Genomic DNA, 70,160 nt, shown 5'->3' with positions numbered 1-70,160 from the left:
CCCAGTACTCAGGAGGCAGAGGAAGGCAGATCTCTGTGAGTTCAAGGTCAGCCTGGGCTACAGAGTGAGTTCCAGGACAGCCAGGGCTACACAGAGAAACCCTGTCTCAAAAACCGAAAGAAAGAAAAGAAAGAAAGAAAGAAAGAAAGAGAGAGAGAGAGAGAGAGAGAGAGAGAGAGAGAGAGAGAGAGAGAGAGAGAGAAAGAAAGAAAGAAAGAAAGAAAGAAAGAAAGAAAGAAAGAAAGAAAGAAAGAAAGAAAGAAAGAAAGAAAGAAGGAAGGAAAGAAAAGACTGAGGATGCAGCTCTGTGGTAGAGTGCTTGCCTAGTAAATGTGGGGGCCTGAGGTTCGATCCCCAATCCCCAAAAGGCCACATGTACCGACTTCAAATCTCTTTGATGGCAAATCTCAATTGTGGTCCCCCTCCCACGATGATGTGGCCCCAATGATACGCAGGCCATCTGGGGCGGCTGCTCTGCACTTGAATAAGGCAGAGCTGGCATCAGAAGACAGGGACAGGACTCCAGTCCCTGCCCCACAACAGTGAGTAGGAGACCCCTATCTGCTCCACAGGCAAGCCATAGCCATTTCCAACCCTTTATTGAGGCTGTCATCCCCAAATAAATATAATACATTAAACCCAGAGATGAGGGTCTCGTGCACCCCAAAAGGTGCCCCCCACAACCCCAGCTGGGCAAAATAAGTTAGTTGGGGGGAAAGAGCCTGCCAAAGGCCAGGCCAGCTCCCTGGCTGAGCAGGCAGTGGCAGCTGGATTTGCACACACAGATCTAAAGTGCATCTTGGTTCTATGGTCCCCAGGTCTGTGTGGCTCTTGGCGGCGCCACTGGGAGGGGCAGGCGGGAACCTCCCGGCGGCGTTCACACCGTGCCAGCAGTGGCTGCCAGGGTTCCGTGTGTCCTTCTGTCCATTTGGGGGTACGGCTTTTCGGTACCCTTCCCCTTTTCAGTTCCCTCAGGGGAAGCTATCATCAGGCTGTGGCTGAGTGTCCAGAGGAGGATCCGGGACGGTAATTCCTTGATGTAACTTCTCCAAGGAGAACTTCATCTGCAGGAAGAGGAGGAGGTGGGATGAGCACACTAGCTATGCTCTCTTGCACGGTCACACTGTCCCACCACTTGATAACCTCTCAAAGTGCAATCCTGGGACCCAGGTGGTCTGGGTTCAAATCCTGACCTTGCTATTACTAACAGTGGATACATCCCTCCACTGCTATGGGCCTACTTTCTTGTCTGAAGTAGGCATGATTAAGATCCTAGCTTTATAGGATTGTGTCAGAGACTAAGGGATGCTAGAGCCTGGCCCACAGTAAGTTCACCAAGTGACCTTGACCAAGTATCTAGTCTTGAACCAAAGGATGCCACACACCTCCTACATCGCGTCCGTCCGCTTACAAAAGGGGGACAAGATGCTACTTCTTAACTCTCAAAGGGCTCCCACAGGCTAGTGGGTTGAAAGGTCCCCACCAGATGGCGCTGTTGTGGAAGGCTGTGGAGCCCTCAGAAGTAGGACCTAACTGGTTATGGTGGGAGGCATTTGAGAGTCACACCCGACCCCTAATTCCACTTCCTGGTCTGTTGGTCTCAAGCTCCCAGGGCACCCACCATGACAGACAGCACATCTTGAGCCTAATAAACATTTCCTCCTTTTATGGTTTGGCTGTGAAATGGCCCCCACGCTGGGCTCAAGTCCTTGAACACTTAATCCTCAGCTGATCCGGAAGCTAACTGGTGGACCTAGGCCACCAGGGACGGGCCTTGTGGATGACAGCCTGGCTTTTCTTCAGGTCTCTGTTTCATCTCCACTTCCTGATCCCAATCTAACCTGAGCAAGAACCAAGCCACTAATGACGTGGACACAGCCTCCCCAACCACCACGACGGACTGTATCTAGAAGCCATGAGGTAAAGCAAGGCTCCCCTGAGTTGCTAAGCGCTGCCACGGCCAGGAAGGGGGGTGGGGAGTCAACCAGTTCACCTTGCATCTGCCACGTAAGTCGGTCACAGTGAAAGCAACTTCCTGCTGCAAGGCTGGCTGGAGGGCGGTCACTTCCCGTTAGTTAGTGGCCGGACAGCCCAGCTGTGCCAAGGGCTCCTGCTCTCGTCACCGTGTGACAGTGACTTGGGATTCTCGGGAATTTAGGGAGAGGGAAATAACCAAGCTTGATCTCAGGATTGGGGAGTCCTGCTCTGCTCTCCGTGAGCCAGGTGACCCTGTCTCAATTTCCTCCCTACTCCGTCCAGTATGCCCCTTCCCGCCCCTTCCACTGAAGCATCTCTCTGGGAACTTGGTTTTGGGATGCAACAGTGGCCCTAAAAACTGGAGTTTCGTTTTTAACCTGTGCTGGGGTATAGAATATCTTTAGTTTTGTTTTGGATTTCTGCCCCCACACCACCCCATACACAACATATAACCCGTGTGTTGTGCATGCTAATCAAGACCCCTACCACTGAGCCACACCCCAGCCCCTCACTGGGGGATTCTAGGCAGGGGCTCTACCACTGAGCCACACCCCAGCCCCTCACTGGGGGATTCTAGGCAGGGGCTCCACCACTGAGCTACACCCCAGCCCCTCACTGGGGGATTCTAGGCAGGGGCTCCACCACTGAGCCATACCCCAGCTCCACTAAATAGTGTTTCTATCAATCCTCTCAGTTCAGCTCTGATGCCCTCAGGGACCAGATAAAGACAGTCTTCTCCCCATTTTCTCATCTTCCTCCCTATCATAGGCACCCATCCCAGTACCTCACATTTTCCTCAGTCTTCCACAGCTGCTGGCTGCAATCCTCTCAGGCCTAAGGGCAGCACTGTATGGTGGCAGTACAGTCATTGAGCACCTACTGTATGCCTGGGTGGGGCTCACCAATAGCAAGTCCATGATGTGTTTACAGTGATTGGCACTGCTCCAAATGGCAGTGCGTTCTCAGCTCTAAAGGATGGCATTCTCCCACATGTTCAGAAGATGCAGACAAGGCTCAGATGGCAGTCACTCACACAAGGTCACACAGCCTAGCCCGCGCATGTGACCCCAGCAGCTAATAACAGAGAGTGCTATCCTCTGCATGTCCCCCAAACCCAGTCTGCCACCAGCAGGAGAGAAAGACGAGATTCCTGCCATAGCACGTAGCTGGATGCAGCCATGCCTGAAGGACATTTTTCCAGGATATGATAGTTTTTTCCTTCCATTCCATGGACCTCCCTAGCAAGCTAAGAGGTCAGCACCAGGACTCGTTTTATCACGGGGGAAACAAAGGCCAGAGAGGAGGGCAGCTTGAGCCCACGCAGCTGCCGCATACCTCATCCAGGAGCTCCACGGAGGCTCGAAGGATCTGCTTCCATTTGTGAACCTCGACACTGTGGAAGTGCTTCTGCAGAGCCAAGATCTCGGCCCACTCCGTGGCTGTCTGGGGGAACTTGCTGTGGAGATGCAGAGTCCAGGTGAAGGGGCCTGGCTGCTTCAGTCCACTTGAGCTCCGCCCCACCCCTGCCCTCAGGCTCGCCACTTACCCCTTGGCCAGTGCCAGGCTGTGCCAGGACTCAAAGGTGTGGGCCGTTCTCTCCAGAGCCCAGAGACGGTAAAAGAGGAGGGCATTGAGCGCAATGAGGACGATGAGGCTGCAGACAGAGCCAGGTATCAGGGCCGGGATCAGGATGCTCTCTCTAGTCCGGCTTGGCTCTCTCCACTGCCCCAACACACTAGTGTAACCATACCTTAAAGGGTACCGTGACTACCCACCCTTTTCAGAGGAGAAAAGGGGCTCAGAGGGGTGACTGATATGCCTAGGGGTCACACAGCTCATAAGCAGAAAACACAGGGTTCACACTCTGACCTATGTCATGCCTACATGCTTGCCAGCCACACTAAACCATCTTCCCTGGAAGAGCCAGGGACATTGGACAGGGAGAGAATGCTGCAGAGGGATGAACTGCAATACAGGGGTGAGGGGGGTAGCAGGGGAGAATTTAGGGCCCTACCTCACACAGATCCTGCGGAGGCAGCAAGGGGAAGACAGAGATGTGAGAACTGCCCGGGGCGGTGATGGTGCCCAGCCCTCCTCCACCCAGGACAGCTAGCTCTGAGCCCGGGAGACAGCAGGGTTCCTCCTGGGTGACCTCAGGAAACTGAGGCCTCGAGAGGCTGAGCGCGTGGTCTGGGTCAGCTTGAGACTGGGGGATCTTGCTTGTTTTTCCTCAGAGTGTTGTGTCCCTCCATACATGCTGTCCTCCAAATGCCTGGTGTCCCTGCCCAAGCCCCACCCAGTCTCAGCTGGGCCATCCTCAGCTTCCCTGAATCTGATGGCTTCCCATCTTTTGCTGCCGTGGTCTCCCATATCAGCCCGGCTCCATCCCTCTGGTCTGATGGAATCTCTCCAACCTCCCCACCACTCCCATGGGACTCTTGGTCCCTGCTGCGTCTCTGGCCTCATCCAGCTCAGGACTGGGTGTAGAAAAACCAGAGTACAGTGTATCCATGACCTGACTCCTTTTGAGTGGCAAACTCCATATGTTTTGTCTCTTCTTCTAAAAATGTCTCCCCTCATCTCCCAAGGTCCCCAGGGAGGCTGCTGTCCGAGCAATAGACCTTCTCTAAGACAAATGGATCGGCGTGTGGGGACTCTGCTGGCCACACCCTAAACATGGTCTCATGTAATCCTTCTGCGTTGAGCCCACACCCCAACAAAAGCAGAGGCCCAGAGAAGCCCAGCCCTCAATCCACATCATACAGCCAGGCTGCAGATCCACATCAGTCCCTTACTCACACAATGCTGATGAGAACCAGGGCGCTGGGGATGCCTGCCCCGGCGCCCTGATCTATGGATGGTTCCGAAAAGCGAGAGCTGAGGGAACCTGTGAAACAGCAACTTGGGGTGAGCCAGGCACACCCCAGGGACCACCTCCTCCAGCTGCCCACCTCGACATAACACACCTGAGGTGTGCATGCTGGCCCGGGTGCAGGGGTCCGGGTCTGGGTGCTGAGGCCCGTCTCCGTGCCCTCTCCAGCTCAGGGGCCGCTTCCGCCTCCGGAGGCCTGACAGTAGTCCACGAGCATCCTTCCCACCTTCCTCCAGGGACAGCTTCTCTGCCTTGGCGAGTTCTCGCTCTGAGGGGCAAGAACTGGCTCAGGATGTCTGCACCCAGCTGGGCCACAGCCCCTGCCCCACCAGCCTTCAGCCCCCTACCCAGGTGGTGGAAATAGTCTTCAATGCCACTCCAGGAGTTTTTCTCGATGAGAGACTTCACGAGGCTCCACGGCTGCTTGCGATAGCGGATCTCTGAGGACACACTAGGACCGGGACAAGAGGGGAACCTGGGTCAGGTCTTGCCGAGGGGAATCTATGTACCCCAAACTTCTAATTCAGAGAAAGGGGTTTGTCACCGACAAACAGTCCTTCCTGTGGCTCAGGCTAAACCTCAAGCCTAGGCCTCGGCGTCTCCAGCTTTTTCCATCCACACTTACATTTAAATCACACAGTCTTTGCTTTTAGCCTGTCCTGGGAATTGAACTTCCTACCTGCTAAGCAGGAGCTCCGCGGTTGAGCCACGCCCCCAGCCCCTCCCTGGAGGCTTCCACCGCGGCCCTCTTTTTTTTTTTTTTTTTTTTTTTTTTTTTTTTTTTGGTTTTTTCGAGACAGGGTTTCTCTGTGTAGTTTTGCGCCTTTCCTGGAGCTCACTTGGTAGCCCAGGCTGGCCTTGAACTCACAGAGATCCGCCTGGCTCTGCCTCCCTAGTGCTGGGATTAAAGGCGTGCGCCACCAACGCCCGGCTCTTCTTTTTTTTTTTTAGTCTTGTGATGGTCTTGCCCAGGACAGCTTTGAACTCACTCTGCAGCCTTGATCTTGGGGTCCTCTGGTCCCAGCGTCCTCAGGGCTGAGATTACAGGCCCTGCTCTCTACCAAACCTATCCAGAATCCACCTACTGTCCTTTATGCTACTCCTAACTGGCTCTGGCCCTATCTCTACACCTAGACAATGGAGTGGGAGGCCTCTTCTTGGTCCCCCTGCTCCCATTTGTAGCCAGAAGGAGCCTGTGTGTGGAGTCCGTTCAGAGTCATCTGGGCTCAGAGCCCTGCCCTGGATGCACCTCGCTTCAGCTGATGGTCAAGTCTACCACGAAACCTTGCAAAGTTTCATGAACTATCATGGACCTTGGATCTCACCTCCTACTTCTCTACTCCAGCTACTCCCACGCTCCAGCTACTCCCACGTTCCTAGGGCCTTTGTACGGGCCATTCCTAAGGGAACGCCCCCTCCTCTGGTTATTGTGAAATACTCCTATCTCAGAAGACCCTTCCCGATCATCAGAGTCAGGGAACAACCTCTGCCCCTCACTCCAGCGTCCTGTGACATGGTGAACTGAGGAACGTTCTGTAATCTCTTAATTCACTGGAATTTCGCCGGTAGAGTTTGGGGGCCCTAACAGAAGGATTTTTGTCCCCCAGGCTTAGAATAGATGTTCAATAAACAATTGAGCACATGAACTATTCTATTCAGTTACATACGCTTCTCAGTTCTCCAATGACCTCTGCCAACGGTGGTCCCTGGGGTTACCCTCTGACCTCCGCCGAGGTAGGAGGTAGCCCTGAGATGGAGTAGAGATAGGGTACACTTGCTCTCACCGAAGCCGGGCCTTGTTCCGGGCCAGACCCAGGATGCAGTAGCGGTGGGCAGTGTAGAAGTAGTCCTGGTACGGGATGCCCTGGGTGAGCACCTCGGAGTCCACCACACACCCACCTGCCTGTGGGCCGCGCCGGAAGAGCGTCTGCGGGGAGCGGAGGGGCAGGGGGAGGTCAGGGCTGCCTCACACAGCCACCCCACCAGGGCCACCTCACCCTGCTCACCTGCGTCTCCACCACGGAGGCGCTCTTTGGGCCCAGCGGGTTGCTGATGGGGATGGTGTAGGTCAGGACTCTGCGCTGGTGGCACTTGTTGTCGCTGCTCCAGGGGCTCAAGGTCACATCTGGGGGAAGAAGGGGGAGAATAAGGACAGTGTTTTCCTCCCTTTGCTGCCAGGCTGTGGAGACTCAGGCTTCCAGAGGGTTCCCATTCTCTGGGGATTTGTCCCCTACTGGACCACCCTACCCCTTGTCACTTTCCGTTCAGAAGCTAAAACATTTGGACCACTGTGATAACGACAGCTGGGGCACCTCTGACGCGATATTTCTGACCCCTTCTGGAACCGCCTTATCTGCTGCTGAGGCCTTGGCTCTCCAAAGCATTAAATGAGGCAATCACAACCTTTGGGATACCTTTTCCTGGAGGTCTCCTGAACCCTCACACCTGCCAGGCCCCACACTGAACTCAGTACCTCTCCAATTCCACCATCCTTCATGCTCCCAGTGGGGTCCTTCCCTAATAGGTTCCCTCTGTTGTCTGGGGTGGGGGTAGGGGCGTGTGTTACATGTGTATATTTATGCCTGTGCGTGTTGATGAGTGCAGCTGCACACGTGTGTGGGTGCACATGGGAGCCAGAGAACAACTTCGAGCGTCTTCAGGCGCACCCACCTTGTTTTCCTGAGATGGCGTCTGCCAACGGCCTGAGGCTCACCAGCTGGGACAGGTTAGCTGGCCAGGAATCAACCTGCTAGTGATGGGACCAGAAGCATGTGCCACAGTGCCAAACTTCTAGAGCTAGTGCCCAAGTTTTAGAGCTATTTTATTTTTAGTGTTTTGTTGTTGTTGTTGTTGCTGTGTGTGTGTGTGTGTGTGTGTGTGTGTGTGTGTGTGTGTGTGTACGTCCATGTGAGTGCAGTACCTATGGAAGCCAAAGGTATTGGATCCTGCTAGAATTACAAGCAGTTGTGAGCAGACCCATATGGATGTTGGGAACTGAACTTGGGTCCTCTGCAAAGTAGTACATGCTCTGGATCTCTGGGCCATCTCGCTAGCCTCTTCAGAACATTTTTACCACATCTATCTATCTATCTATCTATCTATCTATCTATCTATCTATCTATCTATCTATCTGGGGAGCATCTATCTATTTATTTATTTATTGGGGAGCATCTATCTGTCTATCTATCTATCTATCTATCTATCTATCTATCTATCTATCTATCGTCTATCTATTTTGGGGGGAGCATCTATCTACCTATCATCTATTTATTTATTTATTGGGGGAGCATCTATCATCTGTCTACCTATCTGGGGAGCATCTATCTATTTATTTATTTATTTATTGGGGGAACATCTATCTATCATCTGTCTATCTAGCTATCTATTTATTTATTGGGGGAGCATCTATCTATCTGCCTGTCTGTCTATCTATCTATCATCTATTTTTGGGGGGAGCATCTATCTACCTATCATCTATTTATTTATTTATTAGGGGAACATCTATCTATCTATCATCTATCTATCTTTCTATCTATCTATTTATTAGGGGAGCATCTATCTATCTATCTATCTATCTATTGGGGGAGCATCTATCTATCTATCTATCTATCTATCTATCTATCTATCTATTGGGGGAGCATCTATCTATCTATCTATTGGGGGAGCATATACTAGGGTACAAGTGTGTCAGAAGAGCGCTTCAGCAGTTAGTTCTCTCCTCCCACCATGTGGGTTCTGGGTAGGCACTGAGCCATCTTGCTGGTCCACTACCTGACTTGAATGTGGTTCTGGTAAAAGCCTGGGCCTTCATGCCTGCAGAGAGAGCACTTTAGCTCTCTCTAGCCCAGAGATACTGTCTTCTAGTCTCCTGAGGATTGTGTCCAATTTTACTTATTTCTGCCTGCTCAGGATTCTACCCAGGAATAATAACTGGTTAAAATCAAGCCTAAACATACGCTATCTGCCTCACACATTCCACTGTTCCCCAGTCCCTTGGGAGTCTACGGAAGCAGACACCACACTTCTGACCACTAACTTGATTGGTTGGAATCTTCGTGCAGTGACTGCTGAGGCACTTGCCTCGTAGCAACTGCATGGTAAGGCGGGCACTGCAAGCCTGACCTGTGAACTTGCACTGCTGCAGGAAGCCCTGGAGGAATGGCGAGTCCGAGAAGAGCATCTGCTGGAGACGCTCAGCACCCACGTGGAAGACGGAGTTGATGAGGAGACGGCCAGAGAGGTCGGGAAGCAGGGCGGCCAGATCACCTGGGAGACAAAAGGGACCTCATTATGTGGGTACAACTCTCCCTTCCCCTGGGCCGACTGTCCCTCCTCAGGCCTCCAGGGTGAAAGGGCAAACTTCTCTTCCTGAACAAGAGACACTCAGGAACCTGGAACGTTACTCAACCCTTCCTACCCAATAGACTAGTGTCATGGTGGGCACACGCCCCAGCCCAGCCAACAAAAGCCACCACAACGGCACCCACTGGCACAGACTCCTACGATCAATTGGAGTCATTTGTGATGTCAAACCAACTGAAGCTAAGTCTGGGGTTTTTGCTATAGTTACTGTGCCGTACATCGTCAGGTAGCCAGACCTAGGGCTCTGTCTCTGTGCTCACAAGAGTAAAGTCTACCTGAAAATCAGTATAGAGACAATGAATGTAACCAACTTTACAGGCTGCCTTTTCAGGCCACATAACCTTTAATGCAGGGCTCAGGGCACACCGTTTGAATGACATCCCTGGCCACCTGCATGTCCTGCCCTGTGTACCAGTGCCTCCCCTCTTACTGGCCCCTACTTGGGTATAAGCAAAGCGGATGAACTGGGGCCGCCTGCCTCACCTTCCTCCCCAGTGGATGAAGATGAGTTACTCGTGTCTGTCAATAGTTCCTCTCTGGACAGCAGATCCAAGGGGCCCAGGGACGTGGGCCCATCTGGTGGGGCCGGCTCAGTACTTGGAGGTTCTGCTACTGGGGTCACTGTCTGGCTGGAGGAAGCATCCAGCTGACTGGCTGTCGGTTCCTCCTTGTCCTCCTCGGCCTGCAGAGAAGGGCTCCATCCAGCCTTCTCACACCTCGATTCCAGCCCAAGGCTTCCCATGGGTCAGCGAGTTTGACAGACTGTTTTAGTGACCAATTCTGGAGACGTGATGTCTGTACCTGGGGGCTCCTGGCTAGCTTGGCAGAGGCCTCAGGACCACCCAGTGGTGAGGGCTTATGCCGATGCCTGGCCTACAAGCTACACTACCCACCTGTCTCCTACCCATCTATCCCGCGCCCCTGTGTCCTGCCTTTCCTCCTGCTCTGCTACATTTCCCTCTATTTACCTTGTCTGTCTTCCCCTTCCACCCACCCCCATCTCATCCCTCTGCCAAATTCCTGCCCCTCTATGGATCTCCCATGCTCCTTCCTCCATTCCTAACCTCTCCATCCCTCTCCACAAGCATCCACTTGCTTACCCCATGGTCTGCATCACTGCTGGCTCGGGAGAGGTTCGGGGTGACCCGGCCACGCCTTGAACCCACAGGGCTTGGCTCCTGGCTGCGGTCAGCCGCCCCTGAGGGGGTGATGTCGCTGAGTGCAATCACGTCTCCTACCTCTTTGGGACTCCTGCAAGGGAACAGAGGAAGTGGGAGCCGGCTGGATCCTCAAGCCTGCGTAGGCTACATTCACTGTGTTCTCCTCCCACCCTCCCCCGACGCCCAGCTTTGCACAGTAACCTCTGACCACCCAGCACGCAGGAGATCTAGAAAAAGTTACGTTACTCATGTCTATCTGTTTGTCTCTGGATAACACATCCAAGGGACCCCAACGTCCTTCAGAGACTCCCGACAGCCCTTTGAACCACCTTCCACCTCCAACTCACCCAAGACCATTCAGTTGCAAGGGGCAAACATAGTCTTCATCTTCACTGGTAAGGCCCAGCTCCGAGCCATAGCACTGATGGACCAGGTGCCAAAGCTCTCGGGGACTCAGTGTCTAGGCATAAGGGATGCAAGGTTGGCATCTTATTCCCACAGCCGAGTCCCAGCAGCTCCCTTGGCTTCCACAAAGAAGCAGCATGGCCACCCACCCCAGAGCCCACTCATTTCCATCCTGCCGGCATCCATCACTAGCCAACCTGTTTTCACAAAGCCTGGGCCCTGGGTGCTACAAGCCACACCTTAGACCTCCTGAGTCCATGATGTGCGGGCCAGGGAAGCTTCCCATTTTTACTGAGAAGGATCTGGAGACTCAGGAAGGGGAAGTCATGTGCTCAAGGTCACACAAATGACCCACAAGGATTCTAACCCAGGCAGATTGCAGAAGAGCCCACGCTCTCACCCCCACCCCCCATGCTGTCCTGTCTCCATCCTCCTCAGCAGCCATGGCCTTCCCACTGCCCACGGATCAGCTGGGCCACAATGACAACGAAATAATAGCAACTAATGATAACAGCCAGGGCCGAGGCAGCTGCTGGCATTCTTACAACCTCTGAGCCAGTGCTAACTCAAAGCAGATATTAGTGCAACGCTATCAGGATTTCAGGACGAGATGTGCCCAGTAGCCCCTTCAAGGTCTCCCCGGTTAACTCCATCCTGAGCTCAATCACACTCACCTTTTCAAGCAGCGCATTCTGCCAGAGGCGGAAGATGAGGAGAAAGCAGCGATCACGGGCCCCAAAGGAGGTGAAGAAATGCTGCAAGGAGAGAGATGTGAGAGCAAATGTGTCAGGATGGAGCAGGGATGCCCCATGGTCACCGCAGGGGGAGGAGGTTTCTGGGAGGTCTCTCCGACATCCCTTTGGGCTCCCTTCCCCATGCCTGGAGCTGAGACCACCAAGCCCAGTGTACTTTCCTAGCACTCTTTGTTGTCAAGGATGTCTAACTCCTCCAGCCTCAGGCTGACAAAACACAGAGGGAGGCCTGCTGCCGAGGCCCTTCCTCTTTCCTGTCAGGACCCGGAGGGACACAGCTATCTTTCAACAACATGGACAAATGCCAGGTGTGCTGCTGTCCCAGCACTAGGGAGGTGCAGGCGAGAGCTGGAGTTTGAGGTCAGCCAGACCCCATCTCAAAAGCAGACAACAGAAAGGTCTAGGGGGCTGACGAGATGGTTCAGAGGTTAAGAGATGGCTTCCTGTTCTTGCAAAGGACCAGGGTTGGGTTCCCAGCACCCACTTCAGGGAGCTCACAACCATCTCTAACTCCAGTCTCAGGAGATCTAATGCCCTCTTCTGGCTTCCATGGGCACCGTAGGCATGTGGTATATGCATATAAGCAGGACAGACACCCATACACACAAAATACAAAGAAATAAATATTTTAAAACAAACAAACAAGCCTTTAGTCCCAGCATTCAGGAGGCAGAGGCAGGTGGATCTCTATGAGTTTGAGAACAGCCTGATCTACATAATGGGTTCCAGGATAGCCAGGGCTATGTAGAGAGAGAGCCTGCCCTCTCCCCCAAAAACAAAACAAACAAGATCTAGGGAATGGCTCAGGGGTGGAGCTATAAAGGCCTGGATTCCAATCCCAGCTTTGGCTGGGTGGGGGCACCTGAATTGCAGGATTCATGGAAACTGCAGGATCACTGTGTTGCAGGACATCTATGTGAGGGGACACTGCATAGGGAAGAGAACTGCCAGTCAAAAGGAGGGTTACAAGGGCTGGGAGTGGGCCGGGTGCAACACACACACAGTGTCTGGGTGAGTTGGGGGTCCCTGCGGTGATCCTGGCACATGGCTCCCCGCGTCAGGTCCATCACTCACCTTCTCACTCTCAGTACAGATCTGAATGGCATTGGGGATGAGCTTAGCCGTCTTTTCCTTCTTCAGACAGGTCACTTCCTTCAACTGGATGGAAATCTAAAGAGAGCACCGGACAGTGAGAAGAGCCGGAAGCCCCGCCCATCCGGAGGCCCCTCTGTAGCCACCTGTGGCCCAACTCACTGTGGTCTCCCAGCGGAAGATGTTGCTGTAGAAACAGATCCAGTTCTCGGAGAGGTAGAGGCGGCCCTGGAGGAGGATCTCCCGCTGCAGGGCGCAGGAGTAATCTGAGAGCGGCGGAGGGAGAGAGGGCAGACATCTGAGTCACACATGCTGTGGCCGGGCGGCGCACAGGCCAGCAGGGAGGCAGGAGTGAGGGCAGAGCCGTGGATCCAGGTCAGAAACGGGCTGGGGGCATGGAGACTCACCCACGATGAGGCGCTCTGCCTCGGGGAGTTTGCTGAACAGTTTCCGGAAGTCCTCGTTGCGTTGTTTGTATGTGGGACTCAGCATCTGCCCAGAGGTTTGGGGATGGGGACCTGAGTGCAGATCCCAAGCCCCTATTTGGCCCCCAAAGGCTTTCAACCCCTCTCCACCTCCTCGGCCCTTGGGGCCTCTTTGCTCATAATACACACGTCACCATAAGGTCATCTGCCACTTACTCACTTTTAAAAAAAATTATTTATTTTATGCGTATAAGTGTTTTTCCTCCATGTATGTGTGTGCCCCATGTGTGTGCCCAGTGAAGGTAGAGGCCAGAAGAGGGCATCTGATCCCCTGGAACTGGAATTACAGGCAGTTGTGAGCTGCCATATGGGTGCTGGGAATCAAACCTGGGTCCTCTGCAAGAGCAGCCTGTGCTCTTAACCACTGAGCCATCTCTCCAGTCCTTACTTACTGACATCATACATGAGCCAGGCTCTGTGCAAGGCACCACCACCTGCATCAGTAAATCCTACTCAATTCCCAAAATCCCTTTGGCCTTGCGAGACTGGGCTGCTGTGTCTCAGGAAGGGAGAGGAAGGCTCAGATAGGCTAAGTGACTTGCCCAAGGCCACTTAGCACAAAGCAGGCATCCCACATGGTGTGCTACAGAGGCATCTCGTGTGGGTCTGTAAGCATCACCCACTCCCTGACCCGCCGGTCTGGAGCTCCCTGTTGGCAGACAGTCCCTCCCATCCCTTTATCAAGCCCCATCTGCAGATACTCACACTGTACCAGCTCTGCATCTTCTGCAAGAAAAAGAGATAAGTCAGGAGGAGCCTGTAGTTCGTTTTTTGTTTTTTGTTTTTTTTAACTCTTTTACTCTTTGGGGGGCCTGCCACCCAGCTCCCAAATAAATACACAGATATTTGATATTTGTTTTTACTTATGAATGCCCAGCCTTTGCTTGGCTTATTTCTAGCCAGCTTTTCTTTTTTTGAGTGTTTTTTTGTTTTGTTTTGTTTTGTTTTGTTTTGTTTTGTTTTTGACAGTTTCTCTATGTAGCTTTGGAGCCTTTAATGGATCTCTCTCTGTAGCCCAGGCTGGCATCGAACTCACAGAGATCCACCTGCCTCTGCCTCTCAAGTGCTGGGATTAAAAGTGTGCGCTGCCGCCACCACCACCACCACCACCACCACCACCACCACCACCACCACCACCGCTGCCGCCTGGTGTCTAGCCAGTTTTCTTAACTTAAATTATCCCATCTACCTTTTGCTCTGGGCTTTTAACTTCCTCTAGTCTATATACCTTTCTTTACTTCATATTCCATGTCTGGCTGTGTGGTTGGGTGGCTGGCCCCTGGTGTCCTCTCTCCTCTTTTTCTCACGCCTCCTTCTTCTCTTTTCCTCCTATTTATCCTCTCTGCCTGCCGGCCCCGCCTATCCCTCTCCTGCCTCGCTATTGGCCATTCAGCTCTTTATTAGATCAATCAGGTGTTTTAGACAAAGTAATACAACTTCACAGAGTTAAACAAATGCAACATAAAAGAATGCAACACATCTCTGCATCATTAAACAAATGTTCCACAGCATAAACGAGTGTAACACATCTTCAGTAATGTTCCACAACAAGACCCCTTGTGTTTTCTGCCCTTGCCTCCCTCTCCCAACCCCCCCTGAGCTCACACCCACCTTACTGTTGCGGATGAAGTTCCGGCTGCCCAGGCTCTGGGTGCTGGGGGTCCCAGGCACGCCCCCCTTCTCTGAGGAGCTATCAGACCCCTTCTCCACCATGGTGCCTGGTTCTGGCTCAGGAGCAGGTGGAGGCCGGCTTGGGGGCAAAAGCTGCAGCCGTTTCCGAAGAGATGGGGAACTGCTTGGTGAGCTCCGGCCAGAGTGGGGTGTGGTGCTAGGAAGAGAGAGGAAGAGGAGTGTGTGGGGGGGAACAGACTAGGGGCAGGGGGGAACCTGATTTTGAAGGTGCATCCATCATCTAGTGGCTCTGCCTGCCCATCCGCCCACCCATCCATCCACCCACCCACCCACCCATCCATCCACCAACCTTGCCATCTACCTATCAGTCCTTCTACCCACGCATCCACCTGCCACCCACATACTACCCGTCCATCCATCAATCCATCTATCCTGCTACCCACCTCTTCACCCACCCACTCACCTACTTCCTGTCTCTGATCCTAGAGCCTGTCCCTGAATGTCCCTGTGCCTCTACTGCTTCACCGTGACCCAGGGAATGGTGACCATACATCTAGTTGTTTGGGGGATTAAATCACCATGGATTCAGGGGATTGAAGTCAGGATGTCAGGCTTGCATGGCAAATGTTTACCCAATAAACCATTCCACTAGCCCAAACCTGATAACTTTTAAACATTATCTTACTAATTCATTCATAAAGCAAACCTTCATGGACAGGTGACACTCAAAATGCAAATCTAAGTACCTTTCTTTTTAAAGTTATTTATTTTTATTTGTGTGTGTATGTTGTTTATGTGCACCATAGGTGTGCAGTGCCTGTGGCGACCAGAAGAGGGCATCAGATCTCCTGGAGCTTGAGTTACAGGTGGTTGTGAGTCACCATACAGGTGCAGAGAACGGAACTCAGGTTCTCTTAAAGAGCAAGACAGGTTCTTAGCCACTGGGAGCCATGTCTCTAGCCCACACGGCATCTTTTTTAATGTCTTTCCTTTCCGTGCCCATATCTCTAGTCTGTCCACAATCCCACCACCTCTAAACCCTACTTCCACTTTTCCTTTCATTACAACGTCTCTTTGTTCCAGCCTCCATTCCTTCCCACACATAAGCCATGGAAGTTTTCTTTTCGTTTTCGGCTCCTGTCCCCTCCCCCACAGTCTCTCCTCACCTCCAGCCTGGGAAGCTGGGGACCAGCTGAGTCAGTTCAGGGTTCTCTAAGTCCGGACTTGGATGTGACTAGGTCCCGTCACTTCCCTGCCCCATGTCCTCCTGGTTGTTCCAACCATTCCAGCCTCCTCTTGGTTTTTAAGCTCCCAGGATCATTCCCACATCAGGGTTTCTGCATCTGTGGTTCCCTCCATCCGAAAAGCCCACCCACAGCTCCAGCCTAATGGACTCATCTCTTCATTCTCCACACTCCTCTTCCAAGGTCCCTTAGCTTGAGAGCGGCCCCTCCTGCTTCACTCACCCACACTATCTACACTCACCCTGTTCATTTGTTTATTCAGTTTGCTTATTGCCTGCCCTAAAGCGTGAACTTGAGGAAGTCTTGGTTGCTATCTGTATCCCTGGCACCTGAACTAGAGACAGGGCACACAATTAATGCTTAATAAACACTGTGGGACTGAATGAACAGCCCTGAGCTGGCTGGAACCAACGCTGACAGAGACCTGAAATACGGCTTGGTTCTGGTGAGTTTAACTCCTGCCGGAGGCAAACGTTAAGCAAACAGAACATTCTGGTAACTGTGCAAACACTAACTGTAATAAGGGCAGTGGCGGTGAGTGGCAAGGACTTTAAAGGGACACCATTGTTGACTTCTTATCGGGATTATGTCAAGCACTCCAAGCGATTGATTTTTATCATTGCTCAAAAACACTGTGCTTGGTCCCATGACCATTCAGCTTTACAGTGGAAACTGAGGCTATCAGCGAGAGGCACTGGCAGAGGGAGGCACAGCTGGTTTCTGGGAAGGATTGATCTATTTTGGAGTACAAGAGGCATCTCCTCTTTCAAGAAGTTTTTCAGAATCTGGTTCTCTCCTTCCACCATGTGGATCCCAGGCATCAAGCACGGTGGCTGGGTTTAGCAGCAAGCACCTTTACCCACTAAGTCATCTCGCCACCCCCAGGATGTTTCTTCAAATGTGTGTCTCCTGTCTGTCACCTTCAGTACGTGCCGGTCCCTCTGGCTCACAATGTCCTTGCTCTTCCTTGCCTACCTTGTTTTTTTTTTTTTTTTTTTTTTTTTTTTTTTTTTTGCTGAGCTGGGAATTGAATTTAGAACCTGGTGTATGCTTAGTGGACATTTTACCACTAAGCCACCCCCCACCCCCATCCCTCACTGAGGGATTCTAGGCAGGAGCTCTACCACTGAGCCACACCCCAGCCCCTCACTGGGGGATTCTAGGCAGGGGCTCTACCACTGAGCCACACCCCCAGACCTCCTTTACTTTATATTTTGAGGCCAGGTCTCTTATTAAGTTGTACAGGTTGGTTTTGAACTCACGCAGTACTCAAGGCTGGGACTGAACTTTCGATTGTCCTGTCTCAGCCTCCTGAATAGTAGTTGGGATAACAGGCCTGCGCCACCATGCCTGGGTGGGGTTTTTGATGAATTTTCTTTTTTAAAGCCAGGGTCTGGTTGGCATTGCTTTTGTGATCACACCAAGAAATCACTGAGAAGCTGGTGCTTACAGGCTTACAGGCCACACTACTGTTCCTTGGCCTTGAAAATTCTTCCGTACACTTCAAGACTCTGGTGCACCCCTCCCTTCTGCAGGTCTCCATACCCTACGGGGCAGCAGTCACCCAGGGTGACTTTTCTGTAATGACAGTTCCATGGGCTTCTAGGGACAAGCCTTGGAGATGTCTTAGTTCCCACTCTGCCCTAGCCCTGCTCGAATGGGGTGCAAGACAGGGAGTCACATGATTCTTATAAAGTAAGTTCATTTAATAAATTATGTGACAAAATAAAAGACATAAACAGTGGCCTGGGCCATTACCTCTCCCCCTGGGCCAACCCAGTGCCTCTGGTCACTGTGCTGTGGTGTCTGAACTCAGTCTGTTCCAACATAGAGCCCAAGAAAGTCTATGGCCACATGGGGCATGTCAGAGCCTTTCTGGTACTGGGGTTTTCCCACCTTCCTTACCCCAGGAAAGCCCACAGCTCTTCCCTGGCCCTCACCTCTCCCCTGGTTCCTGCCTCCCCCCTCCTTCTGCCCATATGCTCTTTCCCCACTGGATATAAGAGGAACGCACTCTTGTGCTCAACAGACGTATCTCCATGCTGTATTTGAAGTCGTATAGCCCCTTGTCGACCCCTCATCTGCTCTGTTCTCAGAGCATCTGACAGTGACAGGCTGCCCCCTGGCTCCGCATCCTTCTCCACATTGCCTAGCAGGTGCCTATGAGTAGGCACCACCATGACCTGAGCAAAGCGTCCATGCTTGCTAGTTCCTACCAGAGCTGGATTCAAGCACACTTGAACTCAAAGACTCAAAGGCTTCCAGTCTCAGAGCCATGGATGCCCCCCTGGGGGGAGGAGTCTGCACCCTCCCCAGCCTCGCTTTCACCTGGGATGCTCACCTCCTAGTACTACTTGGAGGCGAGGTGACGTGGAAGGCAAAGGGACAAAGAAGCCGTGTGTAACGGCTTTCGCTTCCCACGATTGAAGAAATGGAGTGGTAACCTGCCACCAACCCTTCCTGGAGCTGTCCAGGAAACTATGCTGACCCTGGAAGGACCTCAGCTGGTGCCATAGGCCTTCCTTTCGCTGTCTCAACATACATAGAGCACTTACCCTGCAGCTGGAGCTGGAGACACAGTGCAGACAACAGATTCCAACTATCTGCCAGCTGGGACTGGCCGCACTAACCAGGGGGCCAGAGCGTCAGGAAAAAAGCCACAGAAACCAGGACAACAGCTTTCCACCGCCTGCCATTGCCATAAAGCAGCACAGTCCCCAGGACACTACCACCAACAGCACCAGGAACTTGTTTGAAATGCAGAATCCGGCCAGAGGTGGTAGGAATACACTCTTGGTAATTCAGCACTCCAGGGCTGAGGCAGGAGGATCACAAGCTCGAGACCAGCTTAGGCTGAATAGCAAGATTCAGTCTTAAGAACCCCAGAGTTGGGGTGTGTAGCTCAAGGGCCTTGAACCCACTGGTGAGGGCTTGGGGGCATGGCTCATCAGCAGACTGTCTGGGAGTCAACAGAAGCCACCCATCAGGAGCTGAGGGTAGGGCTCTGGGTTAAGAGTACTTGCCTAGCATGTGCAGAGCCCTGGACTCCATCACCAAGACAGCCACAGAACAAAACAGAAATGTTCTGCCCTCCCGACCAGAAACCTCAGCTTACAATGGAATCCACACTGAATCTTGACAGAATCATTAGTGCAGCGAGGGTTACTTAAGTGAGCCAGACTGCGGAGGCTTAGCTGGGCAAAGGCTCCCCGAGGCCAGCGGCTGAGGACAAAGAACAGAGCTGGCAAAGTGTGGGAGAAGACAGTGCTAGACGCACTCGGGACATCAAGTTCAGAGCCAGGACTGAGGCTGGCAGGTCTGAGACTAGCGGATGGCCAGCAGAGCTGAGGAGGACACACAGGCTCCCAACGCAGGCCTGAAGACCCTGGGCCACCGTCCTGGTTCTAGGGAGAAGGTGACCCTTCCCCGTGGCCTCTTCTCACCTCTGGCCTATTCTGAAGCCCCAGGTCTACCGGAGGGAAGGCAGGAGGCACAGACAAGCCAAGCTCATCCCCCAGTTCCTGCTCCTGGACGGGACAAAGAGGAAGTCCTCAAGGGCCGGCAGCAGAGCCCTAGGGCGGCCCAAGCCGTCAGCCAGTCCTGGCAGAGTGAAGAAGGGAGGGGTCAGAAGTGGCGAGAGGAGGACCGTTATGGGGCGGGGACTAAGGAAGAGAATGGGTTTCCCTTGTGCAAGATGCTCAGGCCTCCGGGGCCTCAGAAACTGCCTCCAGACAGAGGAGCAAGAACACACAGGTGTGTAGGGGAGGAAAGTTGGCTGGGGATACACAGTGTCATTGGCAAACTTGGCTGCAGGTAGGAGAAGCCTATCTCTCCCACCTGTCTGTCACACACATAAACAACCACAGCATTGTAAGTTTGTCATATTCATATACAAATGCCAGGAAAATTACACACACGTATGCACACACACACACACACACACACACACCAAAAAAAAAAAAAAAAAAAAAAAAAACATGCTATAGTCACACAGAGCCCCAGAATGAATTCCGAAACACAGTAAGTTCAAGATAAATTAGCTTCACATATACAGCCACAGGAAAGTTTTAGAGAAACACTGAAGACCAGAACAACAGCCAAAGCCACAAACCTACTCACACATCACCTAGCCACAGCACACAGGGACCCAGACATACATCCCTAAGGTAAGTTAAGTCATCTGGTCAACCTATACATCCTGCCTCTCCCTCTGACTTCAGGGTGTTCATCAGGCAGAGAAAACGCAAAGGCTAGTTCTCAAGGGATGAAGAATGGAATTGTCAGCTGTCACCGTGACAGAACCCTGACATCCCCAGAGCCATGGGGGACTCGGGAATAATGCAGATAGTGAAGTGAGGCCTGGGCAGACTTTACAAGGCAGTTAAGGTTGCACCCCAGGTCCCAGGAGGGAGGGTCCTCAGCCAAGGCCACAAGGGGTCTCTCTGTCTCTCTGCACAGACAAAGCCACAAAGGGCCTGAGAGGCACACAGAATCTCCCACACTCCAGAGACACGCAACAATGCCACAAATGGATACATAGGGACCTTCCCATGGAGGCCACAGACACACAACAATGTCACAGGTGGACACACACAATTTCTTCTTGTCCACCGAGTCAAAAGACTTTCAAAGGTGGATGACAGGCACACAGGCGCAGATTCTCAACCACATGCACACATACTAAAATCACACAGCAGCAACTCACAGAGACCCTTGGAAGCACAGGTGTAATTCATGGTAAACTACAGGCTGAGCCAGCCAAGGAATACTGTAACTTCTGTACACTTGATGCCCCAAACCCACCTCAAGACTCTCCCAAGTCACAATGAGGCACAACCTCAGAATGTGTAATTTGCACATGGCGCCACAAAGAAAATGAGACGGGCTTCTCACACAACCACGACGGGTCCAGGAGCCCCAGATGCACTCAACACGGTAGCCATCACACACAAGACGATAGGTAACATGCAGAGAGCCACACAAACACTGCCCCAAAGCATCCCAGCTGTTACACACACACACACACACACACACACACACACACACACCACACCACACCACACCACCACACTCAGAGCTCAGGCACTTCCAAGACACAATCACAAACGGAAAACCGCGGGCACAGGGAATGACGCTGGAGGGGAGGATCAGGTTGGAACACACACGACCCCCACCCCGTCTAAATCTCAGGCTCAAAGAAGCTCCTTCCCCCAGTCGCCACGAAAAAAAACGAGGACCACCAACCCGAGGGACTGCGGGGCCTGCCAGTACTGAGGGGGGTGGGGCTGCTCGCGGTGGTCCCTTCATCTGGAAGCCGGGTCGGCCCTCATCAAGAGGGACGATCCAGGCCTGGGAGAGCACCCCGCTGCCCGTGCGCGTCCCAGGCCGGCAGTGACGCCCCAAGCTCGGGCCTCGCCGCCGGGCTGCAAGACCCCACGCACTCCGACACACGTGTCTCCGCTCCCGGTCCCCATCGGGGTCTCTCCTACATGCACGAGCTTCGGGAACCCGCTCCGGTCCCCTGCCCCGGCCCGATCACGCCGCCATACCCGCTCCCCACCCGAGATCCGGTGCTTACTCGAACATGGATGCGGCGCCCTGGCTGCAGGGCAGGACCCGGCCGGCTGCGCTGAGCTGGGCCTCCCGGGCCTCGCCTGGCTCGGCCGCCGCCCCCACCGGACCCCACGGCCCGCACAAAAGGCCGGAGCCGCCGGAGGCCGCCGCGGCGTCAGCGACACCCCCTTCCTGCTCCCGCCCCGCGCGTCACGGCGCCGCCCCCGCCGGGAGGGGGACCTGGACGCAGAGCGCGGGCCTCGGCCTAGAAGGCTTGGGAAAGAGTCCGGCTGGGAGACCTGCACCGACCAGTGGACAGAAGAAAATTTCAGTAAAATTAAGCAGCCTGGGCCAGGCGTGGGAGCGCACGCCTGACATCTCAGCACCCGAGAGGCTGAGGCAGGAGGATTGCCGTGAGTTCGAGGCCAGCTTGGGCCATATAATGAAGTTCAGGCCAGACTGGAATACAGAGTGAGAACTTGTCTTCGAAACAAACAAGCAAACAAACAAAAGGAGTCTAACTGCCCTGGCTTCTCCCCCTAGGACTTAGAAGAGTCCCCGGGAGGAGCCGGAGAGGCAGGCGGGGTGGAGAGGTGGTATCAGGCTGATGCTGGGAAGAGCAGGTCTGGGGCGGAAGTTTGGGGGAAACCGCAGCTGGGGGGCGGAAGGCCTCTGCCTCCTCTCCCCACCCAGTCCTCGAGCCTCAGTTCCTGCCTTAGAAGCTTCCACTTGTGTAGGGACTTCCCCAGCCTAGTCCTGCAGCCCAAATCAGACTCCAGCCCACCCCTGAGAGCCTGGGCAAGTCCCTCAGGCCTGGGGAGCCCACTGCTCGGAAGCAAGGGGTTTCCCCCAGAACAGCGCAGGGGCAGGGCTCATCAGCGCTTTTGATACTGGGAAGCTTGCCTAGCCTCAAGACGGGAAATGACCATACATTGCAGTGTAGGACGAGTTCTTGTGCCAGCCAACCCTGCACCCACTCTGCAAGCCAAGGGTGGTTGTCCTTGCCGGAGAACATGGTGTGAACCCTAGCTTTGGGACCCAGATGGCCAGCCCAGGGATTTCTCCCTCCCCCTCCCCAGCCTCTTGTCCAGCTGCGGCAGACCTGGTCCTGCCTTGGTCAGCTTCCATTCCTGCCCCCGCTGTTGCCACTGCAGCCAGAGAGCCTGTGAACAGGCACGTCGGTCCCTTGGCTTCACGCCCTTCCCTGGCTCCACCTCGTTCCCTGTAATATCTAAGTGCTCACCTTGGTGTCCAGAGCCCTCCTGATCCGGCCCCTCTCACCTGTCTGACCTCTTGGCCTCCTCCTTTGCCTCCAGGTTGCTCATTCCAGGAGTCGGCCTGCCTCCCTGCCCCTCCCACTTGCCCTCGCCTCAGGACCTTTACACTGCTATCTGACCCTTCTGCACTAGGAAGCTCTTCTTGCACGACTGCCTTCCATCCTTCCGTGTCCGTTGCTCATTTTATACTTCCGTTGCTTGTTTCCTCTTTGAAAGACATTTGCTTTCAAAGGTGGTGAGGGCGTGGGGGTAGCGTGAAGAGAGTGTCAGGTTTTCATTGTGTAGCCCAGGCTGACCTCAGACTCACTGTGTAGCTGACGCTGGCTGGCCTCGAACTACCCCCTACCCTCAAACTCCCCCCTACCCTGCGCACAGACAGGGTTTCTCTGTGTAGCCTTGGCTGTCCTGGAACTCTGTAGCCCAGGCTGGCCTCAGCTCACAGAGATCCGACCACCTCTGCCTCCCGAGTGCTGAGATTAAAAGTGTGCACCACCATGCCCAGAAACCTTTCCATTTTTAAATAGAGAATATTTATTTATTAAATATTTATTTATGTTAAATGGCCATCTGTGTCCCTACCACCGTATGCATTAAGTATGCATTAAAAAGTCTCTTTAATGTGTTTAAATATTCTGAGTTATATCTAAGGACAACAGAAAGTCATAAAGGGTTTAAGTGGGAGATTTGCATATCAAAAGATCACTCAGGACTTCTCCTTTTGGTTTTGGTGGTTAGTAGTTGGCCATTTTAGTTGGTTTTGTTTTTTTTTTTTTTTTTTTTTTTTTTTTAGATGAATTAAAACTGTTAAGCTGATGTGGTGGAACAGGCCTTGGAGGCACTTGGGAGGCAGAGGCAGGAGGGTTGCTGTGAGTTTTAGTGCAGCTTGCTCTACACAGAGAGCTCAGGCCTGCCAAGGTTATACAGTAACTGTCTCAAGAAAAGAAAAGAAAGAAAAGAACAGCAAAGGCAGGATTTTGGAGGGAGGGAAGGACTGACTAGCTCTTAAGTCCCATGCTATGGTGCCGTCATCCTCGCACTCTGGAGGCTGAAGCAGGAGGATCATGAGTTTGAGGTCAGCCTGGGTTATCATGCAAGACCCTGTCTCAAAAACAAACAGTCTGAAGAGCTGACTCCATGGCTATGAGCATGTACGCTTTTGCTGAGGACCTGAGTTAGGTTCCAGTACACACAAATGCATGGAACTCCAGCTCCAGGGGATCCAGTGCCCTCTTCTGGCCTCCACAGGAACCCACATATGTGTGCACATATGCACATGCAGACACTTTTTTTTTTTTTTAAATACACACTTAAAAACAGATAAACTGAACTTTCAACAGCCCAAGTGCCTCTTTTCTCTGCCTGAGCACGCTGAGCATCTACTGCCTTGAAGTCAGTGTGGGTCCCTCCTGGGCAATTTTGCAACATCGTCCTCAACAAGCCTATCTTTGAAAGAGATACACAGCCAATCCCTATTGTATCCTTTTGCAGGCTGTTTTTCCCTCCTGCTTGGTCACCCTTGTTTCTGAGACTTCTGGGTGGGGCAGACTCGGCTTCCTCAACATGGGCTTTTCTTACCCATCATCTGTGGCTGGGCGAAACCCCGGCACATGCTCCTTCCTATTCAAGGCCAGTCAGTCGGGTTCTTTCCTTCTCCGCCCCTCTGCCCTTGAACCTCTTAGTTTCCGTCTCCAAGGGTAGAGGTAGTTTTCCTTTGCAGAAGTTTTGTGTTCTGGCTGGTTTTGTGTGTCAACTTGACCCAAGCTAGAGTCATCAGAGGAAGGAGCCTCCGCTGAGGAAATGCCTCCATGAGATCCAGCTGTAAGACATTTTCTCATTTAGTGATCCATGGAGGGCCCAGCCCATGGTGGGTGGTGCCATCCCTGGGCTGTTGTTGGTCCTGGGTTCTATAAGAAGGTGGGCTGAGTAAGCCAGTAAGCACTCCTCCATGACCTCTGCATCAGCTCCTGCCTCCAGGTTCCTGCCCTCTTTGAGTTCCTGTCCTGACTTCCTTCAGTGATGAACAGCGATGTGGAAGTGTAAGCCACATAAGCCCTTTCCTCCCCAACTTGCTTTTTGATCATGGTGTTTCCTCGCAGCAAAAGAAGCCCTAAAACATTTTTGTTTAAATATTTTCCCACCTGTCAGCCATAGCAGGAATAGCTCTTGTGATGGCTGGTGGCACATTAGAAATATATCTTGTCCCTGGAGATGCAGGAAGCCACACTTATTCTCACTTTGCCTTGTTCATGGTGTTATTTTCAATCTTTTAAAATTAATTTTAAAAATATTTTGTTGTTTTTGAATATAGGGGTGTGTGTGTGTGTGTGTGTGTGTGTGTGTGTGTGTGTGTGTGAATATGTTGCATTGATGGAGTCCAGAAGATCTCATGCCCTGGTATCTCGAGCTGCCTGATGCGGTGCTGGGAACCTAGCACAGGTCCCCTGCAAGAGCAGCACATGCTCTCAGCCTGGGAACCATCACCCCAGCCCATGTTCAATGTCAGCCTGTTTCCTTGTGGGCACAAAGTTCTGTTTACCACTTACCGCCTTCATTTCACAGCCCCAATCCGGGTCCCGACTCCCAGCCTGCGCTAGCCTCGCTGGCGGCATGCATTTGGACCCACTGCTCCCAGTGCACATGCCTGAGCTTTGCGGGGTAGTGCTGGGTAATTTTGCTGGTCTCGTCGGACTGAGGCACATCTAGAGCGCTAACAAGTGGTGTGTCTGGGAGTGCATTTCCAGAGTCAGGGGGAGAGTAACCTCGAGTGTGTGTAGCCCAGTCCTGAGCTGGGGAAAAGAGAAAGAGAGCATGGGGCTGGCATTCCCATCTCTCTGCTCCACGGTCCTGAAAGATGTGAGCAGGCAGGCAGCCTCCTTCCTGCTGCCACAGCCTCGAGATGCTCCTCCCACCATACCTTCCTTGCCGTGATGGATGGTGCCCTCAAATAATGAGCCCAAACAAACCCTTCTGTAATTTCTTCTTGCAGGTATGTGGTTACATGTAAAAGAAACATAACTAGTATACATGTCTGTTTCATAGCTTCAAATCTGGATGCTGTGGCTCAGGCTAGACTCTAATTGCTCTTCAGCACACCAACCAAAAGGAGCCTACACTTGAGCTTAGGTCACAGGAACAGACAAGACAAAGAAGCCTCCCATCCCATTCCCGAGTCTGACCTGTCCTGAGACGGACACTCCAGGTCCTGGGTCTTCAGTCTCTGAAGGCGTGGTGGATTTGGGGTGCCTGGAGGTGACTCCACATCACTAGATGGAGTTATGTGAATAGCAGGCACCCCCAAGAGCCTCCAGGATTTAGGGGATAGGTCCTGGACACACTCAGCCTGTGTTTGCTGCTCCGCTGGAGAACCAGGTGAGCCCTGGTCACCACCCTGGGCTCCCTGGGGAGCCCAAGGCAACAGGGGCAGGAGTTCAGCCATGAGGAGGAATTTGGATAGCAGTGTGGCCCCTAGGGGAGAGCAAGGAGAGGTAAAACAGAGAGCCCTTGTCCAAGTACAATTGGGGGGGGGCATTATGGCAGAGATCTGGGCGAGACTCCCACCGCTGCTGACATCCTACCCTCACGACTCCGAGCTCCGTTTCTTTCTTGGCATACTAAAGGCTCTCTAGAGATGAAATATCCCAGAATGGACAGCCAGTGCTGAGAGCCATGCAGAGCCCAGCTCAGAGCTCACAGAGTACTCGGCAAACAGCCGTTCACGTGCCCAGGCTGGGTGTCCTTCCGAAGCGTCCACTACGGCTGTACTCTGAGGCCCAGACACCACGTCCCCTTCACATACAAGGCCACGAGAGAGCCAGGCCTCACTGGCCTTCCTGGCTAGCCAAGCTGGGACAGAGAAAGGCAGACTCTAGGACTGCCCTTCCCTGCTTTTCTCAATGCCTCAACCAAGACGAACAAAGGGCAGGTGGCCCCGAGGCTGGCCCAGCTGTGGGGGAAGCGGAGCTTGTGGTTAGAGCTGCTTGGGTCTGGCAATGCCAGCCCAGAGCCTGTCTGCTCACAGGAGAACACAGCAATGGCTTCTTGCAATCCAGCTGACCAGGGACAAGGGAAGGGTGACCGCGGGGGCTGGAGGTGGGGTGGGGTGGAGGACGGGACCAAAGGTGGTTTTTCTTAGTTTGAGGAGGACCCTGACTCCCAGGCCCAGCTTGGACCTTACCAGCACACTAGAACCCCGAGACCCTACCTTTGAGTTCTTCTTCTGTCTCACAGGCTTCAGACTTCTAGGATAAGAGAACACCGGGCCCTTCCTTCTCTCCCTGAGGTGGGCCAGGCCTGAGACTCCTGACCTTCAGGCCGGAACAGCATGTCTGACTGGAGTCCTGTTACCTCTGGCCAGCTGTTCCTGGAAGAAGTATAGAGCGGGGGTGGGGTAGGGGTGGGGAGTGGGGGTGGGGAGGGTGTTCCTACTACTGAGGGCACCTGGGAAGGCCTCCTCTTCTCTCCTTCACTGTGCCATTCAGGCCTCTGATGATTTCTCACGAATTAATGAGGTGCTTTTCTCTCCCCTACCCATATGTGTGAGTGCCCTCGTGAATGCCTCTATGGTGTGGTGGTTTGAATGAGAACCTGTCCTCTATAGGCTGGGGTACTTGAACACCTGGTCCCCAGCTGGTGGCACTTTTGGGCGAGGTTATGGAGGAAGCATGTCACTGGGGCGGGCTTTGGGGGTTTATAGCCTCTTGTTACTTCCTGTTTCTCCACCTTCCTGTGTATGGCCTTTGGGGATGCTTTTGTTTTAAACTATAGTGCCTCCTCTGCGTTGTGTCTTCCTGCTCCACAGTCAGGGGAGTGACAGGGTCGTGAGCCTGCCCACAGGAGTCCCAAATGAGCTGTGTCCTTTCTAGAAGTCCCCACATGAAGATGAATGGACAGACAGTGTGCCCTGACGGACCCTCTTCACTCCCAGGTGGGGGGCTCAGCTCAGCAGCCTTGTCTACTCCTGATAAACAATAAGCTGTACCAGGGTGTCTCCAGCCTCAGTTACAGCAAGATTTGTATCTGTTTCCAGCCAGCAATGGTCTCGGTTGTTTCTTTGTTTTTTGTTTTTTTTAATCTTTTCCTGAGTACTCCCACCCATGAAGTTTTGACATCTTGCCACACCTCACCCACATTCTTTGTATGTGAAAGACTTCTGTATCAAATGTGTGGTTTGAGCCAGACCCCATCACACCCTTACCACTTCAGAAAGTCTAGAGTTGTTTTTATTTTTAAGAAGGAGTCTCAGTATATCACCAGGATGGCCTTGAGCCGATGACTACCCTGCCTCAACCCTCTGAGGGTTCGGGACTACAGGCACACACCAGCCATTACACAGGCTCCGATTCCTTTGATGTTCCGCGCTCAGTTCCTATTCATGTCTCAGGAATTCTGAAGCGTGTCTGCATGCTCACCAGGTGTCTTAAGCAGTCAGGTCCTTCTCAACCTCCTTCTTGGTGATATTCCGAGAAAGCAAAGGAAGGTGTGAAACATGGACGTTCTGATGAGCGGACAGATCCTGTGGTCGTGGTGAAACTTTGTGGGTTGTTTTAAGCAATAATGTGTGACCACCAGCGACAGACTCAAGCCTGTGTGGGGACAGGTGACAGATTACAAAATGGAAGCATACTGAGCCACGAAAATCCCAAGCTCTGGCTGTGCTCAGTGTTACCACACCCACAGTGATGGCCAGACGTGCTTCGCCCCTGAGGCAGAAGGCTTTTGGTCATCGTAATAACGTCCCAGGCTTTCTCTTTTTCCACTGGACTGGTATGCTCATTGTCCGCTGATTTCTAGAATAGGAATTAAACTGGACCTGGGATTCAGGCTTGTAATCCCAGCCACTTAGGAGATTGCAGCAGGAGAATTGTGAGGACATGGCCTGTGAGAGTTACAGAGAGAATTTAAGTCCAGCCTGGTCAACTTAGAAAGACCCTGTTTCAAAATAAATAGTAAAAATAGGGATGGGGGCATAGTTTAGTATTTGAGCCCTTGCTTAGAATCCCCCAGTGAGGGGCTGGGGTGTGGCTCAGTGGTGGAGCCCCTGCCTAGAATCCCCCCCAGTGAGGGGCTGAGGGTGTGGCTCAGTGGTGGAGCCGCTGCCTAGAATCCCCCAGTGAGGGGCTGGGGTGTGGTTCAGTGGTAGAGCCCCTGCCTAGAATCCCCCAGTGAGGGGCTGGGGTGTGGTTCAGTGGTAGAGCCCCTGCCTAGAATCCTCCAGTGAGGGGCTGGAGTGTGGCTGAGTGGTAGAGCCCCTGCCTAGAATCCCCCAATGAGGGGCTGGAGTGTGGCTGAGTGGTAGAGCTCCTGCCTAGCACATGTGAGGCCCTAGGTTCAAACTCTAGCACTGAAAAAAGAGAGACAAGGAAATGGGAATTAAGCTGCAGACAAAGTCCTTGCAGTCAGTCAGTTTATAAGCCTCATTTGCTAAGCATGTGCAGTGTTAAGAGATTTTAGGAGAATCTGAGGTGATCCCATAAGTAACAGGCCTTCCCAGGCTGGAGCAGGTACCCGAGTGCCCAGTCACTGTTGTAGGAAGTTATTACTTTATGTTTCCAAGGGAGCATTTACGTGAACTTCGTGATCACGATCTATCGTGACACCCACACTGTACAGGATGCTGGGAGCCAGATGCTGGGGACCAGAGCCAGCACGAGCTAACCTTTCTAGAATGCCTGTCCTTTCCCTGTGTTGGGTTTGTTGAGCTCAGGGTGTTTTTCCACGTTGCTTACCAGAAAAGGTCTTAAAAAGGAGCCGGTGATGCTGGTATGTTTGCAGGGGAGCAAAGCTGGAGAGCTGCGTGAGGGGCCGTTTCCTCCACTAGACACCACCATCGCCATCATGAAGTACAGTTGCCTTGGTAACCTTCAGAAGACCTTGGCCCACAGTCAAGGCAAAGAATAAACAAGTAGGGACAGCCAGGTCTGTGGTAACAGTAGCAAGGCTCTAACATGCCCCGCTGGGAAGTGAAAGCAAAGATATTCGCACCCCCCTCCATTACTCCCCCCAGGAGATTCATCTACCATGTCCTCCTTCCCAAGCTGCGTGTGGTCTTGGGAGGGCTGAAGTGTACAGGAAGGTTGACTGGGGTTCGGGACTTCAGTACCTCTGCCCCAGACTTGTTTACACTCTGGTTTGTAACCCCAATAACCTCGCTGGCTTGGATGGACTCTCCCTCTTTTTTATTCCTTTTTCGTATGTATTCTCTCTCTCTGTGTGTGTGTGTGTGTGTGTGTGTGTGTGTGTGTGTGTGTGTGTGTGTACTTGTCTCTGTGTGTGTATAAGCACACATGTGGAGGGCAGAGGACAGCTTGCGCGAGCTGGTTCTCTTCTTCCACCGTGTGGGTCCTAAGGATCGAACTCAGGCTGGTAGCCTTGGCAGCAACCACGCTCACCCTCTGAGCCACCCTGCCAGCCCCAACGAACTTTTCTTTAGGCTGTCAGAGTCGATGCTTCTTCCTGTGCCCCAGTCACACTTTCCCAACAGACTTGAGTGATCACTGTGTGTCCACAGTCAGGTTGCTGAGAACTTTAATCCAGCTCTTATTTGGTTGGTCGGTTTCCCCCATTTTATGGATTGCAATTGTATGTATTTGGTTTTGCTTTTAGAAAACAAAGAAGCTTTAAGAATTCACACACTGAGCTGGAGAGGTGGCTCAGCTGTTCGGAGGACTCCATTGCCCTTGCAGAGGACCTCAGGGCACACAGTGTGGCTCACAGCCACCTGTAACTTCAGTTGCAGGGGATCCAATGTGCTCCTCTGACCTCTTTGGGCTCCTGAATGCATGTGATGCACATACATGTACTCAAGCACACACACATGAGATAAAATAAAGAGATAGTTTTAAAAAAGAAAGCCTTGGCCATATGGGACCCTGGCAAAATAATGGACAAAGGCCGTTTTTTAAAGGAAGGGTTTGTTTAGACTTGCATTTTGGGGACGAAGTCCATCATGGCGAGGAAGGCACAGTGGCAGGAGCAGGCGGCAGCTGCTCACAGCATCCCCAGTCAGGAAGCGGGAGGGATGGAGGCACTGTCCGGCCCGCCTTCTCCTCTTTATTCTCTCCAGGACTCCAGCCCACATTCAGGTTGGATCTTCCGTTGCCCACCTAAACCCCTGTGGAATTTCTGAATGTAGTCAAGTCAATTATCAAGATTAACCAGGCATGGTAGGACATGTTTTTAATCTCAGCACTAGGGAGGCAGAGGCATGCTGATCTTCCTGAGGCCAGCCTGGTCTATATAACAAGTTTCAGGATAGCCAGAGCCATAATATAGTGAGACCCTGTCTCAAAAACCAAACAAATTAAACAGATTAACCATTGCAGAATGGACTTCTCCCTCTAGAATCATGAGTCAAATACATTTCTGTTCAGTCTGAATTGTCCAGTCCATTAAACCCCCAAAGGGCAAAGATAGAGCACTCTCTCAACACCTCACCTTACACAAAACCCCACTTGTGTGGGTTACCCTTGTGTCTCTGTGACCAAAGCACCTGCCAGAGACAGTTGGAGGGAGACTAGGGGGATCTGGCTCACGGTTTCGGGGGATTTATGTCTAATGTGGGGAGGAAGTCTTGGGAAACAGTCTGGCAGGAGTCTGTGCTGGGGGATCCTCCCTCATGGTGAACTGGGACATGAGAGAACAGGACAGGAAGCTAAGAGAACACCATGGGAAGCAGGCATGGCTGTGACCTCCAATGGTCTGCCCCTAGCGACTTATCTCTGCCAGTCACGCCCCACCTCCTAAGAGCTCCATAGCTTGAATATTGTGTCTGGAGTCGGGGGACACAATGTTCAAAATATGAACCAGTGGGGCCCATTTGGGATTGACACATCACCTGCTCTCAGAATAAAGTGATAGCTTGGCATGGGGAAGTCTGTTCTCAAAATACTTTATTGGAATTTCCATTTGGAGGCTCCTGAGCTCTCCTTGACCATGTACTGCCCTTCACTGCCACATAGGACCCAACGGCAAAGCCCTCAGCTGATGCCAGACGAGGTTCCTGGACTTCCCAGGGCCCAGAACTGTATGGAAGGCCAAGTTCAGTTGAAAATGAAATAGATGCACAGGTGTCATAAATGTGGCACAGAATGGAGCTGGCAAAATACCTCCTTAATTGTATTTACTTATTTGTTTATTTAGTGTGTGTGTGTGAGTGTGTGTGAGTGTGTGTGTGTGTGTGTGAGTGTGTGTGTGTGTGAGTATGTGTGTGTGTGTGAGTGTGTGTGTGTGAGTATGTGTGAGTGTGTGTGTGTGTGTGTAAAGCGCTCTCCTTCCACCACTGCGAGCCTCAGGGTCTGAACTCAGGCCATCAGGCCTGGCATTGAACTCTTCTAACCACTGAGCCATCATGCCCACCCTCCAGTACTTTGGCCAGGGTGTTGAAGATAAAGCTCAGGTTCCTGAGCCCTGGGGCCAGGCTGCCTGAAAGATGTCTGGCTGCTCCTGAGATTGTGCATCCTCGTGCCTAAGTTTCCTGTAAAGAGATCATAAAAATGGTACCTCGTTCCAATTCTTTTTCAGGTTTGGTACATATTAAAAACGAATACAGATGGATATTACCAAAGTTATTATATTTTTAAGACAAGGACTCACTGTGTAGTCCAGGCTGGCCTCAAACTTATGGTAATCCCCTTGCCTCAGCATCCCAAGTGCTGAGACGACAGGGAGCCACCATGCCTTGTTAACAAAGTTAAAAGTGTCTGTTCGTTTCCCAGGGGTGCTGTGATAAAAAACCACAGACATAGGCTTGAAACAGCAGACGTGTGCCTCCTTGGCGCTCCAGAGCCAGCTGTCAGCAGGTCTCTGTAGGTGTCAGGCGTCATTCCTGACTGCCCTGCCATTTCCAGACTCTGTGGGCACCGGACATGCCTTAGCTTGTGGCGATCCCATTCTGACTTCTCCCTTGTCTTTGCACAGCACCCCACTCCACCCCCGTGTCTCTCATGAGGACATTGGCTTTTTTGTTTGTTTCTGGTTTTGTTTGTTTTTTTAAATTTAACTTTTTTTTTTATTCTTTGGGAGTTTCACATCATACACCCCAATTCCGCTCACCTCCCAGTCCCCCATATCCTCCCCTGCCTCACCCCTCCACAAGGAAACAAAACAAAGCAAGCAATCAAGCAAACAAAAGCAGAAACCAAAGCCAAACTAAACCAGAACAAATCAGCAACGACAGCAACGACAAACCACTTTGCTCCTCCTTCTTCCCTGCCTCTCCAACCCTTCTTCAGTTGTCCTGGTGGCACTGGAGGCCTTGGTGTGTCATAGTTATAGCCTTTTGTCTCATCAGCTTTACTAGCAAATGGTCATTGCAATGAGTCACTGGTCTGGTTCAAGGCCTCTGGTTTCTGGTACATCATCATCACTGGTCCTCACCAGAACCCCTCTGGGATATCTTGTGGTCACCCCAGTCTTGGCGATCTTACAGGTATCGTTCAACATGACCAGTCCCTTCATGAGCTCTGGCAGGTCCTGGATGGGGTAGATCCTAGGGTGGTCCAACCCAGGGCCTGCTGTGGGCCTGGATGGTAGTGGAGCTGGTCAGTCCATGCCCTCATGAGGACATTTATAATTAGATGTAGTTCCTTTTTATTTGCTGGGTTTTTGTCTTGTTGGGGATGGGGAGCAGGGTCTCATGCAGCCCAGACGGACTGTGAACTCACCATATAACTGAGGATGACCCCGAGCTGGTGCTCTTCTTGGTTCGTCCTTGAGTTTTGGGATTACAGCTGCATGCCACCACATCTAGCTTTTGTCATTGCGTTTAGTCCTGTAGGAAAATCCAAAACAGCTTCAATTTGGGACCCTGAACTTACTCTCCTCTACAGAGATCCCTTTTCCAAATAGGGTAAGGGCCACAGTTAGGACACAGACATTTTGGGGACAGAGCAATTCAACCTGCTACAACACTCAAGTATAGACTCTAAATGTCCACTAAAAGCTACATATCTTAAAAATTATATTAGCAGCTGTCTTTGTAGTGGCCCCAAGCTTGAAAGAACACATCTGTTGATGGTAGAATGATTAAGCAAATTGTGATACATTCATAATATAGAATACTGTGCAGTAAGGAAAGGGAGCGAATCTGTTACATGCCTCAGCATGGATGCTTTACCACTGACACAGCTCCGGGAAGGGCTGGGGGTGAGGGAAGATGGCTCAGCATGTAAGAGCATGTGCTGCTCAGAGGACTGGGAGTTCGATTCCCAGCACTCACTTGATGTGGCTTACTCCGTGACGAGGCTTACTCCGTGACGTGGCTTACTCACATTGAGAGACTGAGACAAACTTCATTTTAAAGAAAGACTGCATTTCTAGTAGTAATAGAATAGAAGCTGAAATAAGTTTCAGTAAAACTTAAAATAGCCTTCAAAATAGCTCTTAGGGAAATGCAAATTCCCAGTAGGACCCTGGTCAAGGCGACCCCACCAGGGTGGGAAGGCTGCTGGCCAAGAAGTAGTTATGATAAACAATATCTACTGGGCTCAAATGTCCTTGGACAATGTCTGGGAACTCTCCAAACATCCTTTGAGAGCCGTTGTTGATGAAAAAATTCTCCTGCACCCAGCCAGTCACCTAACCTTGTAATGCCAAAGCTCGTACTTCCCCAGCTTGGGTTTTTTCCTTTAAAAACCCCTCACCCTGAGAGCCCAGGGCCATCCTCCTTCACCTGGCTAGCCAGTGTGTTGGACGAGGACCAAGCCTGGGCTTGTAATAAACCCCTTTGTGCTTGCATCGGATATCGGCTCTGTGGTGGTCTTGTTTGGGAGCCTCGAGAGACATGGGCATTACATGATGTGGCTTACTCCATGACGTGGCTTACTCCGTGACGTGGCTTACTCCATGATGTGGCTTACTCTGTGACGTGGCTTACTCCATGATGTGGCTTTTTCTGTGACGTGGCTTACTCCGTGACGTGGCTTACTCCATGACGTGGCTTACTCCGTGATGTGGCTTACTCCATGATGTGGCTTACTCCATGACGTGGCTTACTCCATGACATGGCTTACTCCGTGACGTGGCTTACTCCGTGATGTGGCTTCTGTGACGTGGCTTACTTGAAGTGCCTGTAACTCCAGTTCCAGGGGAACTGAAGTGCCTCACCCTTACAGGCAACCACACTCATATGCACAAATCCACACACAGACTGACATAAATATGCATAACTTAAACTACAATTTTTAAAAAATCTTTACATTTTTCTTTCCAAATGGAATTACTGCTATGTTCTTTCTTGTAGAATTGCACCTGGCCAGTAAGGGGAATTCAGAAATGCTATGCCCGCTGCCAGAGCAGAGTCACCAGTCTCTGAAAACAGCTATGGTGAATCTGCCTGTGTTCTTAGTGGAGGAGGTTGAGGCAGCAAGATAAGGAGTTCGCCGGGAGGTGGTGGGGCACGCCTTTAATCCCAGCACTCAGGAGGCAGAGGCAGGTGGATCTCTGTGAGTTCAAGGCCAGCCTGGTCTACAGAGCTAGTTCCAGGAAAGGCACAAAGCTATACAGAGAAACCCTGTCTCAAAAAACCAAAAAAAAAAAAAAAAAAAAAAAAAAAAAAAAAGATAAGGAGTTCAAGACCAGCTTGAACATGAGACCCTGTCTCCAAAAATAAAGAAAGAAACAAGAGTCTACAAAGCCAGGAAAGAAAATGTGCCTGCAGAGATGGTCTCAGACTCAGCCGGCAGACCACAAGAGGGAGTTCGGCCGTGCTGAACAGACCAACAGCCACTTGTTTGGAGTGTGAAGAGTGAGACAAACCGGCAGCTGGAACCAGCTGACAATGAGGTCTGGCACTGGCGGAGTCAACACCACTTGTCTGGGCAGGAAGCAGCTTGTCTGCCAGGGACGAGGCAGGGCCGAGGGCAGAGGAAGGTGCGGACACTCTCAGCACACGGTCCTGTAGCTCAGGAACGATGCTAGAAGTCACATGGTTCCTGTCACCAGGCAAGTTTCCTGTCAGGAAAGCTCCTGATTAGATGGCATGAAGGAAGACAGTTTCCCTCAGTCATGTGTGAGCCACAGTAACTTAAAGGCAGGCCTAAGAGGTGGCCTTAGAGGTAGGGGTCTGTAACCCCAGCACTCAGGAGGCGGAGGCAGGAGGAATTATAAATTCAGGGCCAACCTGGGCTACATAGTGTTTTGTCTCAAAACAAACAAAGTAAGGGCTAGAGAGTTGACTTGGCAGGTAAGAACACTTGGTGTTCTTGCAGAGGAGCCAGGTTCAGTCACCCACACGATGCCTTGCAACCATCTGTAACTCCAGTCCCAGGGCATCCAAAGCCCTCTTCTGATCTTTGCAGGCACCCGGCATGTTCTTTGTGCACATAAATACATGCAGGCAAAACACTCAGACATATAAAAACATAGAATAAACAAATCTAAAAAAAAAAAAAACCATCCGACAGAGCCCGTGGGCATGGTAATGATGACCGACAGGATGGACATTGGAGAGAACTTGCTTCACAGTCTTTGTGTTGCTCAAGGGGAGCGAGGGCTACAGACAAGAATGGGTGAGAAGATGGAACTTGTATGAAACAATGGGGTGTGGAATCCAACTGAGAGCAGAAATTGTCAGTCTGCAGACACCAGAGGAAAAAGAAGAAACACACAGAGAAAATAAACAAGACACCGGTGATGGGATGTTTTTAAAAATGAACAACTGTAGGTCTGGAAAGATGGCTCAGTGCTCAACAATACTGGCTGCTCTTCCAGAGGACCAGAGTGTGGATTCCACCACCCACACCGAATGACTCACACCTGTCTGTAACTCCAGCTCCAGGAGGATCCAGTGCCCTCTTCTGGAGTCCAGGGACACTGCACTCGCATGCACATATACACATAAATAAAAGTAAAATAAATCTTTGGAGAAAATGAACAATGATAATACAGGAAAACCGACCATTTATTGAAAATTAAAAGGAAAAAACTTTCAATCAAGAAGCAAAGATCTATCTGTGTGGTATTTCCGAGACAAATCACAGACACATGGAGGGAAGAACAAGGAGGAAATAATAACATGAAAGGTGGCGTGGCTTTAACAGTGGACAAAAGCAAAGGCATTCTTAAAAGGACCAACTTTCAGGGGTGTGGCGGCACATGTCTGTGATCCCAGCACTTGGGAGGCTGGGGCAGAGGATCATGAGTGGGAAGCCAGCCTGGGCTACATGAGTCCTTACTTCAAAATAAAACAGGAAACAGATAACATTGATAGACAACACAGGAGTTCACTTAATCGGGGAAACCATAGACTTGGGTGCACTGATGAGCAAATCTTATACAGTCAGGAGGAGGACATATGTATTCTTTTTATTACATACAGAAGACTGGTAAAACTTCAGGTACATTGGTGGGGAAGAGAGGGAGGAAGAGAATGCCAGTCAGGGGGGAAGGTACTTATCCAACAAATATGAAAATATTGAGTATATTTTAGTCAACTTCTTGTCAATGTATTTCAAACTTAGACACAGTGGTCCAGTTCCTAGGAATTACTGAAATGTACTCAAGAAAAACAATTGTGAGTTACATTAAAATTCAATAATTGAGCTAATAGTCAAACACACACACACACACACACACACACACACACACACACACCCTTACAACTCGGCATCTCACCATCTCACGTCACCATTTCCACACAAACACAGACTGAGCGAAAGGTTCTGAATCAGGTTTCCAAGGGAACAGTAATCCCATCTAAATGAAATGCTCTCTAGGAAGGAAAGGGAGAGGGCTCTCTGCTCTCCGACCCTCTTCTTGTCTCGCTCTCCCCAGGAGTGAAGTGGGCAGAGATTAAGGGCAAGCGACCAAGGGGAACTTTATTAATGGGAAATGAACAATTCAAGCAGGGGAGACCACAATTAAATGGAACCCTAGGACTTGAACTCTTGGTAGCAGCAGGAGGGTGGCGGAGAGTTTGCTGATACACATTAGAAATGTCACTGTCTCGTAGATCTCCACGAGAGTCCCAGGCTCAGAGCAGCAGGCCTCAGAAATGGCAGATCTTGGAGGGCAGGGGAGAGCAGCCAGAATGGATTCTCATCTGCAGTGGGAGCATAGAGGCTCAGAGGCTGAGGCAGGAACGGGTTTCCTTGACTCTTAGCCACAGGACCTGTCTTGGAGGGAAGAGCAGCTGGAGCCTCAGTGAGTTCCCTACCTGAGGCAAAACCCTCACTCAGGGCCTGAGTCTATATGAAGGCTGTCTCCTGCTAGGTTTTCTGTTTTGTTTGAGACAAAGTCTCTCTAGGTAGCCCTGCTGTCCTGGAACTTACTATGTAGACCAGGCTGTCCTTGAAGCCCCCAGATTTGTCCACCTCTGCCTCACAAGTGCTGGGGTGAAAGGGGTGCACCGCCACTCCCAGCTTCTTGCTAGTCTTGAAGGCAGTTTCCCATCTCCTCTGCCTCCTCCTTCATCTTCTCCTGATCCAGTGAGGATGGCTGAGGATAAGCAATTGGAGGACTGCTAACAAGGAGCCTATGTGGCTCGTTATAGACAGCCAGGGGTGCCCGGATTGGATCTGCTGGTCTATGCAAGCAAATGGGGCGGAGAAGGCAACCAGTCAGGACAGAGCTGTCAAACCTGGAGGGAGACGAGGGCACGCACGCCTGCCAAGAGCCTTCCAAACCTAGTCTGTGGCTTGGTTTCTCTTCTCACCAAAGCAGAGGCAGGCTAGCAGGTACTCCACCATGGGAAGGGCACCCCAAAACAGCTCACATAGTTTGAGTTTGCACCAGCCATGTTCCAGTCACCTTTGCACTGGTAACTACTACCGTGTCCCACTCCGTGGGGCGGCTGCTTGCCGTGGTCGTGCTGGGGCAGTCTGATCTTAGATCACCGTGGGCTTCAAACACAGCTTGTTCCGGGCCCCATCGTACTCAGGGCTTCAGGACCTGGTTTTCCCTCTGTTCCCAGCTGTCACTTAGGATAGCAGTCAGGGCCCTTCTAACCCCTCTCAATACCCCATGATTTCAAAATCTGACCATTTTCATTGTGGGAAATATTAAACTCATAAACATAGATGCAAACACAATAGATAAAATATTAGTGAACTATAGTTCACAGACCAACTTATGCCAGGAATGTAAGGATGGTTTGACATAGCACATCAATAAATGGAACCCAACTAATTAATAGATAAAAAGATGAAAAAAAAAATCTAGGCAACTCACATTGATGCCTGAATAAAATCACCCAGGAAACTAGAAACAGGAGAAGAAGTGTTACACTGGTAGGCGAGTGGTGAGAAGCAGCCTGGTGGTCAGGGCTCTCTCTCTCTCTCTCTCTCTCTCTCTCTCTCTCACCCACCGCTCTTGCAGAGTTTCCCGCACGCACTTCAGGTGGCTCGACGCCACTACGCATGACTCCAGATCCAGGAGATCTCTTCTGGCCTCTGCATGCACCTGCACTCATGTGCACACACACACACACACACACACACACACACACACACACACACACATTTTAATCTTTAAAAAATTAAGCTGGTAAATGAAACATCACCTACAAATGTTACACGAAGAGGCAGAGTTTTAGTAGACTAAAAATTGAACATGGATAACAACAGAAAAGATAAGAAAATTGGGGTATAAATGCAGGATTTCAAGAAATAGGAAATAGAGTACAGCAGTAAGTAAAATATTAAAGAAACACTGAAAGGAAACCTCCCACAGCTGAACATGACTGGGGAGGCCTGGAGAACTCTCGGTGCAGTTGATAAGCGGCAGGAATGGTAGCTGAAAGGACACTGGCAGTTCGGGGGTGGGGGTGGGGAGGAAACCAGCTGTTTAACCTAGACTTCCATACAGCGACCAACCAAGTGCCAGTAAGAGTAGCCATTTTGTTCCAACCTGGGCTACCAAGTGAGTTCCAGGAAAGGCGCAAAGCTACACAGAGAAAACCTGTCTCAAAAAAACCAAAGAAAAAAAGAAAAAAAGAAAGAGTAGCCATTTTGTCAGGTGGAAGCGGTGGTGGTGGTGGCGGAGGCGGTGGTGGTGGCGGCGGCAGCGGCGGCGGCGGCGCACGCCTTCAATCCCAGCACTTGGGAGGCAGAGGCAGGAGGATCTCTGTGAGTTCGAGGACAGCCTGGTCTACAGAGCGAGTTCCAGGAAAGGCACCAAAACTAAACAGAGAAACCCTCTCGAAAAAGAAAAGAAAAAAGAAAAGAAGGAGGAGGAGGAGGAGGAGGAGGAGGAGGAGGAGGAGAAGAAGAAGAAGAAGAAGAAGAAGAAGAAGAAGAAGAAGAAGAAGAAGAAGAAGAAGAAGAAGAAGAAGCAGCCATTTGGGGGCAAACAGTGTCTTGGCTCAAAAGGTCAGTGCCTCGAGAGATTACCCGTGAGCAATCTTTGAGGAGGCTTCTGGAAGATATTCCCACCAAAGAAGAGCGAGAGAACCAGTGCGGGCAGAGGCTGCCCGAAAAAGGCACGTCTGGCTTGGAGGCCGTGCAGGCGGACTGGAACCTTGTAATTGTAGAGGCGGAGAGCTGCAGACGGACAGTCAACATTATCCCAGCCTGTCTTCGTCTTCTTAACAGCCATGCAGTAGCGACTTCCACCTCTGACCTAATGTCTTTGAGCTCTAGGTAATGTAGTTAGGAATGCTGTTGCCTAGGAGACCACTGGCTTCCAGACCACAACACTAAGAATGTTAAGGAGTCCTTAACATTCTTAGTGTTGTGGTCTGGACACCTGTAGGAGAGCTTTGCCCCTCCCTGCTGTCACCTGCTAACTTCAAGGCCCCACCATCGTGTTTGGTACAGGCATTGAAGTTCATGTGACTCCTTTGACAGTGGAGCTCGTCATTTGGGGTAGTCTGAGTCTGTGTTCCTGGGCCATGACCACTCATATTTGGCTCAGATTAAATGATCTCTTTTTATGTTTTAAATTTTTTTAAGAGATTTTTGTTTGTACTTATGTCTATGTTATGCATGTCTTTGCCAAGTGTGTGAAGGTGTCTTCCCAGGACAGAAGAGGACGTTGGATCCCCCAGAGGGGGATTTACAGGCATCTGTGAGCCACCTAACACGGGTGCTGGCAATTGAATGCAGGCCGCATCCTTAACCACCGAGGCATCTGTCCAGCCCCTCTTTTTATGGTAAAAATAAAGTTACTATTGTGCCACAGTGGGCATGCGGGGGTCAGAGGGCAACTTCGTGAAGCTGGTTCTCCCTGTCCACCCTTAGGTGGGTCCTGGGGATTGAACGCAGGCCGCCAGGCTTGCTCAGCAAGCGCTTTTACCTGGTGAGCCATCTTACCGGCTCTGAGAAAAACTAGCCCCATTCCCTCTGGAGCAAGAGCTGTGTTTTGAGTTGATCCCGTGAAACAGAAGCGGAGGCTCGACACAACGTGATGGTGAAGGAACATCCCGGCGCTCCAGAGGGGAGTGGAAGCGCAAAGATACCGAGACGAAATTCTCCAAACGGAACAAAGTGGCCCAGCTCCGGGCGGAAGGGAAAGCAGGGAGGGCTGCACCAGAGGGAACTCTAACAGCGGTGCACACACGTCTCAGCTTGACGTCTGTGTTCCTAGTGACATGATACAGTCACTGAAAATTAATTCAATAAGACTCACAGGTATCAGTTTGGGGAGGGTAGTCGGAGAGGAATGGCGCCGTGGTCCCCTCTAAAGTCATTGAAAATTGAATTGCCATTGCAACAGCATTAAGAGAAGGCGCCTGTGGGAGGGAGGTGGTCAGTTCACAGTCTCTGTCTTCAAGAATGGATTGATGCCATCACCTTAGCGACCTGTGAGCTACCTCCAGAGTGGGTTCCTGATTTTTAAAAAGTGTGACACACACACACACGGCTGAGAAACAATCAGTGGGTAACGTGCACAAGCATGGGGACCTGCGTTTGTGTCCTCAGGACCCATGTAAAAAGGTGGCCATGGTGATGCCTGTCTGTAGCCAGAGCCCTGGGGATAGAGAAAGGCAGATCCCAGGGCCTCACTGCTCAGCCGGTCTAGTCAAAATAGCAAACTTCAGTCAGGCCTGGTGGTGCACGTCTTTAATTTCATCATTGGGGAGGCAGAAGCAAGTGGATTTCTGTGAGTTCAAGGCCAGCCTAGTGCTCGATTTACACGTCTACACTTTCATGCTGAGCTTTTCACTTGGATCCCCGGGGATCCAGGCTCAGGCTCCTGTGCTTATTGACTGAGCCGTATCCCAATTCTAAAAATCTGTTCGGTTTTTTCCTTTTTGTTGTCGTTGACACAGAGTTTCTCTGTGTAGCCCTGGCTGTCCTGGAACTTGCGCTGTAGACCAGGCTAGCCTCAAACTCATGGAGACCGCCTGCCTCTGCCTCCCGAGCTCTGGAATCAAAGGTGTGCGCCACCACCAGGGCTAAGTCGAAATACTCTGTCTCAAATAACAATAACAATAAATAATCATCTCATCATACCCCAGGTCAGGAAGAATCGTCTTTGGAGGTGGATGCCCACGAATCAGGACTTTCTCTTTTTTCTTTTCTTTCTATTTATTGGCCTTTGGAGACAGAGTTTCTCTGTGTAGTTTTGGCGCCTGCCCTGGATCTCGCTCTGTAAACCAGGCTGGCCTCGAACTCACAGAGATCCATCTGGCTCTGCCTCCCGAGTGCTGGGATTAAAGGCATTGCGCCCCCACCACCCGGCTGAATCAGGAGTTTTTCAATTAGTTATTTTTATTTTTATTTTCTTGAGATAGGGCCTCACCACACAGGCCTGGCTGTCCTGAAACATGCTTCGTAGATCAGGCTGGCCTGGAGCTCACAGGAATCTGTCTGCTTGCCTCTGCCTCCCAAGTGCTGGGATTAAAGGTGTGCGCCACCATCGCAGGCGCACGCCTTTAATCCCAACACTTGGGAGGCAGAGGCAGGCAGATCTTTGTGAGTTCGAGGCCAGCCTGGTCTACAGAGCGAGATCCAGGAAAGGCCCAAAGCTACACAGAGAAACCCTGTCTCGAAAAAAAACAAAAAAACAAAAACAAAAACAAAAACAAACAAACAAAAACAACAACAACAACAAAAACAAAACAAAAACAAAACAAAACAAAACAGATGTGTGCCACCACATCTGGCTCAGCTGAATTTTAAGGTTGATGGGTTTTATTATTGTATTTTCATACATATGTCTCATTCATTACAATTTGTTCTTAACTACATACACTCTCCTCTGTTGCACACCTCCGTCTCCCCATCCCCTTTCTCCGGTTCTATTTCTCTCCCCCATATCATTTTCTTTTCTGTTTTAGAATGACTTGCCGTTAAACAGGACAGGGCTGAGGGGGTGGGGGAGTTGGAGGGGCAGGGACTGAGACAGAGTTAGCTGTGTTCTGAATTCACTCTGATCCTTTTGCTTCATAGATGGATCATTACGATCCCAGGATGTGTAACCCTGGCTTTGAATCAGGAAAAATAGCTAAAGATTTTAAAAAATACATGTATTATATATACATATATTTATGAATATGTATATACATACACATAAAATACATATATTCGTGTGCATAAGTTTATGTACACCATGTGCATACAGGTACTGGCAGAGGCCAGAAGAGGGAGTTGGACCCCCTGGAGCTGGAGTTATAGGCAGTTATGAGCTGCTATGTAGGTATTGGGAAGCAAACCAGGTCTTCTCCAAGATCAGGAAGCAAGCATTCTTAACTACTGAGACATCTCTCCTGTCAGAAACAGGCATTTTTAAAAGCTCCAGCAGCTCTTTCGCATAGTCAAGGATGAGAAGCACTGAATTCGGGTGCTCTTTCTCGTGTGCTCAGGAAATGCCTGAGAGTCAACAACGATGAAGGGACACACACACACACACACACACACACACACACACACACACACACACACACACACACACGGGACACACACACACACGGGACACACACACACACACACACACACACACACACACGGGACACACACACACACGGGACACACACACACACACACACACGGGACACACACACACACGGGACACACACACACACACACACACACACACACACACACACACACACACACACACACACACACACGAGGCATCTGACTGACTTAGGGCGCTCTGGCATCTGAGCCACAGCAGCAAAAGCACCGGTGGAAGGCACGGGAATCGTGGTTCTTGTGCCCTCTAGTGGTCAGAATAGACCTAGCAGCCCCGGGACGAGAAGCTAATGTAGGCACCCCCAAGCCACCCCACCCCACCCCAGTGCTCTTGGAGCCTTTGCAGAGTCCTCCTTTGAGCGTCCCCCCCCCCAGCCCAGCATGCTCACACCTTGACTTTGGCCTTATAACCTGAGCAGGCCTCATCCAAGCTGTCCCACTTAAAAAAAATGTATTTACGTGTGTGCACACATCTATGTGAGCTCTTGCTCTCGCTCTCCCCCCCCCCCGTGTGTGTGTGTGTGTGTGTGTGTGTGTGTGTGTGCGCCTGCCCATGGAGGCTACAAGCGGGTTTTGATTCCCCTGGAGCTGGCGTCACAGGTGGTTGTGAGCCACCATATGGGTGCGGGGAAACAAACCCAGGTCTTACAGGAAGAACTGCGAGTGCTCTTAGCCACTGAGCCATCTCTCCAGCTCCCCTGGTCCATCCCAATGCCGCACCCCGATTTGCCAGCTTGGTCTGTGCTGGCACAATCTGTCCCTCCCTATCCGTTACCCCACCACTTTACAACCTTCTTCTGTGTGTACCTCATTTCGCTTTTATGGCTTTTGGAGCAATATTAACTCCCAGTTTATTTTCACAAAAGAAAACAAAATTACAGTTGCAAGACAACAAACAAACAAACAAGCAACAACAAAGTGTTAGTTTTATTCTTCTGAGATTGTCTTCTGAACTTTAGAGGGACACATAAATGGCCGCCCAACCTGGGACACGTACATGCACATACAGCCTGAGAAAGCTTAAAGAGGGGGTTCTAGACACACCAAAACAGAGCCAAGAGCAGCTTCATACTTCATGTCTCTCAGGCAGGCTGTAGTACAGAAAACACGTGGCGGCCTGCATGCTTGAGCCGCAGCATGGTGGAGTCCCACAGTCTCACATAAGCCACGGCACAGAGAAGCGTCCCCCAGCCGTGCACTGCGTGGAAGATTCAGGGCTTGTGCTCTTACAGACGAAAAGGGTTAAAGACACACAGTAAGGACAGATTCAGACAAAAGGACTCTAAACGGGTCACAGTGGGTTTGAAAAATGTGCGTAGGCTTGTGAGAGAGAAGAGAAAGAGTAGAAACAGTCATAGGTTAAAAAAAGATTGCCAGGCATGGGCAGTGGTGGCACACGCCTTTAATCCCAGCACTTGGGAGGCAGAAGTTCCAGGAAAGGAGTAAAGCTACGCAGAGAAACACTGTCTCGGAAAATAAATAAATAAATAAATAAATAAATAAATAAATAAATAAATAAGTAAAGATGGAAAATACACAGAGAGTCTGAATTCTATATTTTATTGTGTTGTCTTTAGCTTTTTTTGACTGTCAAAATGGTAACTGCCGAGAGATATTTGATTGTGAAAGCTACTAAATTAGACCAATTTATATACTTTAAAATTATCTTGACTCCAAAATGTAAGTCAAAAGGTATGTCCCTTTCAGGAAGAGGTTGTATTTTTGTTTCCACAGAAAATAAGAGTCTGTGGATTCATTCTGTGTTGAGGAAAATCAGGTTTGATTGAGGAAGAACCCCTGAAATCCTGACTACAGACATGGGAAAATAAACCTGAAGTAAAATACAAGACACTTCATGTATATTTTTCCCGATCAAACACAGAAAAAAAATATCTTTGGCTGGCTTATGTACAACACACAGTTTATATTTGTATTAATACAGATATGTATGTTACTTTTAAACATTTATATATTTTTCAGAACAAGGGGACCAGACACCAATAAAAACAGCCCAGATAATCCAACATCTAAAACAGCTTCAAGGCTGCTGACTGAGATGATCCAGCCTCACAAAATACTCCAGCCAAGACTTAACAATTACATCAGGGTCCCTCTAAGATTACCAGCACCCACCAATCAGCAGGAAGTAGTTTAGAAAACTGTGCCCACATTCCCAAAATATTGCTTGTAAATGTTTTCATTTAAGGGGGGTTGGTTACAAATTATTATTAGTCATAGTCAATCTCTTTCTAAAAGAAGAAAGGGGGATATGATATAAAAATGATGGGAAAAGGGTAGATTATTATGATTGGAGAAAAAAGGTAGATTATTGAATCTATTTTTATTTAAAAAACAATTGTTAATCTCAAAATAATTTACACTGGTATGCATTTTAGTTTATTGATACAAATTTAAATTTAATTTTGTTATACTGTATGTATATTTCTACTCTTGTTTAAGGTATTGTGTTTATGTAGTTCAATTAAAAATATAGTGTATAATTAAGAAATACAGATTAATAGTCATCTATAATTGTTAAACTTATACTCATGTTAGATATGTTTTTATATATGGAGATATATTTAAATAGATAGATGTCCTCAAACAATTCAAAGACCTACAGAATATGGCATTTAAATTTTTTGTTTGTTTGTTTTGTTTTTTTGAGATAGGGTTTCTCTGTGTAGTTTTGGTGCCTGTCCTGGAACTCACTCTGTAGACCAGGCTGGCCTTGAACTCACAGAGATCCACCTGGCTCTGCCTCCTGAGTGCTGGGATTAAAGGCATGCACCACCATTGCCCGGCCTTAAAATGTTTTAATAACTTAAAAGTTTAATAACTTAAACTTTTCATGACAGTGAGACACATCTACTCAGAGAAGCTGATGGGGATCGGAGAAACTCCAGATGCAATTTATTTTCATTATGGCAAAGCTGGCCATGTGGGCAAAGAAACTGCCCTTACCTCAATTGCTGACAGTTACTGTCCAAACTGGACCAGCTGGATACAAAAATAGCGACTGCCAAACTTTGCCAAGACAAGGTAAGACAGTCCCTCAAAATTCCCTGCTTCACAGGAAAGTCTGTCAGATATGTTAGGCCCATAGGCCACAGCTGGATGCCCCAACATTACAGAGCAACTTTGGGTGACTGTCCAGGCAGTCTGATGTCCCTGTCTTTAGGTAACACTGCATCCTTCTGGGGTCTTTATGGAGCTGAAGACTAGATAGTTATAGTTATACTTTTTCTTAGTTACGATGGAAGGGTAAATTAGACATAAAACTCTGGACTCACCAAGATAGGATAGATAATTAAAAGATAGGATGAATAATTAAATTCTCTAATTTTGTCAAATAGAAATAAACTTGATATTGCAACTGTAATTCTTACTTGATATCTGTTTTGTTGTATGTAATTTTACTATGTTAAAGTTAAAACCTTCCTTTTTGATTAGACAGAAAGGGGGAAATCCAAATCAAGTCAGCTGCTGCTCCATTTTCTGCTAGGTGCATGCTCCTCATTTCAAAAGGGCCTGTGCATCCCTTGGCCCTGTCTTTATTTGGATCACATCCCTTCCCAAAGAAAACTCTGCCTCTTGGGCCCAAACACTCCTTTCAGTTGGCTACCAGACCCATGACAGGATTCCTATAACACACATAGCATGCATTCCCAACCCCCCACCCGAGACAAAGAAAAATAAATGCTTAAGTAAATGCATAAATAAATGGGTGCTGTCTTAATCTGCTATATGTGTGGCAATCTATTACATAGCCATAAAAAAGGAATGGTTTTATAGGCATCACTGTAATAGGCCCCCTGAGAATGGTAAGCACCCCACAGACATGACCAATGACTGTTGTCCACCCAGCAAATGTGCCTGCTTCCAGAATCCGGCTTCCATAGTTTCCACAGGGATGTATCGAAGTCTCATAAAGACTATTCCGGCTCCTCCTTTCTTCATGGGTACACCTCTCTTCATTGTGTGGTGTTTGCTATCATGGACTCCCACAAAAGCTGAGCTGGGAAGGAAGTCAGAGGGGTTCAGTCTGTCTCAGGTTGTATTCTCCCAGAGATGAATATCTTACAGGATATAGGAATATAGGAATAGGATCTCCCTCTAGATGGACACACTCCCTTGTCACCTCCCTTGAGAGTTGAGCCATCCCTAGAAAGGTGGGTTCACCATAAGATCATGTACTTTTTCTCCCCCAAAGAAATACAAAATGTACAGTTCAGAGAGAAAGAAGACACCGCTAAATGCAATACTGCATCCAAGGCATGTGCTGGAAGGGATACGAAGATGAGGACAATTAAGGACAGGTCTTGGACATCGTGTTCGGCAGCTGCACAGTGACCACAAACTAACACATGGATCATACAGAGACATGGCTCACACTTGTCCCGAAGTCTAAGTGATGTAGTGTCCAGGAGATGAAGGGCCAGCATTTGCTCCTGCCTCACCCAGACCTCCCATTCTGTTGTCAGGTCTGTATGCAGCCTCAGCTCCAGCTACACCCTTGTTCCTGGGTTGTGGGATTGTGATTGGTGTCATAAAAAGCTGAATGGCCAATAGCTGGACAGGTGGTAGAGGCGGGATTTCCAGGGAGAGAAAGGAAGAGGAGGAGGAATCTAGGCATGGAGGAGAAGCCAGGAGACTTGGAAAGGAACAAGGTGGAGTGGCCAGTCAGATGGGGAGGAAGCAGGATGGGCAGTACAAAGCAAAGGTAACTGAGCCACATAAAAGACATAGATTTAAAAAATATGAGTTAATTTAAGTTTTAAGGACTAGTTAGGAACAAGCCTAAGCAAAGGCTGAGCTTTCATAATTAATAATAAGTCTCCATGTCATTATTTGTGAGCTGGGGATCTAAACGAGAAAGTTCATCTACATTCCTGTGATGGGCATGATTGCTCTTGCAGAGGACCTGAGTTTGGGTCCCAGCACCCACACTGGAAGGCTCTCAAAGGCCTGTAACTCCAGTTCCAAGGGATCTAACACCGCCTTCTGGCCTCTGTGGGTGCACACACACATACGCATACACAAACAATTCTCTTAAAACATAACAAAATAAACTGATGAGGTGGTTCATAGGGTAAGAACAATAGCCATCAAGCCTGATGGCCTGAGTTGTGTCCCCAGGACCCACATAGTGGAAGGAGAGAACCAACTCCTGCAAGTTGTCCTCTGACCGCCACAGGTGTATTCTGTTTTACACACACACACACACACACACACACACACACACACACACAGGGGGAGAGAAAGAGAGAGGGGGAGATAGAGAGAGAATAAATAATGGTAATAAATTTTTAAATAAAAGGAAATAAGATAAAAATGGTGTTCTGTCATGTAAACATTTATTTATTACCGATGGGTCTGCCTGCTCAGTTATTGTATTTCCTTTTTGGCTGATTTTTTTTTTTTTTAAAGACAGGCTCTGTCTTAGTCAGTGTTCTCTTTCTGTAAAGAGACACCATGACCAATGACGACTCTGAGAAAAGAAGGCATTTAACTGGGGCTTGCCTATCCTTTCAGAGGTTTAGTCCATTATCATCAACATGGCAGGAAGCCTGGCGGCATGCAGCCAGACATAGTGCTGGAGAAGGAGCTGAGAGTTCTGTATCTGGATCCACAGGCAGCAGGAAGAGAGTGACAGTGGGCCTGGCTTGCCCACCCCCAGTGACACACTTCCTCCAACAAGGCCACACCTACTCCAACAGGACCACACCTCCTAGTCCCTCTCAAGTAGTGCCACTACCTGATGACCAAGCATTCAAATACATGAGCCTATGGGGGCCATTCTTATTCAAACCACCACAGGGTCTCACTTTGTAGTCCAAGCTGGCCTCAAGCCCACACCAGTGCCCCAACTTCAGCCTCCTGAGTGCTGGCATTGTAGGAGTGTACCAACACATCCAGCTTAGGGACTATTGTTTCTCATTTTTATAAATATGCATTTCAGAGAAATGCCCATTACTGCCCTCCCACAGAGCTGCTGATGAAGATGTGGCTTTGTATGCATTGTACCCAGGGCTCTCTAGGTCCAGTATTCCTATGCTTCATGGGCCCCTCCTGTGGTCTGAATGCTCTGAATTCTTTGTGTTTTCTTTAGGAGAGGGTAGTCATGATAATCTTCAGTACTGGTAAGTATTTGCTGTCTCATTGGTACTGTCCAGGGAGCCATCTTCTCCAGTTCAGCACGTGTGGTGCAGTGTTTGTGGGTGCACCATCTCCTGAGGCCAGGTGCGTCCACACCTGATATAGAAGCATGGTGTGGTGGTCTGAATGAGAATGACTCCCATAGGCTCATATGCTTGAATGGTTGGTCTCTTGTTGGTGGAACTGTTTGGGAAGGATGGGGAGGTGTGGCCTTGTTGGAAGAGGAGTGTCACTGGGGCCTTTGAGGTTTCAGAAGCCCACACCATTCCCAGTGTGCTTGCTCTCTGTCTTATACTTGTGGATCAGATGGAAGCTCTTAGCTGCTGCTCAGTGCTATGCCTGCCTGCCTGTCTGCCTGCCTGCCTGCCTGTCTGCCTGTCTGCCTGTCTGTCTACCTGCCTGCCTGTCTGTCTACCTGCCTGCCCTCCTGCCTGCCTGCCTTCCTTCCCTCCTGCCTGCCTGTCTGCCTGATATCATGCTTCCTGGCATGATGGGCATAGGCTCCAATCCTCTGGAACCGTGAACCCCAGATTAAATGCTTCCTTCTGTAAGTTGCTTTGGTTATGGTGTTTTTCATGACAGTAGAATAGCAACCAAGACACAAGGCCAGTGATGCTAGTGAATGGGGAAGAGTATTGCAGACCAGTGGGAGAGACCTTGCCTAACAGTGCTGTGTTCTCTTGGAGGTGGCTAAGCAGGAGTCAGAGTTTGCCGGAATACTCAGGACCTTCCATCTTTTGTTCCATAACTAGGGGTCCCTGGCCTTTGTGTATGGAGTGCTGAAGGCTACCGCTCCTCTCTCTGTGGTGCTCCATGATGGAGCACTGAGTTGGAGCCAGCCATTCCCCAGCATGGTGTAAAGGAGGTCTGGTGGTGCACACCTGTAACCCTAGCGCTAGAAAGGTGGGGACAGGAGGAGGATTAGAACATCCTCAGTTACACGGCAAGTGTGAGGCCAGCCTGGGCTACATCAAACCTTGTCCCAAAGAAAGAATAGTAATGCACGCCCCCTCCCCACCCCCCACAACAACCCTATCCACCCCCTTCTTTCTGCCATGTGCTCAGAAATGCCCTAAAGGGCAGAATCCCTTGAAAAGGCACACTTCCAGCCAGCCACCTCTCATGCAAGAAGGCAGAAACAAATGTCACCAGTCAGGTTCATTTTGTAAGTGGTATGGGCTCCTGCCCCACCGTGGGCCTCTATCTTAGACTCTGTCAGTTTTACCATGGGAAAGGGGCTATGTCAGATTTGTCTTCAATGAGGCACACACTCAGAAGCGCTTAGAGGAGATGTGCTTGTAGCGAACATAAGCCAATAAACATTCCCCTCCCCATCTAGTGCTGTCTTAGTGAGAGTTTCTAGTGCTGCAGCCAAACACCATGACCAAAGCAGCCTGGGGAGGAAAGGGTTGATTCGGCTTCACTTCCACAGCACCGTTCATCACTGAAGGAAGTCAGGACAGGAACTCAAACAGGGCAGAAAACTGGAGGAGGAGCTGAAGCAGAGGCCATGGAAGGGTGCTGCTTACTGGCCTGCTTCCCATGGCGTGTTCAGGCTGCTTTCTTTCTTTCTTTTTTTTAAGGTCATCTATCTATCTATCTATCTATCTATCTATCTATCTATCTATCTATCTATCTATCTAATATTATACATACAGTGCTCTGCCTGCATCCCTGCAGGCCAGAAGAGGGCATCAGATTTCATTACAGATGATTATAAACCACCATGAGGTTGCTGGGAATTAAACTCAGGACCTTTGGAAGAACAGCCAGTGCTCTTAACCTCTGAGCCATCTCTCCAGCCCCCTCAGGCTGCTTTCTTACAGAACCCAGAACCAACAGCCAGGGATGGAACCATCCACCATGGGCTGGACCCTCGCCCATCAATCACTAATTAAGAAAATGCTTGCCTGCAGCCAAATCTTATGGAGACAATTTCTCAATTGAGGCTCCCTCCACGCAGATGACTTTAGCCTGTGTCGAGCTGACATAAAACTATCCCACACAAGTGGGTGTTGTCTGAGAGTCAGCTGAAACAGAAGCCTAAGACACATTTAAAGGACAGCTTGTCAGGGGGCTGGAGCACAGTTCAGTCAGTAACATGCTTGCCTTGCAATCAATAGTACCCGAGTTCTAGGCCCAGTACCTATTTTAAAAAGCCTGGCTTGATGGCATGCACTTGAAATACCAGTACTGGGGAGGCAGAGGCAGGAGAATTCTCAGAGCTTACTGACCTGCCAGTCAAGCCAAATTGTTGAGCTCTGGGCCAAAGACAGACCTTGTTACAAAGGAGGTGGATGACGTTCCTGACACTAACACCTGAAATTTCCCTCTCACTCCCGCACATACACACATCTACAGGCGCAAGCATGCTACACATGCGCACATACAGACATGCATTAAGCAAAATAATTTGTCTGGAAAATGTCCTGTTTCGTTGATGTTGTTTTCTATCAACTTGACACAAGTAGAGTCATCTGGGAAGAGAGAACCTCAACTGAGAAAATGCCTCCATCCCACAGTGGCCTGCAGGCAAACCTGTGGGGCATTTTCTTGTTTGAGAATCGATGTGGGAGGGCCCAGCCCACCATGGGTGGTACCGTCCCTACGACAGGTGGTCCTGGGTGTATAAGAAAAGTAGCTCAACAGGCCACTGGGAACAAACCAGTTAGCAGCAGTTCTCAATGGTCTCCGCTTCAGTTCCTGAGTTCCTGCCCTGACTTCCCCGACGATGGGCTGCATGTCACCTATAACCCAGTTAAACCCTTTCTCCCCATGTTGTTTTTGGTCATGGTCATTATCTCAGCAATAGAAAGTCAACCAAGACATTAAATAACCTCCCCAAAGTTATGTATGTGAGGAGGTAGATCAGGGGTTCAAGAGCTCACAGATGAACTGGTTTCTGCTTTCCAGCTGGGCCTGTCAACAAAGTCTAGTCAGCCTTCTCCCTGGGGCTTTCTTTCATCTGTGCTGGGAGGGTCCCACAGCACTCACACCTAGGCTTCTATGTGGCATCAAAATAATATAAAAGAATTTGGCAGTCTAACCTTAAACACAGTGTATGGCTTCCTGCCTCCTGAGTAGACCCTTGGGAGTGTCGAATATCTCCTTGGGGACTAAGGAAAGTAGCCTTTGACCTGGAGATTTCCTGCTTCTTTGACTGGGGTTTCTAGGTCAGGATTCTCAAATGATGGCTGGTGTCAGGGAAGGCTTCAAGCTGGGGAGGTGAAGGGCAGGCAGGTGGGGCACAGGCTTCCTGACCCCCAGGTGGTCCTGACTGACTTGCTTTCATCACAATACGCCCCCTTCATCTGCTCAGCGTCCACATCACCCTGCTTCAGGAGCCCTGGCTTCTGCATTCTGGCTCTGAAGATCCACTTGCCTGTTGACTGGGTTCCCCTGAGCAATTTTTTTTTAGCATAACCTCAAACCATAGCTGAATTTAACAACTTGTGTAACGTCTCTGGCACTGTCCTCCACCGGGAGGCCCCGGACACCCTGCTTTCAGGTACCTCTTGCACTGTGATGGGGACTCAGGAGGAGTGGGAGGAGGCATGGGTGTTCCAGGATCTGTGCATTTCACCCCGTCTCTTGGCAGGGCAGGTAGCTGAGCGCCTTGACAGATCCAGCCTACATCTATCAGACGTGGACCATGGCCTGGCCATTGTGGACATTGTCCAGGCAATACTTCTCATTTCACCAAGCGACTTTTCTTCTAATTGCTCTTCTCTTGGCCATCTTTGGTTATGGCTACTGGCACCAGAAGAGCCAGATTCACAAGGGTGAACTAATCAAGGCAGACATGGCTGATAGAAAACAGTATAGACTGCAAGATAAATCATTATCAAAATTGATGTATCCCCAGCCAAGTCTGCTTACACCCACTAGGAGAGATGTCCTTGTGTTGACCAGTTGGCTCGCCCCGGTTGTGTGGGAATGGACTTTCAACATCGACATCCTAAATGAGCAGTTCCAGCTCCGGAATGCTACCATTGGATTGACCGTGTTTGCTTTAAAAAACTACAAGGAGTACTTGGAGCAGTTCCTGAGGTCTGCGGAGACATTCTTCATGGTAGGACACAAGGTGAACTACTACATCTTCACTGACCAACCTCATGCTGTCCCTCAGATCCCCCTCCAAGATGGAAGAAAAGTGGTTACCCTCCAGATCCCGAGTTTTGAGCGCCCTCAGGACATTTCCATGCAGCGCATGGAGTTCATCAGCATCTATTCCAAGCAGCGTTTTCACAAGGAGGTGGCTTATCTGGTGTGTTCTGATGTGGATGTCACCTTCCAGCACAAGGTGGGTGTGGAGATTCTCTCTCCCTTGTTCGCCACCCTCCATCTGCGATTCTTCATGGCTGGTCGGGAGACATTCCACTATGAACGCCGGCCTAAGTCACAAGCTTATATTCCAAAGGACGAGGGGGACTTTTATTACACAGGGTCCTTATTTGGGGGATCGGTGGCAGAGATATATAGGCTCACTGCAGCCTGTCACCAGATGATCACAACAGATAAAACCAATAACATTGAGGCCCTGCGGCTGGGTGAGAGTCACCTGAACAAGTACCTGCTTTACCACAAACCCACCAAGATCCTTTCTTCAGAGTACATGTTCAATAAGAAGATCGCTACCGAGAGGTGGGTGAATGAACACTTCGATTTGTTCCACTTCTTCAAGCGTGTTAAAATTTTGGACTTGTCCCCAAATTACACGCAGACACATAATAAAGACACTGTCAGAAACTATTCAGAGAGAGAGGATGATGGCTGCTGTGCCCTAATCACCCCATAAGTATGCTCCCTCTCTCTTTTTAAAAGATTTATTTTATGTGTATGAAAGCCTGAATGTAGGTACATGCACCACATGTGTGTAGTGCCCACAGAGACCAGAAGAGGGCGCCTGACCCCATGGAACCAGAGTTAAGGATGTCTGCAGGCAACCAAGTGAGTGCTGGGAACCAAACTTGGCTTTTCTGCTGACTTTGAGGTCTCATATATACTACAACCACGCCCACTGAGATAAGATCACTTCCTGTTGCCTGTGAGTCAAGATGTAGAACTCTCAGCTCCTTCTCCAGCACCATGTCTGCCTGCATGTGCCATGCTTCCACCATGACAATAATGGACTAAATCTCTTAACTGTGAGCCAGCCCCAGTTAAATGCTTTCCTTTATAAGAGTTGCCGTGGTTATGGTGTCTCTTCACAGCAATAGAAACCCTAATTAAGACAGGTAGGTGGTCCACCTGTTGACAAGAACAGAGGTCTCTTCAGCGCAGTGTGGAGCTGGTGCCTCCCACAGGTGTGCCCCAGCTGGATGGACTGGACATAATCTGACAGCCAAGAGAAATGGGTTATCTCTGTTTCACTCGTCTTCTCTCAGTGATGCCGAGTCCTGTAGTAACAGATGTACCTTCAGCCAGGCAGTCTGCTTAGGAGGACGGTGACTGCATGTCTCCCAGTCCTCGTTACTGGCCTCCACTTGGAGCCAGTGAGTGACTGGCTGGCAGGAACTCAGGTCTAAGTTTCCCTTGGCATGGAGCTGTGTGTAGCTTGAGTTTTTCTGCCTTGCCCACAGTCAGGACAAATCTCTGTCACCCGCCAGTCCCACAGCCGCTCAGACCCAACCAAGTAAACACAGAGACTTATATTGCTTACAAACTGTATGGCCGTGGCAGGCTTCTTGCTAACTATTCTTATATCTTAAAGTAACGCATTTCTACAAATCTATACCTCGCCACGTGGCTGGTGGCTTATCGGTGTCTTCACATTCTGCTGGTCATGGTGGTGGCTGCAGCCAGTCCTTCTGCCTTCCTGTCCTTTTATTTCTCCTCTCTGTTAGTCCCGCCTATCCTTCCTGCCTAGCCACAGCCGATCAGGTTTTATTTATTGACCAATCAGAACAACTTGACATACAGACCATCCCCCAGCACAGCCAAGTGCAGACCATCTCAAACACCTGCACTCAGGCCCATGGTCCTAATCATCCTCTATACGGACCTGCTGGGTAACGCCACAAAGAACCCAAGAAGGGCTCCCACAGGACATACAGAACATCCCACAGCACTTCCCCTTTTCTTTTTTTAAAAAAGGAAGGTTTTAACTTTTACACATCTTTAAAGCCAGCTTGGTATATTTGGGAATTTGGGCATAGCTTCTCTTACTACTTCCTGCTGGAGGGGGGCGCTGTATCTTATGGGGACATGAAGAAAATTTTAGGATCATGGAGTAGTCCGTGAGACTGTATCATCTGAGCCAGTTGCCTTGAAACGATTCTAGATGTTGGATCATCTGGGCCATGGTGTCATCGGAGACCTTTCAGGGGGTCTTGGCTGGTCAAACCTGATGTATCTTAATCTTGAACAAATCCATAGCCTCTGACTTTCTGTGAAAACAAAATTAGAGTCTCCTTTCCAAAGCAACTCATCCTTAGACATAAATTTCAAAATTGAAATACCTTTGAAATATACACATTGATTTAACTGAGCAGTCTTTACAATCACATGTCTTTCTGCAGTTAAAAATCCCAAAGACAATATAATCCAGACTCTCTGTGTGATATCCATCTTTACATGGCTTATTTTTTATATTACTTTTACTTTCTCTTTAAAGACTTTATTTTTTTAAACTTTCTATTTCTTTATATAACTGTCTATGTTCCTTTTCCTCTCTCTTCCAAGCCTATGTACATTTTTACACACATTGTAAAGCATTTAAAGTCTTGTTCCATCTGAATCTGTCTTATTGTGAATCTGTTGCTTTAAACTGCAGCATTTGTAAGACTGAAACAACGCTATGGCTGCTGGCTCCGCCCACCTCAGCTTCCCAACATGGCGGTGGTACGTTTATCGCCAGTTCTGGGAGCTATCATGAGTCTATGCTTTTATCCAAGCAGCGTGTAGCCCAGAAACCTTTTTTGTTTTGTAACTAGCAAAGGCTAAATCCACCATGCAGCTTAATGTACCACTTGCAGAGGCCTCATTCCCGCCATACTGCAGGTCAAGCACACACACCAGGAACCCGCCAGTAACTCAAACGGGCAGCTGCTGCTCATTTGAGAGAGACAATTAGGAAGCTGTTTTTAGCTCCGTTTTAGAATCTTTTCTCAGGTTTTAGGTGGAAACTCTTGCCCTCTCGTTGGGCGCCAGCTGTGTTTCTGGGTGTTCCCTTCACGTCCTTCTCCAAAGTTGGGTGCATCCGATCCGGACCTGGGACTTACTCCAAGTAGACACAATGGCCACCCCATGTCACTTACCCAAATGTATTTAGCCGCTCCCCCCCACCCCCTCCCCCGGACTGATAGTCTTGCCATTTATACCGTTCAAGCGCCCTCCTCTCCTCTGCACAGCCCCTTTTCTGTGCGCTCCTAGGGCCTTGGGCTCTCTCTCTTTTAAGCAAGAATAGCAAGGATGTGGAGATTTGTTGGACAGGCCGAGACACATGGAGGCGACTGCTCAGGTAGCACAGGAGGACAGTCACTTTGACCCTAGAATGGAACTCTTTACTTCTCCTGGGTGGCTGTACATCCCTCAGGTGCATGCACGCTGTGTCCTCTTTCATTTGTGACCACCAAAGGAAAGAGAAGGACGTCCCCATCCACACACACTGGCCAGATAAGCACAGAGCTCACTCACACAGGTGATGCACACTGTGAGACAGAGTGCACGGATCGGTATGGGACCCCCTGGGATCAGGATTGAGGGGCCATTCAGATGCAGCAGGGAGAGCTTCACCAGAAGCAGGGACCTAGGGACACTGGGAACACAGTGGACGAGGAAGAAAATGAATGGAGGAGACAGCGAGAGAGCTGTTCCAGAGGGGTGGTTTAGTGTTCTCTGCTTCCGAGGGTGTGGTAAGGTATTAGAGGAGCCTTCCTAGTCCCCGGTCCCAGGCCAGGTACATTCTTCTGAAGGACTCTTTCAACTTGTGTTTGGTTAGAAAAGGTGTGCCAGAGAAGGGAGAGATGGAGAGAAAGGGCATCCAAGAGCAAAGAGTGAGATCTCAGCAGCTCAGCCTCAGAACTGTCCAATGCGTATGATCCTGTGCTCTTCGTAGGAGGGTGGCACCTGGGGACAGTTCAAGATGGCAGATTCCAGGAGAGCCTGAATAACTATCATCCCCATCCCCCATCATCAGGCCCACACACTCCTCAACACCTAAACTCAGTGCCAATGACTCTCTGGGCCTTCTGTCCTGGGGTCATCAGAGGTCAGAGCCAGGGTTGAGGCAAGGCTCATAGGAGGTCAGGGTAGGAGAGATGAGGATTGGGGCAATGGGCCAATTCTGGGTACCACCATTACTGCTACCCAGGCAGCTGGTGCTCTGGGTAGGGGATGGACCAAACTGCATGAGTTGACGTTCACTTTCTGCCAGCACAGCGAATGCCATTTAACCACATACTGTTGGTGGTGGTTTTTATTTTACTCTTTTGGCTCTTTGCTATTTGGGGACATGCCATCCAGCTCCCAAATAAATACACACACGGAGGCTTATTCTTTCTTCCTTCCTTCCTTCCTTCCTCCCTTCCTTCTTTCTTTCCTTCCTTCTTTTTTTTTTTTTTTTTAAAAAAAGATTATGTATACAGCGTTCTGCCTGCACGCCAGAAGAGGGTGCCAGATCTCATTACAGATGGTTGGGAACCATCATGTGATTGTGGGAAATTGAACTCAGGACCTCTGGAAAAATTGCCAATGTTTTTAACCACTGAGCTGTCTCTCCAGCCCCACTTATTCTTTCTTATAAATTCCCAGCCTTAGCTTGGCTTACTTCTTGCCAGCTTTTAACTTAAATTATCCCGCCTACCTCTTTCCTCTGGGCTGTTACTTTTCTCTATTCTGTATGCCTTTCTTTATTGCTTACTCTGTGGCTTGCTGTGTAGCTGGGTGGCTGGCCTCTGGAGTCTTCCTTTCCTTCTTCTCTTGCTCCTTGATCTTTTCTTCCCAGATTTCTCCTTCTGTTTCTTCTCTCTGCCTGCCAGCCATGCATATCCTTTCCCCTGCCTAGCGATTGGCCATTCAGCTCTTTATAAGACCAATCAGGTGTTTTAGACAAAGTAACACAGCTTCACAGAGTTAAACAAAAGCAACATAAAAGACTGCAACATATCTTTGTATCATTAAACAAATGTTCCACAGCATAAATGAATGTAACACACCTTAAACTAATATTCCACAATAACATACACTCCCCTTCCTACTTGGTGGCTCAGCACTATCACACATAGGTCCCTCTAGACCTCCCTAAGTCTGAAGTATCTTCTCCATGGCTGCCTTAGAAAGGCATGAGTTCTGAGCCTGCCTGGCCAGGTTGTGAAGGATTCTGGGAAGGGGAACTTGGTACACTGATCTACCCGGATGCCATGCTTCCTAACACCACCACTGGGCAAGTGCTTTATCATCGCTTCCTTTAGCAAATTTAAATAAGTATAAAGAGCATTTAAGACTTAGAAACTCGCTTGGCTCATCTGTGTGGCAGTGGCAGAAGCTAGGATTCCATAGTTGATACATCACCACCTGACCGCCTGGGGTGGGGTGGAGGGGGTCCTTTCTCATCATGCGTGTCCCCTTTTAAGATTTGTTACCTGGACATGGTGGTTCACGCCTTTGATCCCAGCACTCTGAAAGAATTTAACACTGGTAAAATATTGTCCTAATGTGCTTGAAAGAATTGGCTGGATTTAGTTTCCACCATGGAAGGATGTTTGTCCTCACTTGCTATTCTTTAACTGTTGAGACTGTAGTGATGTCCTTGCTGATTCCTGATATTATTTGGTATTTCCCCTTTTAATTTTTTTCTTCCTTTTGTTTGAGACCAGATCTCACTATGTAGACTAGGCAAGCCTTGGATTTGAAGGGAGCTGTCTTCCTTCACCTCTTTGTAGCACTTAAGTCATGTGCCACCAAGATTCATCCATTTCAATTTCTTCTTCTACCTCTCCTCTTCCTCCTCCTTCCTTCTTCTTTTGAGATAGGGTTTCACTATATAGCCCTGGCTAGTCTGGAACTTGCTGCGTAGATCAGGCTGGCCTTGAACTCATACGGATCCACCTGCCTTTGCCTCCCAAGTACTGGGATTAAAGGTGTGCACTTCCTTGCTCAGCTTCCTTTTTACTTTCTTGATGAAACTTACTACAGTTTTATCTGTATCATTAGCCGAGGATACTCACGATGTCCCGGGACAAGGGGATAACAGTCCCAGCTACCTTCTTCCAGTCCTTTCCTTGATCTCATCCGTGGTGGACCCTTATGATGTGGTCACCTCCCAAATGCCCCAGCTCCTAATACTGAGGTATTAGAGGTGACTTTGAATGGAAAGTCTCAAGGAGACATGAAGCATTTACACCCTGGCAAGAGAAAGCCTAACCCAGTTCCTACCTTTCAACCACACCCTACTGGAAGGTAGTTATTTGCCTTGAATGTTTTGGAGCGTGCCTTAGAGGGATCAAGCCTTCCCCGCTGGACTGTGTACTCTGCCAGAGTAAGTCAGTTGCTGGAGTTCTACTCTTGTTGCTGAGTCAGCTTTAGCCCTACACCCCCTCCTCCACCTCTGCAGAAGCAGCCATGATACGGAGCTATGCAGACTGGGTCAGCCTCTTCAGGAAGTAGCAGAAAATGGCAAATGCCACCAGTAGATAGATGGGTTTTGAGATCAGCCCTCCTAGGCCATCTCCAGAACCCCCTGAATTGCTGGGATGGCCTTCGGAGAAATAACAGCCCTTTCCCTGCCTGTGGCCATCCACACTACCTTTATGTTTGGGGGTCGGTTAAAGCCTGGTTCTGTGTACACGCTTTGGGCTAGATGTGCTGCTAAGCGGATAAAGGGCTTGTTTAGCACACACGTGGCCCTGGGTCTGAGCCTCCGCTCAGCACAAAACTGCCCTTAATGGTTAAGAGTACTGGCTGCTGTTGCAGAGGACCCAGGTTTGATTCCTAGCACCCACATGGCAGCTCACAATCATCTGTAACTCCTGTTCCAGGGAATCTAATGCCCTATTCTGATCTCATAGGCACCCAGCATGCAAAAGGCACACAGACACACATGCAGGAAAAACACCCACACACATAAAACAAATAAATTAAAAAAATAAAGATTAAAATGCAGAAGCCTACTTTACAAATGAGTAAACAGCTCTGGACAGATAAAATATCTGGCCAGTTTCAGCATGATCTCTAGTTTTACCCATTTTCCTGCAAATGCGATAACTTTCTTCTTCACGGTTATGCAGAAGTCTATTGTGTGTGTATGCCACATCTTATCAATTTACAAACCAGACTCAGAAAGACAAATACTGAATGTTTTCACTCCTGTGTAGAACCTTGCTATTATAAGCACACACACACACACACCATGATTGTAGAAAGACTTGAGGAGATGACTAGGCTCTGGAGAGTGGTGCCAGAAGCAGGTAAGAACAGAAAAATGTTGTCAAAATATGTGATGTTATTGAATGTAAATGCCATGCGACTATTGCATATATCACTGCGTATATCGTATTATGTTACTTTATACATAGTGGCAGGGCTGAGAAGTATTCTGGCTCTCACTTGGGTCCTCACGCTCAGTGCAACCACACGTTACTTTTCACCATCTCCCATGATCCCCCAAAAGGCATCCATTCTCTACACAATATACAGACCCTGGATACCAAGGGCTGAGCTATGGCTGCTTTATTAGAGTCTGTGTAATAAAGACTGGGTTTTAGTTATAGTTTTAAAAACACAACATAACAGGAAGAAGCATCAGTTGCAAAGATTCATCTCCATCAACAGTTTAGTTTCAAACAGACTCAACATAGAAGTTTTTCGAGCTTGTTATCCTCGTGGTACCCTGAAAGACAGTAAGATGAGCATTAGTTCAAGATCTGAAATACGCCATCTTACCCTCACCTTACCCCATCCCAACAAAGCTTGTGTGTTGCAGGCTGGTCTCCAAAGCTGCAATCATCAAAGGGTGGGACTTTGGGGAAATGACTGGATCTTGAAGGTCTTGATGCTAGTGATCGATTCACAAGGGAATGGACTGTTAGAGGATGGTGTAGACATCAGGAAGCAGGCCTAGTGGGAGGAAGTAGGTCATTGGAGAGGAAGCTCCCTTGAAGGTAATTCTGTCTCCATAGCCTGGCCCCCTCTCTCTTGGTCTTTGCTTCCTGCTGGCTAGTGTTTGAGAGGCTCTCCTCCACCATGTGCCACAGGCCTGAAGCAACAAGGCCAGATCATGATGGAAATCATCTTCCTTCACTCATGGATCATGGAGAAGCTGAGAACGGGGAGTACAAGCCATTGGCAGGCATGCTCACTGCTGTCAGTCAATACGGGACAGTGTTCTGAGATGGACAGAAGCCAGGCCTGAGCAAAGAGGGTCCTGATCTGGCATCACATCGGAGTAAACATTCAAGGGAATTCTTCTACTGTCACAGAGGTTTGGAAGAGGGCTGAGCAGTGGTGACGCACGCCTTTAGTCCCAGCACTCAGGAGGCAGAGGCAGGCGGATCTCTGTGAGTTCCAGGCCAGCCTGGTCTACAGAGTGAGATCCAGGACAGCCAGAGCTGTTACACAGAGAAACCCTGTCTCGGAAAACCAAAACAAACACACACACAAAGAATTTGAAGAGGAAGTTATTTGGCTTAAAGCTAACCTTTGGCGAAAGACCAAAGCAGCCCCTGTGTGATGCTGCCATGGGAGTCAGGCGACAGGTAACTGAGAGCCTCCTTCTTCCTGGAAAAGGTGCTGTCTATGACACTTGGCTCCCCAGGACAAGAGGCTACCAACCAGTCTCATTCAACCTGAAGGGGTGTTAAGAGGAGACCACGTGGGACTAACCTAAGAAATCAGCCCACCTAAAAGTGTGCTGGAGGTGGGGGTAAATGTGTCTGAAAAAGTTGGGTTTGAGGGTGGTGTCACAGTTGGCTTCAGCTGTCAATTTGACACACCCCAGAGTCATCTAAGGAAGAGGGGGCCTCACCTGAGGAATTATCTTCATCAGATTGTCCTGTGGGGCATTTCCTTAACTGATAATTGATGGGGAGGACCCAGCCCACTGTGGGTGGTGCCTCCTGGATAAGTAGTCCTAGGCTATGTGAGGAAGAAGGTTGAACAAGACCACGGGAGCAGTCTGGCAAGCTGTGCTCCTCCATGGCCTCTGCTTGAGTTCCTGCCTCCAGGAACCTGAGTACCTGCCTTGGCTTCCCTCAGTGGTGGAGTATTATAACCTGTAAGCTGAAATAAACCCTTTCACCCCAACTGGGTTTTGGTCCGTGTTTTATCACAGCAACAGAACGCTAACTAGGTCAGGTGGGGCGAGGGTGCAATTCTTCCTGAGCATTTCTTTCCAACCAATTGGAAATGTGAAGCCTGTGCTCATAGTAGTAAAAACTGGTTCTGATCTCAGGCAGCCTGTTAGAAGACTGAAAGTTTCTGTCACTGACCCTGTTTGGGATCTCTCAGGAAGTCTTGGGTAGCGTCACTCCTGGGATATTTGCTGACTCTTACAAGTATTTCCCCATTTGGCAAAATTTCTTGAAAACTCTGTCTCTTCAGAAGTTCCTTATCCCACATGTACTCAGGAGAGAGGACCTTGGTGGGCTTGTTGTAAAGGAGATACTTGTTCAAGTAGCTTTCATCATGCTGCAAGACCTGGATGTGATCGGCTTGGTCCATTGTCATCGCCTGATAACAAAACTTGGTGAGCCTGTAAACCTCTAGTACCTTTCCTCCAAAGAAAGCCCCAGAGTAGTAAAAGTCTCCCTCGTCCTTAGAAATGTAGGCCTGTGAGCGAGGCTGCCTTTCGTAGGCCAACAACTCCCTTGGTAATCCAAAGAACTGTTGATGCAGTGTGCCAAACAAGGAAGACAGGATCTCCACACCCACGCTGTGGCAGAAAATTATGTTCACATGTGCACAGACCAGGTAATCCACCTCCTTCGCAAAGCGCCACTGGGAAAAATAGCTGATGACCTGCATTCTGTAGATGTATGTGTTCAGGGGGTGGGCAGAGCCCTGGGCTTCCAGAATTACCATCTGCCTTCCCTTATGGAGCTTCAGGACTGGCACACTAGCTGGCTGATCAGTGAAAATGTAGTACTTCACCCTGTGTCCCTGCATGAAGTATGTCTCTGCCGTCTCTAGGAACATGCTAAGGAAGCCTACATGCTCTCCAGTGGCAAACACAACCAACCCAACGGAGACATTCTGGAGCCGGAATTGCTGGTTCAGGATTTCAATTTGGAAAGTCCCGTCCCACACAATGGGAGCCAGCCAAGGAGTCTGCATGACTGTGTTTTCACTACTGGGCACTAGTAGTCTTGACTGATAATACCACATCCTGGACACATTCACTATTTTCAGGTGGTCCACTTCTCTAACCGTTATGCTGTCCTTGGCTAGAATGTATTTTGGCTTCTGTTTTCCCAGGACCAGGAAAGCACAGGCAAAAAAGGCCAGGGTGAGGGCAAGCAGGAAAACAAAGGTCACAGAAAGAAGTGACTGATATTTTGATCTCTCAGATTTCGGCAGCAGATGAGTCACAGCTGTTGCTGTCTCCTCCATGACGTGAGGGTAACTTGTTCTGGGTTGGATGAGCCAAAGTCAAGGTTCTGAGATATCCAAGTCCCTAACAACACAGCCTACTCATCCAGCAGCCCTCCAAAGTCCCCAAGACTGACCCAAGTGCCAGGTACCATGTGGTTCAAATGGAGGAAGTCTGGAAATCCCGACAGAACTCCAACGAAGTCACTTTCTCTTTACAGTGTTTTCAAAGCAACAGTACCACAGGATTCAGTCATTGGAGAACAAAGGGCAGCCGACAGGACTGAACTCAGGAGGTTTGAAACATGCTCAGGAGACCAGCTCAAAGGACATCACTAAGCAGGCCAAGAGGAGAGATTATGATGAAACCAGGGCAGGGCAGACCCCCCCAGAAGTGACCTGGCACTCAGGACACCCATGCTTCACCTTGCCCTTGACAATGCCTACTTGTGAAACTGTTAGCAGAAACCAGTTCCCTGGAAAATCCTCAGCGTTGAGACCAGACTGCCTCTAACACCACGTCTAGGTGGGCTGATGGGGCCCTCACTTGGGAGGACCCATTGGGTAGACATGGTAGAGGGGGTGACATAGGCCTCAATGTTTGTTTTTCCTATTCTCCTAAAGACAAATGGAACCCACTGAGGACTTGTTTTGAGGTAGCAGGCTTTACACTATTAGAGCTGGGATGCTAACTTTCATCAGCATTATCTTGTTCAATCATCACCCTAAGTGAATGCAGCCCTGCTGGAAAACCTGTCATTGAAAGGTCTGGGCTTGGTACTGGTTCCAACCTTGAACAAAGTTAACACACACACACACACACACACACACACACACACACACACACACACACCAACCAACCAAGAGATTCCAAATTCTATGGGCAACTCCTTAATCCTAGTTTACCTTCTATCGCAGTGATAATGAGGCAGGACAAAAAGCAACTTGGGGAGGAAAGGGTGTATTTCACCTTACAGATGGCTCACAGTCTATCATGAAAGAAAGTCAGGGCAGGAGCTGAAGCAGAGACCATGGAAGAACAATACGTTATGGCTTGCTCAGCCTGCTCCCTCCCTCCCTCCCTTCCTCCCTCCCTCCCTTCCTTCCTTCCTTCCTTCCTTCCTCCCTCCCTCCCTCCCTCCTTCCTTTTTCTTTCTTTCTTTCTTTCTTTCTTTCTTTCTTTCTTTCTTTCTTTCTTTCTTTCTTTCTTTCTTTCTTTCTTCCTTCCTTCCTTCCTTCCTTCCTTCCTTCCTTTCTTTCTTTCTTTCTTTCTTTCTTTCTTTCTTTCTTCTTTTGGTTTTTCGAGACAGAGTTTCTCTGTGTAGTTTTGGTGCCTGTCCTGGATCTCTCTCTGTAGACCAAGCCGGCCTTGAACTCACAGAGGTCTGCCTGGCTCTGACTCTCCAGTGCTGGGATTAAAGGCGTGCACCACCGCCACTTGGCCCAAAAGAAAGTATTTTAAAACAAGGTGAAATTTTAGTAAATATGAAGTTCAGATAGTTCAGTGAATGGAGCTGATAAATAATTCTATTTCTAGAATTGTGACCAAAGACAATAGTAGATCATTCTTTTACAAACCATCTAAGATGATGAATAAAACAGCTGAGTGTTGTGACTTACATCTGTATTCCAAGCTCCTGAGAGGCTGAGACAAGATGAATATTGGGAGTTTGGGGCCAGCCAAGCATCAGCCACCCCATTATTCCCAGTCATAGTGTTGTGGGGTATTCAACAAAGAAGACTGTAGAGTCTTTTTCTGTCCCTCCAGTCAGCTCCCAAATCAGGACATGGAGACTTATTAATTATGAAACCTTGGCCAGTAGCTTAGGCCTGTTTCTAACTAGCTCTTATAACTTAAATTAACCCATATCTTTTAATCTACATTCTTTTATGTGGCTCTGTTACCTTTACTTTGGAATGCCCATGCTGCTTGCTCTGGGTCCCCTGGTGTCTCCTCCCTTCTTCCCAGCATCCTCTGTGCCTGGAAATCCTACCTAGCTATTGACTGTTCAGCTTTTTATTAAACCAACCAGAATGGCACGTCTTCACAGTGTACAAAAGATTATTCCACAGCAGAAGACTGCTCAGACATGGGTTTAAGCCACTAGAAAGTCTTTATTAGCCGTCTAGAGACTACACTGGGTACTTGGGATGAGCACCAGAGGAGCCTTGAGCCTTTCCTAGGGTGAGCTTTTGAGTACAAAAGCCATATCCTGACTTGACATACTTCAGTCAACAAGACCAGTTAGTCAGAAGCAGAACTACAGAAGCCAGGAAGTATTTAGAGACTTTACTAGAACTATGGCCTTTGATGGATTAGGTCTTTGTTTTCATGTTGGCCAGTGGTGCTGTCTATGTGCTGAGTTTTATAGTTTGAATGGCACCTCCATCATGGAGTCAGTTGTGTTAAGGTCTTTGGACCTGTTACATTCCCCATTGGTCTTACTGAATGAGTCAAATCATGGACTCATCTTGCTCTACAGAGATGTAGTTGGTCTAAGGACCCTTAATTTTACTGAACTGATACATAATTGGCCATACAGTTTAAGATGCAGGGCCCTGCTGTTAATCCAATTAGAATGAGAATTAAAGGTCCAGTCATTGCTGATGTCAGATATCTCTCTCTCTCTCTCTCTCTCTCTCTCTCTCTCTCTCTCTCTCTCTCTCTCTCACCATGACAAAATTTTAAAAAATTACTCTTGATCAATTATCATAGAAACAACAGTGTTTTTTCTTCTTCAAAGCCATACATAGTTTCCTTTATCTCATGAGAAGTAAATCTAAGCCTCTCCGATTTTGTAGGATCATTTCTGCAAAGGAATCTAACTGTTGTTCTTATACCTCGAGGTCCTGGTCAACCCATCTACTCAGTTTGGAAAGCAGGAGAAGAGGCACATTTAGTCAAACCATGAGTACATGCCCACCAAGTAGTCTCAGCGGCCCAGTGATATCGTTATCCACATGAATTAATCCACAAGGCAGAACAGCAGGCATCAGAATAGGGGGAAGTGCGCAGCTCAAAGGTTTTGGGTATTAGACAAGTTTCAGCCCCTTGTAAGACCTCTAACATAGATTTGGGCTGTCCCCAGTCACAGAGAGTTTTGACAGACAATGGGCTGACAGTCTGGTTAGTTTCTATCCTATGTAGTACAGGGGCCAGGTGTCTAAGCATAACCAGACCGATTTCTGACTGGGAATGATTAACTCTATGCCCAGGGTCCCTTCCTTTGGCATAGAGTCTCATTCTCCAGGTTTTTCCTGTTTCCCAAAGGCCAGAATATTTTAAAGGAATTTTTCAGGAAGCCTCAGTTTTATTTATTATTATTGTTATTGTTGTTTGTTTTGTTTTGTTTTTGATCTTTTTATTTATTTATTTATTTATTTATTTATTTATTTATATATTTTGGTTTCTTGAGACAGTGTTTCTCTGTAGCTTTGGAGCCTGACCTGGACTAGCTCTGTAGACCAGGCTGGCCTTGAACTCACAAAGATTCACCTGCCTCTGACTCTAGTGCTGAGATTAAAGGCATGTGCTACCATGCCGAGCTAAGCCTCAGATTTTATAAACCCCCAGTGTTTACAATGGAAACTCCCTTGTTTCTGACATCCAGGGGCCCAGCCACAGGGCATGCAGAGAACTGTAAACTCTGTATTCCCATCTCAAAAGATAAACTCCCACATCTTTTCTTTTCCAATAAAGCCAGACATTTAAAGTGGGCACTAGTAAGTAAAGGTCAAGATGGACTCTCAGTTGCTGGTCTGAGCTGATACCTTTCCTGTATCTGTCTCCCTCAGCTCCCAGGTCCAGGCCTGAGGGCTGTGGGGATTGGATCATAACCCAGTCTTCATATCAATCACAAGTTTCAGGAGAGGTTAGAGGGCCTGGGAGTGGAAGGGCCTGGATGAGAGGCCCGGCCCCTCCCCGCCTCCTCACAGGGACCAACCCTGACCCTGAGCAGGAGTCAAGCAACTAAAAAGCAAAACAAGCAAGCGCTCCTGCTCCTGGTTTTCCTTCCCCTCTCTGTGACCTGGCAGAGCCAAAGGGATTTGGATCCCCAACAGGAGTTGGGCACAATTCTTAAGCTGGGGGTTCTCATACCAGAGAAAGCCACTGATCAATACAAAGAAACAAACTTACAGAAACACATAGAAAGACACACACACACACACACACACACACACACACACACAGTACAGACAACCAGCGGTGGCCACCACATGTCATACACCTGAACAGACAGAGGGATCCAGTGACACCTCACATGGAGCCCAGACACTGGATCGGGTGCCATGTCTGACCTCTCCTAAGGGCTCCAACACAAGGCGCCTTAACCAGATTTACCTCAGAGGTGACCGACAGGTGACTTTCTACTTTGTTTCCTTTTGGGGTGAAGTTGTCAGGCCCCTCTGAAGCTTTAGGGAGCATCTGATCAAAGGGGCCCTGGGGACCTGGAACATGTCAGGTTGTGCACCCCTAGGAGTTCCCTGATCACTGCACTCTTCCTTGCTCCAAGGGGTTCTGAGACCCCACTCCCACCCCATGTCTCTGGGATCCTGGTGGGACCTCCAGAAATGTTGAGGGTTATCCACCAGAGAAGACTGCTTGGACATGGGTTTAAGCCAATAGAAAGTCTTTATTTGCTGGTTGGAGACTACACTGGGTGTTGGGGAACCCAGTGTAGCACTGAGCCTTCTTCAGTATGAGCTTTTAAGCACCAAAACCATATCCTGGGCTGACATACTTCAGTTAACAAAAGCAGTTAGCCAGAAACAGAACTACAGAAGCTAACAGGCAAGGTTAGCACATTTAGAGACTTACAGAACTGTGGACTTTGATGGATTAAGTTTTTGATTTCATTTTTGCTAGGTGATGCTGTCTACATGCTGAGTTTTACAACCTGAATGGCACTTCCATCATGGAGTCAGTTATGCTAAGGCCTGGGGCCCTGTTACAATAGGAAAACACTAAACCATCTTCTGTATTCATGTATGTGTCTATTCTCAAAATTGCACATACAGGGTCTCATATATGTGACCCTCTAGAACCTTCTTCTTTCACATAGTGTAAGTTTTCCAAACTCACCCATACTGTAGCATTTATCAATGCTAGAGGTGGAATAAGGGCAGCAAAGACACTATGTCAACAACCAGGGGTAGAAATCCAAATGTTGCTGCTTACTGTGTCTTGGTAATGGGGTTGCCAAGGAAAGCCAAGCACCGGTTAAAACATTTTTAACTGTTGATATAAAAACATGATTCTTGTTCCAAAGGGAATTAGAGATAATTTATTTTGAGCCAAATAAACACCAAGGCCCGGGAACATGGATTTGGGTTTCCCTGAATTACATGTGCCATTGTGGAAGCAGTTACATGAACCTTTATAGTCACACAACAAAGATGGCTATAAAACAATGCAATTACCCAATCCATTGTAGGGAGAAGCAGGTGTGTGAGGAACTGCAAAGCAGAGGAAACTCTGCTATAGGTTTCAGTTGCAATGTGTGGTGGTTTGAATAGGTATGACCCCCATTGACTCATGTGCTTGAAGCTTGGCCTACAGGAAGTGGCACTATTAGAAGTGTGACCTTTTTGGAGAAAGTGTGTTACTCTAGGGGTGGGCTTGAGGTCTCATATGCTCAAACCATGCCCAGTGCGGGACACAATTCACTTCCTGTTGCCTTCGGATGAAGATGTAAAACTCTCAGCTACCTCTCCAGCACCATGTCTGCCTGCACGCGGCCATGCTTTTTACCATGACAATAATGGACTAAACCTCTGGAACTGTAAGCCAGCCTCAGTGAAATGTTTTATA

At 49.4% G+C, this 70,160-nt stretch overlaps 3 protein-coding genes and 1 long non-coding RNA gene across 10 annotated transcripts; 1 reads left to right on the top strand and 3 right to left on the bottom strand.

The window, feature by feature from the left end:
- Positions 1 to 582: 582 nt before the first annotated feature.
- On the bottom strand, positions 583 to 27,131 carry Gramd1a (GRAM domain containing 1A). 7 transcript variants are annotated; one of them, XM_037202062.1, is made up of 21 exons: positions 27,013 to 27,129; positions 25,988 to 26,276; positions 14,717 to 14,933; positions 13,811 to 13,831; positions 13,028 to 13,112; positions 12,783 to 12,886; positions 12,603 to 12,698; positions 11,451 to 11,531; positions 10,719 to 10,831; positions 10,312 to 10,462; positions 9,695 to 9,893; positions 8,972 to 9,115; positions 6,856 to 6,974; positions 6,634 to 6,776; positions 5,197 to 5,300; positions 4,944 to 5,117; positions 4,777 to 4,864; positions 3,992 to 4,003; positions 3,524 to 3,631; positions 3,313 to 3,433; positions 583 to 1,064 (listed from the first exon to the last, which is right to left on the bottom strand). In XM_037202062.1, exons 2-21 carry the CDS (start codon positions 26,245 to 26,247, stop codon positions 972 to 974), a joined length of 2,433 nt encoding a protein of 810 aa, XP_037057957.1. In that variant the 5' UTR covers positions 26,248 to 26,276; positions 27,013 to 27,129; the 3' UTR covers positions 583 to 971. The 7 variants fall into 7 exon arrangements, with proteins under 7 accessions (XP_037057957.1, XP_028733635.1, XP_037057976.1 ...); XM_028877802.2 differs by lacking the exon at positions 3,992 to 4,003 and having other exon boundaries at positions 27,013 to 27,128; XM_037202081.1 differs by lacking the exons at positions 25,988 to 26,276; positions 27,013 to 27,129 and adding an exon at positions 22,778 to 22,989.
- A 10,467-nt stretch (positions 27,132 to 37,598) lies between these two features.
- On the bottom strand, positions 37,599 to 40,379 carry LOC119087392. The gene is made up of 2 exons (XR_005090821.1): positions 40,136 to 40,379; positions 37,599 to 37,848 (listed from the first exon to the last, which is right to left on the bottom strand). It is a non-coding gene; the product is annotated as an uncharacterized LOC119087392 (long non-coding RNA).
- A 12,795-nt stretch (positions 40,380 to 53,174) lies between these two features.
- Positions 53,175 to 54,620, top strand: LOC114698883 (histo-blood group ABO system transferase 1-like). Its single transcript, XM_037209778.1, has 2 exons — positions 53,175 to 53,330; positions 53,421 to 54,620. The coding sequence occupies exon 2, from the start codon at positions 53,475 to 53,477 to the stop codon at positions 54,618 to 54,620; it is 1,146 nt and encodes a 381-aa protein (XP_037065673.1). The 5' UTR covers positions 53,175 to 53,330; positions 53,421 to 53,474.
- Positions 54,621 to 61,469: 6,849 nt separating this feature from the next.
- Positions 61,470 to 64,660, bottom strand: LOC114698882 (histo-blood group ABO system transferase-like). Its single transcript, XM_037202301.1, has 2 exons — positions 63,250 to 64,660; positions 61,470 to 61,652 (listed from the first exon to the last, which is right to left on the bottom strand). The coding sequence occupies exons 1-2, from the start codon at positions 64,367 to 64,369 to the stop codon at positions 61,612 to 61,614; spliced, it is 1,161 nt and encodes a 386-aa protein (XP_037058196.1). The 5' UTR covers positions 64,370 to 64,660; the 3' UTR covers positions 61,470 to 61,611.
- Between the last annotated feature and the right edge of the window lie 5,500 nt (positions 64,661 to 70,160).

This window comes from Peromyscus leucopus, chromosome 1, assembly GCF_004664715.2.
Source record: "Peromyscus leucopus breed LL Stock chromosome 1, UCI_PerLeu_2.1, whole genome shotgun sequence".
Lineage (NCBI taxonomy): Eukaryota > Metazoa > Chordata > Mammalia > Rodentia > Cricetidae > Peromyscus > Peromyscus leucopus.
The sequence above is the reverse complement of the archived record's forward strand: the minus strand, read 5'-3'. Positions and strand labels throughout refer to the sequence as shown.

Coding starts and splice junctions, on each gene's coding strand:
- LOC114698883 (XM_037209778.1), top strand. CDS start 53,475: ATGGCCTGGCCATTGTGGACATTGTCCAGGCAATACTTCTCATTTCAC.
- LOC114698882 (XM_037202301.1), bottom strand. CDS start 64,369: ATGGAGGAGACAGCAACAGCTGTGACTCATCTGCTGCCGAAATCTGAG. Junction 61,653..63,249: donor CCTGAGAGATCCCAAACAGG/GTCAGTGACAGA, acceptor ACTGTCTTTCAG/GGTACCACGAGGATAACAAG.
- Gramd1a (XM_037202062.1), bottom strand. CDS start 26,247: ATGGCTGAACTCCTGCCCCTGTTGCCTTGGGCTCCCCAGGGAGCCCAG. Junction 14,934..25,987: donor GAGTGTCCGTCTCAGGACAG/GTCAGACTCGGG, acceptor CTCTCTTCCTAG/CACCACACCCCACTCTGGCC. Junction 9,894..10,311: donor GCAGTGATGCAGACCATGGG/GTAAGCAAGTGG, acceptor CCTTCTCTGCAG/GCCGAGGAGGACAAGGAGGA.